This window comes from Populus trichocarpa, chromosome 8 (assembly GCF_000002775.5).
Source record: "Populus trichocarpa isolate Nisqually-1 chromosome 8, P.trichocarpa_v4.1, whole genome shotgun sequence".
NCBI lineage: Eukaryota > Viridiplantae > Streptophyta > Magnoliopsida > Malpighiales > Salicaceae > Populus > Populus trichocarpa.
In genome coordinates, this window is record NC_037292.2 from 13614439 (window position 1) to 13685677 (window position 71239).

The 71239-nt window shown below is 33.2% G+C and overlaps 7 protein-coding genes across 13 annotated transcripts in view; 6 read left to right on the forward strand and 1 right to left on the reverse strand.

Moving 5' to 3' along the window:
* Positions 1–1276, forward strand: part of LOC7469074 (mitochondrial-processing peptidase subunit alpha) — a 6614-nt gene extending 5338 nt beyond the window's left edge. Inside the window, exons 12-13 of the mRNA XM_002311755.4 lie at positions 690–802; positions 889–1276. Of these exons, the coding sequence (XP_002311791.4) occupies positions 690–802; positions 889–941 (166 nt within the window). The 3' untranslated portion in view covers positions 942–1276. The remainder of the gene's footprint in view (positions 1–689; positions 803–888) is intronic.
* A 2767-nt stretch (positions 1277–4043) lies between these two features.
* On the forward strand, positions 4044–9340 carry LOC7473243 (uncharacterized). The gene is made up of 7 exons (XM_006379962.3): positions 4044–4427; positions 4720–4859; positions 4971–5020; positions 5112–5692; positions 6790–6870; positions 7482–7544; positions 9052–9340. The coding sequence occupies exons 1-7, from the start codon at positions 4374–4376 to the stop codon at positions 9106–9108; spliced, it is 1026 nt and encodes a 341-aa protein (XP_006380024.3). The 5' UTR covers positions 4044–4373; the 3' UTR covers positions 9109–9340.
* Positions 9341–15440: 6100 nt separating this feature from the next.
* On the forward strand, positions 15441–16850 carry LOC7473244 (zinc finger protein 5). The gene has a single exon (XM_024606850.2). The coding sequence runs from the start codon at positions 15724–15726 to the stop codon at positions 16480–16482; it is 759 nt and encodes a 252-aa protein (XP_024462618.2). The 5' UTR covers positions 15441–15723; the 3' UTR covers positions 16483–16850.
* Positions 16851–18873: 2023 nt separating this feature from the next.
* On the forward strand, positions 18874–28359 carry LOC7473245 (chaperone protein dnaJ 16). 4 transcript variants are annotated; one of them, XM_052455220.1, is made up of 12 exons: positions 18874–19273; positions 19833–19956; positions 20170–20252; positions 20381–20492; positions 20574–20678; positions 23445–23495; positions 23904–23993; positions 24098–24206; positions 24307–24455; positions 24535–24588; positions 24684–24907; positions 28278–28359. In XM_052455220.1, the coding sequence occupies exons 1-11, from the start codon at positions 19143–19145 to the stop codon at positions 24900–24902; spliced, it is 1227 nt and encodes a 408-aa protein (XP_052311180.1). In that variant the 5' UTR covers positions 18874–19142; the 3' UTR covers positions 24903–24907; positions 28278–28359. The 4 variants fall into 4 exon arrangements, with proteins under 4 accessions (XP_052311180.1, XP_002311794.2, XP_024463122.2 ...); XM_002311758.4 differs by lacking the exon at positions 28278–28359 and having other exon boundaries at positions 18875–19273; positions 24684–25331; XM_024607354.2 differs by lacking the exon at positions 28278–28359 and having other exon boundaries at positions 19125–19273; positions 19381–19956; positions 24684–25331.
* Positions 28360–39621: 11262 nt separating this feature from the next.
* Positions 39622–47543, forward strand: LOC7473247 (uncharacterized). Of its 3 annotated transcripts, XM_002311759.4 has the most exons (18): positions 39622–39905; positions 39973–40216; positions 40360–40578; positions 40855–40913; positions 41043–41180; positions 42350–42424; positions 44138–44221; positions 44322–44383; positions 44547–44616; positions 45564–45639; positions 45738–45868; positions 46003–46062; positions 46153–46227; positions 46314–46418; positions 46587–46682; positions 46785–46865; positions 46946–47047; positions 47135–47543. In XM_002311759.4, the coding sequence occupies exons 1-18, from the start codon at positions 39858–39860 to the stop codon at positions 47201–47203; spliced, it is 1794 nt and encodes a 597-aa protein (XP_002311795.2). In that variant the 5' UTR covers positions 39622–39857; the 3' UTR covers positions 47204–47543. The 3 variants fall into 3 exon arrangements, with proteins under 3 accessions (XP_002311795.2, XP_024461813.1, XP_024461815.1); XM_024606045.2 differs by lacking the exon at positions 46314–46418; XM_024606047.2 differs by lacking the exon at positions 39622–39905 and having other exon boundaries at positions 40069–40216; positions 40353–40578.
* A 3138-nt stretch (positions 47544–50681) lies between these two features.
* On the reverse strand, positions 50682–55576 carry LOC7473248 (DEAD-box ATP-dependent RNA helicase 22). 2 transcript variants are annotated; one of them, XM_024607881.2, is made up of 8 exons: positions 55132–55576; positions 54761–55033; positions 54493–54606; positions 53926–54404; positions 52842–53169; positions 51858–52010; positions 51473–51524; positions 50682–50926 (listed from the first exon to the last, which is right to left on the reverse strand). In XM_024607881.2, exons 1-8 carry the CDS (start codon positions 55465–55467, stop codon positions 50874–50876), a joined length of 1788 nt encoding a protein of 595 aa, XP_024463649.1. In that variant the 5' UTR covers positions 55468–55576; the 3' UTR covers positions 50682–50873. The 2 variants fall into 2 exon arrangements, with proteins under 2 accessions (XP_024463649.1, XP_002312702.2); XM_002312666.4 differs by having other exon boundaries at positions 50682–50923; positions 55132–55575.
* Positions 55577–68891: 13315 nt separating this feature from the next.
* The window catches only part of LOC7473249 (uncharacterized), a 6027-nt gene continuing 3679 nt past the window's right edge, over positions 68892–71239 (forward strand). Inside the window, exon 1 of the mRNA XM_002311761.4 lies at positions 68892–69921. Within this exon, the coding sequence (XP_002311797.2) occupies positions 69262–69921 (660 nt within the window). The 5' untranslated portion in view covers positions 68892–69261. The remainder of the gene's footprint in view (positions 69922–71239) is intronic.

The window sequence follows — 71239 nt, forward strand, 5'->3', positions numbered from 1 at the left end:
ATTTGAGGTTGTTTCCCTTCTCACTGGTGGAGGGTCCATCAAGGAGAGCTGCTATTTTCTTTTATATTTCTAATTTCAATTAATCAGGGTTTTCAATGCTTTTTTAGGTGAGAAGTGCTTCTAACAATATTTTTTCTTCGGTTTGGATGGAATATATTTTAAATAATCAGTTCTATCATTCAAAACTTTCCTTGTTATTTCCATGTTGGATAGTGGGATTGGCAGTGGAAAGGTTGGGAAATTTTGGGCCTGGAGGTGAAATTTCTACCTTACACACCATCTCTTATCTCATTTCCAAACGAGGCAAATTTCATCATCTCACGTGTTCTTTGCTCCCCCTTTATTTCTGTTTATTTTTACTCCTCCCAGACAGTGTAAAGGTCTGCTATAGATGTGCCCTTCCATACTTCCATGTGAGTTTTGGATGTCAAGCTGACATTCTGAAGTTCAGTTCCTGAATGCCTTGCAGATTTTTATGTCAGTTAATATAGGTGTTAATTTTATCTCCATAATTTTGGTAACTCCAACTTGACTTCATGAATTTCCTTGGAGGTTGAACTCGCCTCTTCATGATGTCAGCCAAATTAGCAAAACAGTGCGCAATGATTTCTTGATTGCATATAATGTTCTAGTTAATCATCTCAAAGTTGTATGATCTTTTGTTTACCTGCAACATTTGCCATGTTTAGGAAACCTTTGGAGGATTTCTTGAAGGCTGTAGATGAGGTTACATCGCAGGATATTACCGAAATTTCCCAAAAGCTTGTTTCTTCTCCTCTCACAATGGCATCATATGGAGAAGGTATTCGCAATCACTATGAATTCTCTGCTTTGTATGTTGGTGAGTTCTTTGATTATTTACATTTTCTTTTGACTCCTTTTCTGCAGTTATCAATGTCCCAACCTATGATGCAGTCAGCAGCATGTTCAAGTCAAAATGATTCTTCCCCTCACAGCAAATCGGGGGGAGGATCTGCGACAAACCTACATTTTTTGTTACAGCCAATTTGAGTTGGAGTTCATCTTCAATGGTCCCTTTCCTTTCTTTATCAATAAATCGGTGAATCTTTGGTCAGCAGCATTTGATATTCCTGACGTTGCCCTACAGTGCTTTCTTTCCATACTGGCTTTGTAATCTATATCTTCCCAGTCATCGTGGAAAAAGAAGATCATATTCTTTTGAGTGACATTTTATTGATGAAGGGATGTCTCATGGTGTTGATTTATTCGATTTTTGTACTAACGATATTGATTTATACAAATAATTCCATCACAATCTTGAGCAGGAATTGAATTTTATCTTTAAATAAAGAGGCATGAACATGAAGTATCAAATATTAGAATATGTTCAGGTTCGAGCCCTGTGGTTGCTCATACGATGACCACTGGAAGTTTACATGGTCGTTAACTTCAGGGCCCGTGGGATTAGTCGAGGTGTGTGCAAGCTGATCCGGACACCCACGTTAAACTAAAAAAAATATTAGAATACGTTTTAAAAACATATTTCACTTGAAATGGTTTTAAATTGATGGTTTTTTAGTGTTTTTTTTATTGGTTTGAATGTTTTGATAATAAAAAAGTATTTTAATAAATTTTTAAATAAAAAATATTTTTAAAAACCTTCAAAATTGAACTATCGCTCCTTGTATACGTTCCCCAAACCAGCTATATGATAACATTGAACTCGGTAATCGTGCAAGCAAAACAATTATAATTGTTGACCTGAAAAATCTTTATTCAGAATAAAAATATATTTATGGCATCTGGTGTAAATCATGTTCTTTAAAAATTTAATTTTTTTGGTTAAAAATTAAAATTTTTATGTATTTTGGATTGTTTTGATGTACTGATCTTAAAAATAATTTTTAAAAAATAAAAAAATATCATTTTAATACATTTCAGCATGAAAAATATTTTAAAAAACAACCTTAACTATACTTTCAAATAAGGAAATCAATGAACAATTAAAAACAGAAAAACACCAAGCACATTTTGAAGAGGAAAAACTGAAAATCACTCGTGTTCGATTTAATTCAGACCATGTGAAAAGTTTTGGTCAAATCTTACCTTTGTTTGCAAAATTTAGTCAATCTAATTATTATACTAATTAATTTTTAAAAAAAATATTTAAGAAACAATAATTTTTTTCCAACTAAAATTAAAAAAAATGTTTAACTAATTAAAAAGATCTTTATCGAAAGACTAAAATTTTAAAAAAATTTCAGGTTGACTATTTCCAATTTTATATATTTCTTAAATATTTTTGAAACTTTATGGTTTAAAAAAACTATTTTTTTATTTCTTAAAATTTAAAATAAGTCATGAAGATTTTCAAAATTTTAATTGGTAGTCATTTATAATTTAATTCGATTTATTTTAATTGATTTGATTGACTATATTTTTATAAAAATAAGGTATGAGTTAACCATTTGTTTTACAAATATTTAATTGTTTAATTAATACAAATACATGGACGATTTGATGAATGTGTCATGATTTCCATCTAAATTATTATTATTATAATATATGCTGCGTATAAAGCTAGTTTTATGGGGTTCTACTCTCACAAATTTACGTGGGAGTTAATTATGAATTAATTCTTTTATTTTATGAGATAAATTAATTATTCCCTTAACTACGAATATTATGAAATAATTTTATAGTTTTTTTTATTTCATTAATATATTAGTTTCTCTGACAATTATTCATTATTAAATTAGATGTCTTTAATTTAATAATTTATTTTTCAAAGTTTTTTTTTTTTTTTTAAATTTTCTTCTCGCATCCTCTCCTCCAGTCTTCTTTTACCTTAACCTTTTTCTCCGCCTCTTTCTTTCCCCTCCTCCCCTCCACCGTCTCTTACCTTCCTTTTTCTTTTTGCTCTATCATTGCAAAGACCCACTACAAAAAAAAAAAAAAAAAAAAAAAAAAAAAATCGAAGTTGAAATAAAAGAAAGAGAAAACGTGGAGAAACGTTGTCCAGCGACCTATCGGGAGCAAAACAACAATCATATGAAACTCCCCATCTTTAAAAGTTGATACCAAAATTGGACCGAAACACTATTTGATTTAGGTGTTCTAAAACTTGATTTTTTTTTTGGATATTAGAGTTAAATTTTGAATTTTAATTTTTTTTAATGTTGTAATGTTGTTCAGAGGATATAAATAATTGGTTTCATGATTACTTGAGGAGGTTTTGAGCATAGTTATTAAATATTATTTTAAGCAAGTTTATCAGATCAATTTTCGAGTCAATATAAATCTATTAAAAAATAACTTTGTTTCAATTTTAAAAAGAACAACTTAAATAATATTGTTTTGGATAAATTTAAAAAATAATAATATTATTTGGGACAAAAATTAAAAAAATATATTGAAGTTAACTCAATCAGATCTCAATCGATCTTGTCCATATAAATCGTATTACGAGTTGATTCATTGAATCATTTAAGTTAGACCTTATTAACTTCCAAATCGATTCAAAAGAAAATACAACTAGGCTAGGTTCTAAATTATGGCGGGATTAATAACTATGGTTTTGAGGTGTAGGATTAGTGATGACACCATAGGCAAATAACATGCATGTTTTAGAGTGTGATTGAAGTTGCTTTTTAAAGTGTTTTTTCTTAGAAATCCATCAAACTAAAAAATTTTATTTATTTTTAAAATTTATTTTTAATATCAACACATCAAAATATTTAAAAAACATAAAAAAATTAATTTAAAACTAAAAAAAATTATTTTTTAAAAAAATATATCCCAACAGCAATCTCAAACAATGCATGAATCAGAACAAGGCATGTGAGATTTTTAGCAAAAGTTTTATTGAGTTTTATTAGTTTTGCATGTATTGCAATTAAATCCTTAAAATGTCACAATGTTACAATTAAATCCTTATATTTTCAACTCCATTCATTAACAATTAATTATCCATGCATCAAACAATAGTTTGGGCATTGATGTGCTAGTCATTTAACAGTAAGGGAACTATTTAATAATATCTAATAGTAGAAGGACTAATATTATAATTATTAATAGTAAGATATTACTGAAAAGTGAAAACACAAATAGGTTCCTCCTCCTCTTACATTTTTGTTCAATAAAGGAAGAAAATGAAATTGATAAAATACTAGTACTGGTTGCGAGGTAGGCGTCTCCGCTTCTTTCCTCTCCTATCCCTCTCAAGAACGTCTTCCAAAATTTCTGAGACAAGCCAATCTTTCTGCTGCCAATGTTGAGATTAGGGTTTTGATGTTAGTCATGTTAAACAATGGTTGTGTAATCATATTTATACCATCCGTCCATACATACCAGTTGAGTATTCATATAATTTGAATTTGATTAGCTAGGGTTTTGTATTTGGGGATTTTGACATGTCAGAAACTTCCAAAGCTCGCGTCACTATTACACTTGGGCGCGGTGGTCAGGTATTTTTCTTTTTCTTTTTCTTTTTCTTCAGTCTGAAAATTAGGGTTTTTTCCTTTCCTTTTCTTTTTATATTAAAAAATGAAGTCATGATTTGTTTTAATGGAAGGCTTTATTGTTGCTTGGAGAGGAATTTGATTTTTATTGTTTGTGTAGTATTGGAGAAAAATTGTAGAAATAGAAATTATTTTTTTTTAAAAAAGAAAAATACTGGTAATAATGCTTCCATGATAAGAAGATACCTTGCGGGTATTGTATAATTGATTTGACTCATAGGTGTGAGTAACCTTACAGGTGGTGAAGAGAGCTGCAACGGTATCGGATGATTATTCTAATTCTCAGCAAGGTGCTGGGAGTAAGCGGTCTGTTATGGAAAGATTAGGAAGTAATTCAGACATTTTGTCATTGCATGGAAACCAACTTAGCAACAAACGGTGTGTTTGGTGTTTGTCTTTTGTTTTTCTGCGGTTTGATGTTATTGGAACAGTATTATACTTCGCAATTCTTAGGTGGAGGATGTTGTGATTTTTTTTTCCTTGGTGCAGGCAAAGAGGGGACAACAGGTTGACAAGTATAGGTGCTAATGGTGTGGAAGGTACTAGTAGCCTTATTCTACTGCATTGAATATTTTTGTACATGTTTCCTGATAACTGACGGACCTTTGTGTGTGATTTTGAATAACAAAGATGCTCGCATTGGTAAAGATGACCTACGTTACAAACTCATGCAAAAAAATGTATTTAGTAGAACTCAAAGTGACGATGACCAGAAAACCATGGACCTTCGTGAAAAGCTTTCTAGGACAGTCCGGTCTTCAGGCCCTCTGCTCAGTAATCTTGATGCACGGCACCGCCTGCCTGACCCAAAGGACACTAGCATCTTAGGGAGAATTCCTCCCACAAGAAGTGCAGATGTTTTACACCACATGGATTCTTCCAGAAATTCCTTTTCTCCTTGGACTTTGGATCATATAAGACGAAGATCTCCAGATAGAGTTATGAGTTCTTCCGGGGGTTTATCGCCACCCAGAAACATGGATAATCTACAGCGAAGGCCTTTGAACAGGACATATGATGCTGTTAGAACAGTTCCATATATGAATAAAGATGTTCTTGATACACCGAGGTCAGTGAGTAGCTCCACTACTTTCATTACAAAATCTGCCATGCTGCCTCTATCGCCATCACCAACAGTGCCTGCAAAGTCTGTGGTACCGCTCATGGGCCATCTTCCTCCAAGTGGCATTGTGCAGAAGAGTTCATATGTGGTACTAGTTTGTTGTCTTCTGATTTTACTAGCACCTGCATTGCACACTCAAAGCACATGATGCAGCTGGCTATTTTGACTGATTTGTTGCATATTGTATAACCTATCTTGACTTGCTTTATACTAGTTGTGGTTGCGTGCAATATTAGCTTACAGAAAAGGGAAGATTTGTGTTCCTATGCTTACACTGAAATATTTAGCTAGTTTAGCTGTGCTAGCTTTAACCATTTCATCCCTGCCATGACTAATTCATGTGCTGGTGAATTTTCTGTATTGGATATGGTCTGGCAGTTTAATTCTTATGCTTGCGAATAATGAATGTGAGGGGGAGCTGTGCATATACCTATATGTTGAAAAATTTTCCAGCATATCTACCTGACAAAAGGAAGAAAAGACAATGTAAAATTGCAAACGCAAATATAAGAGGAAATGGAAAGATTAAGGGAAAATTCTGGTTGGGATCAGTGAGCTAGGCCAGCTATATAACATGACATTATTTGGATCCTTATGACCAGGCACAAGAGACTTTTGCTGAACCAGGAAATCTTGATAGCTAATTTGATTGGCCTATTCAGAGTCTAAAGACTGGTTGAATTGAAATTGTGGAGGACAGGTGGCCTAAGCCAATAGCACGGCTCCACTTTTGCTGAAAATTTAGTTCTCAGTCAGATTTCCAGATGTAATTCTGGCTTGCTATTGATTCTGAAAGTGGGACTAGTTAGAGAATAGTTGCTTTATTTTTCTCTGATTTTCTGTCCTGAAATAGTTGTCTAGTTAGAGAATAGTTGCTTTATTTTTCTACAATACCCTCATTTTGAATAATAATTACTCAATAATAACTCTTAAAAAGGTGTGTGAAAACATAGAGTTGCTCTACATGTATTGAGTTATGTTAAAATGCGTGTAAAGTTAAACAGGACACTCTTGTAGGATCAGAGGGGGTGATAGTTTCCTTTGTGTTCAAGTGAGCCGAGTGCAAGTCATTCGTAACTTATGGAGCTAACTGACTCTTTAAGGACAACCCAAATTTTCTTAATATATCCCCTTTCACTCTTAAAACATCTATTAACTTCTTATCTATTTCTGGTTTCTATGTAGGCAGAAGAACAACAAACTGTTGAAGGCTTACTGCATTCATTGGGATTAGGGAAATACGTTGTTCTTTTCAAGGCTGAGGAAGTATGTCAAATATTCCTTGTTTTAATAAAAATTGCTTAGAATATAGATTCTGTCTACTTATGTGTCTTATAAATGCACTTTATTTTATGTATAACATGAAGGTTAATAGATGTGTGCAATTTGACTGCTATGGGGCTTCATGCCATGGAGCAAGGACAAAAAAATAAGTGGAACTACATTGCAATTGTATTATTTTTTTTGTTAGGATTGTCATCTACATGTCATGTTATTTTGTTTCACACCTGCATGACATGTCTATACCTAAGAAATTTCTGGGTGACATGTAATTATACATGTTTGTATTCTTGTATGGTCAGATCTATGTTTTGAGAAGCCAGAGATTATTGTTGCTGTTGTGACAGTTATGAATTGGGTTTTTTAGGGTCTGTATGTGCTGGTGAGGGCTTCTTTAGTTTGTGTATTCAAGCAAAACAGAAAGTTTACTGATTGGCTGTTTGCGTGCTTTTCTCTTGTGAACTTTGTGATTGCTACTCGCAATTTCTGAAGTTTTTACGGTCTGTTTGAAGCAACTAGGAAAAGAACATATCACATACTGAAACTTTTATTTTTCCTAGTCACCTGATTTAAGATTTGTTTAATCTATTAAACAGATAGATATGACTGCATTGAAGCAGATGGGGGAAAGGGACCTTAAAGAGCTGGGGATACCTATGGTAATTTTCCTTTATCTGTCTGCTATCTTTGCTGTTAGTTTGCAACGCATATGATTTCCAATTCTGTTTCATGCTCATGTATTCTGCATCTCAAGAATTTTTCTTTCTTATGATATTTAAAATGGTGATGCAAATTTTTTTGAAGCATGCATGATTAATCTATTATTTGTTTGGATGAATTGCTTTATTGTACAAACTCAGTGGTATCTATATATCCCTCCACTGAAGAGGTTTCAAGTTCGAGCCTCTCCTTTGTAAATAAAAAAGAAAAGAAAACAAAAGCCCTTTTTTATGATATCTTATCTTAGCAGTCTTGTACACTCGTCGTCATCATTGTCGTTATCACTACTAGTGATGGTTTTTCAATTTAATGTAAGTTTGTCGTGTTGGTCATTCTGATGCGGCACAGCTTAGAGGCTGTTTAGGGCTATGAACAGTGTCATGAGCAGTATTTTAGGAAATGTTAGGCTGAATATTGATGGGTAATTGATGTAGGGTTGATTAGGTATATGTGAGAGGATATTGATGTGAGTTTTCCACTGGAATAGTAGAAAATATTAGTCACGCTAATAGGGTTTCTAGGAAGGATAGAAAAAACCTAAGCCTTCATACCTAGGATTCTTAGAAGTCGCATCTAAGGTAGATTGAATCACAATCAAAGGCAAGTTGTTGGAATTTTATTAATCAACTTCCATTAAATATTGAATGACCATATATTTTATAAAGAGATGCTAGTGCTCCTAGTCCAACAAGGACTCATTTTCCTATATAAAAATCTATTTAGAATAGGAAAAACCTAACAAAGCTACTTTCTTTTGAAGTAACAGAATACTAAATAGAAAATAACCTAGACTAGGATAATTTTCCAGCAAATTTTCCAATTACAAAAATACCCTTTGTCTACTGAAAGAGATAAATTTTGCTTGTTTTGCTCTCTGCATCACATTCAGAGATGAAGAGAGTTTTTGCACTTCAAAAACTAATAATGGGAGAGGGCTTGGTGGATTTCTCGTCTTTTGAATAAATATTGTTGGTCTAAAGTGAACAATATTTATGTCAAAAAAATTTGGAAAATATTTTGCAAAATGAGGTTTGTAGATTCATGGTACCTTGAAGTACCAAGTTGTGTTCCACATAATGAATGATCATTGTTCCATTCGTTTAGAAAAACATCAGATGTACTTCCTTTTGCTTATCAAAACAAAAGCCTAACCAGGGTTGACTCGGCCCAAGGCTCAAGTCACGGTTGATCTGCCTGCGGGTCAACACAAGTAATGTTTTTTAAGAAAAATCCTTAAAAGACATTGTTTTGTAAAAAAAAACCTGTTCGATGTAAAACTTTAGATAGGCCAGACTCTGGGTTGGCGGGTCACCGGGTTGACCAGTAGCAAGTCTTATAACTATGCTTGGGATGTCCATACTCATAAGTCATAATTATTCTTAAATTTGCACGTCAGTGATCATTAACACTAATGTTGGTTTCTTTTTAACGTTTTCTGAAATGCAGGGGCCAAGAAAGAAGATTCTTCTTGCACTCCTACCTCGTTCTAAAAGGCAACCTTGACAGTTGCACCTTAAAATTCTAGTTATGCTGGGATTATTTAGGTTGTAATCTAAAATGAGAAGCTCTTGTAGAACAATCTTTTTGTGGAGTGTTATCCTGCGCGTTTCTCCTCATTTTAGGCTAGGAATGACCCGTGAATTGATTGTCAAATATTTGCTTCCAAGATATAACTCCATTGGTTAGTTTTTATTTATTATTATTTATATATATAGAGGAGAATTTTGAGATGCAATTTTTATTTCCCATAAACATGGTTCTTAATTTTCATGTAGTTCTATTTTAATGTAATGGGGATGCACTCTTAGTTGGCTATTGTCTAGAACTAACTTGCTTGGATATGTATGAATGCTATATGGATTGTGTCAGATAATTAGGCATGCGCTTTATAAGCGGGACGGCTTTTCCGTGGTCAAGAGGAGACTTTGGTGTTTTTCGAGTTTGACTCGAACTTCTGTTTGCCAGCAATCACGCCCGTGGGCACCACTCGCCACTCGGTGAGAACTTTCCACGCCCGTTGTTTACTTGTTGCAAAATGCTCCAAATAATAATTAAATACCCCGTTCTTAGCCCATCTGTGTGATGCATCTTCAAAACTGAGATGATCATGGGAGAACCAAGGCAGCAACCCATAGGTTTAAGGGATAAGAGTATAAAGAGTGGATTGTAGTCGAAATCGATTCCTTTTATATTTCATGCCATGGATTTTTCCTGGATTATGACTTGACTAGGGATTCAAGCAGGACCCTCAAGGTTGCCATATATAGGACAGCAGGAGCCAGTTATAAAAATAGGCTTCCCATCGGGTTAGGTGAGTTAATTTCATCTGGTTAGGTGAGTTAATTTAAATTATATCGAATTAATTTAAAATAATATTAATTTAATTTTTTTAAAATAAAATAAAATGATGTTCTTTAAATAAAAATAAAAAAATTAAATTGAGTTTCTTCCCTGATATGATTGTGTTGTTGACTAATTGGGTTTATCGAGTTTTTATTGGGTTTATCAAGTTTGACTAGGTTGTTTTTTTCCTGGTTTGACATGAAACTTAAGCCAGGCTGCATTCTAAGTTGATGAGTCACCAGGTTTATTCACTTAGGCTATGGAACTAGACGAGAGGGCTTGACCTTTCAAACCTAAACATACCTGGATTGGATTATTTTAGATCAAGCATGCGGGTCCATTATTTTTTTACTTTTGTAATTTTGATTTTTCTAGATTTATTTTTCATTAATATCCTCCCTTGTTTGGTTTAATTTTTTATATAACTAATTGTTTAACTTTACGTTTTATTCTTTAATTAGTGTTACTAATTTTTTATATATAATTTACCTGTTCATTATTTATAAATTCATTATATTAAGGCAAGAGACGAGTGGCGAAGGTGCCCCCAAGTTTTAAGAGTTTCCAAAATGAATTAATTCTTTATCCCTTCTTGTTACTAAGAAGTTTTTAGATAGATTTAATATACCACATCTTCTCTAGACTAAGCAAGTAAACACAAGATATACAAATAAAATATAGAGATCTCTGCCAAATGATATATGCATTCCATGTGATTTCACGAATGTATTTTGTGTTTAATAGTTTAGTTTACGAGTGATGTGATACACTAAAAGCCTGTTTATTTTTGTGTTTTAAAAATATTTTTGAAATTTTATTATTATTTTCTTTGCTTGAAATTAATATGTTTTTGGTATTTTCAAATTGTTATGATATGATGATATCAAAAATAAAAATAAAAATTATTTTGATGTATTTCTAAATAAAAAAACATTTTAAAAAACAACCACTACCATAATATCAAATATTCTATAAACCTATCTACTAATTTCTCCTTATTTGCAAAACAACTAGAAAGATAATAAGTCATCGCCATTTCTCCTCCCTTTCCTTCGCTTTACCCAATCCATACTATATTTTTTAACGAGCATAACCTTAGGAAATGCCCCCCAAAAATCTATACGTTCTAACCCTCCCTTTGTCAAGTCCTGGTCATACTGACTCGAAGATTAGAACGTCCATGTTGGTTTAGTGCTCTTTTGATTCAAGATTTTCATCTATCTAGCTCTTTAAAGAATGTTTGTTCTTTTTGTGGTAACATGTTGCGTCCTTCCTGCAGGAAGATTTGGTGTCAGATTGAGAAATTACAGAGCAAAAAATCACAGATTTCATGCTCGACTCTTCATTAATGCCTTGGACAGTTTAGGCCGATTGATTAATCGAAAAAAGAGGGGGAAAAAAAAGACTGGAATTGGAGTCATATTGTTTCTGTGGTTTGACATTCCTGCTGGTGTAAAATGAGTTTGAGGCCATACAGCAGCGGGTTGTAAGTATTGCTTGGGGGCACCATGTGATTGAGTGTGTATAGATAGCATTTTAGTAGTTCTCGTGTTGCAGTTTGAAAAGAAAAGTGTCTCCAATGAGCGTGGCGTGATGACAAAGGGTTTGAGATTTGCATAGCAGGTCTCGAGTTCGAGTCAGGACGTGCACCTCTTGTAAGAGCCTGGAACAGCCGGGGTTTTACTCGCTCACCTGAGCCCACAAAATGCGCTTTTCGGGGTTGGGATTTCCTCGAATCCAAAAAAAAAAAAGTTTGAAAAGAAAATTAAAAAAAAAACTATAGATTATACTTCTTTTTTTCCTAACTATGATTTCAAGATAGTTTTTTTGAAATTTATGTAAATTAATGATACATGTCATATATCACACAACACCATACCTCAACACAACACATAAACAAATAAAATAGTCTAGATATCTTTGTGTTTCAAAAGTATTTTTTTTAAATAAATTTTTATTTTATTTTAAATAAATTTTTTATGTTTTCATATTGTTTTGGTGTGCTTTGGTGTGCTGGTATTAAAAATAAATTTTAAAAAATAAAAAATATATTTTCTTTAAGAAATTTAATATTTTTTTAAGAAACTAGATGGATTGCTTAATAAATGAATTCTTTTTCTAAATAACACGTAAATATCATTAAAAAAAACCATAAGTAAAAAGAAAACAATAATCAAAACATCATATAGTTATTTTTGGTGAATAGAACTACTAAATAATTTAATTAGGATACATTCAAGCCGAGAGCTAATATACTTAAGATAAAATAACTGAGTTTAGTTCATTTTAAAATATTTAGAATTATTAACTCGGTAGATATTAGTTATGTATAAAACAAAAAATTAAGATTGAAGCTGGTTAATTTTGAAATGTTTAAGGTTATTTTTGTATTTTAAATAAAATAAGTAATTTTTTTATTTTTTTTAAATCAAAACAACGTTGTTTTAGTAAAAAAATAAAAATCAACGGGTTGCAACCAGGTTTTTTACCAAGTCTTGCCGGGTCAACTGAGTCACACCAGGTTTTTCTTTTCTCTATTTTTTCTTCAACCCGGCCCCGGATCGGTCGGGTCCCGGATCGACTCGCCAGATTGAGTTTCCAAACTATGCTTTATTAACATGCATTTGTAAAAATCATCTTTCACTCTAAAAAATTAAACAACTAATTCTTACCAAATTTTTGTCATCCTTTACAGGCCCAAACATGCTCTTATCTGTTTTAGAGTACGGTAACCTTTATTTTTTAAAATTATATTTGTTTTTAAAAAAATATTAAATTAATTTTTTTTTAAATTTTTTTTAATAATTTTAATATGTTAGTATTAAAAATAAAAACATTTAACAGTCTCTTCAATCTTCAATGAATATATATATATATATATATATATATATATATATATATATATATATATATATATGAAATAACAATTCAGTGGGATTAATTCCATTAAAGCTTGTGATGTAAATGGTATAATTGTAATCATCCATTACATTATAATTTTTAAAATTACATAATCAAATATAAAGATATAATAGATTATTATAATATATGATCAACTACATTTAATCGTGAATGTTTTACAGAATCTTGTAAAGATTTGGAGAGAAAAAAAATATGCGAAAAGGAATTATAAGTGTAATGCGTTCCTTTTAGATTGATCAGATCTTGAATTATTCTCCATTTTTGTGTCTGGTCAATCTTGGCATTCTACGTGGTTTCATTACCACTTTGGATGAAATCTTTTGATTCCCAAAAGAAGTAAAATTAGATTGGATATCGGTGAGTTGTGGCTGGGAAAATCTTTTAAAGTGGTGTTTGAAAGTTTGATAATGGTTATATTTTAAAAAAAAATTATGCTCGGAAATATATTAAAAAAATATATATTTTTATATTTAAAAAAAAAATTTGACATTAGTATATCAAAACGATCCGAAAACATGAAAAAAAATTAATTTGAAGTAAAGAAAAATTAAAATAAAATTCAATTTTTTTTTAAAATACTTTTGAAACGTAAAACAAACGGAGTTTTAAACCTTGTTTGTGGGTTACCGTGCAACTCGCTTTTTATCAAAAAAATTTAAAAAAATTGCTTCAAATTAATGTTTTAGTATTTTTGGATCGTTTGAACTTGCTGATGTCAAAAATAAATTTTTAAAAATTAAAAAAATATATTATTATAATATATTTTTAAATAAAAAATACTTTAAAAAATAACTTATACTACATTTTCAAGAAAAAAACCACTAATCATGCATCAATCCAGGGATCGATATTGAAAGAAAAAAAAGAGCTAAAATCAAGCAACCAACCCACCCACCCACCCACCTACCTAGCCACCATTAGCCAATCTTCCTTCTCGTGGCCTCATTTTATCTACATGTAGGATGTTGAGACTTGAGATGCTTGATGACAGCATGCCGACTTGGAATTCTTCTCCCGAGGCAGGAAAGTAATCTGAACAGACTGGAAAAGGGGGTGGAGATTGTGAACATGGGAGATCGATTGGTGGAAGAAGTCCTCCAATGGAAGATCTGGGCAGAGACAATGGACACAACAACACAATCTAGCAGTTTCAAACATGTCCCAAAAGCTACAAAAGTGGGTTCGAACAACTGTCCAACACAAATGTGTTGACTAAGTAGAAAAAAACATTAATTAATGACTTGATTCACCTGAAAACATATGCTTAATTTGGGGGCATATAATATAAGGTTTGCTTGCTCTTAGGAAGATTTGCTAAGATCTCATGGAAGACCAATATTATTAGCATATATTGCTTACATCATTGACCACTTCTTACATTCCTTTGTTCTGCAACCGACTGCTCTCCCTCGTCACTATTCTAAAAGCATCTGCAAGACATGCTCAAGATTAACATATTAATTAAAGCGTTGTTTTTTCTAAAAAACAACTTGTGTGGGTGGAAAAATAGTTAGAAAGAAGCTTCGTTTGGTGCTATGAAATCCCATTTCTACAGACCTCAACATTTTTTAAACGCCATGTTGATGGGATTCGACACCCACAGCTATTAATAATACTTAGAGCTATATATATATATATATATATATATATATATATATATATATATGTTGATTAATATAAGCTAAGCTTCGGTAGAGGACACTGCATGAATCCACTGGCTCATTAGTTGTTAAGTATAATAGTTACAGATGTAAAATCCAACCCGACCATATGGGTTGACCACAAAAACCTAGGATCTGAAACGTGATTCGAGTTAAATTGCTAGTTGAGACTCGATCAAGATTTTGATTCAATAAAATTTGTTCGATCTAGCTAAGGTTTTTATGATTGAGTGGTTCGTTCAAACTCAACCGAGTTAACTATATGCTAAAAAAAATTCTTATTTCAATGTCCAAAGACTAAATATGTTTATTCAACCGAATTCTACTACTTAAAAGTGAAGAAATTTATGTGTATTTTTTTTTAATTATAGATCTGTTGTTATTTTAATATTTAAAATTTGACACTTTAAATTTGATTTTTGTTTGAAATATTTGAATTGTTTTGTTAAATCAACCTCTTAAGTATTTAAAATGTTATTTATTTAATTAAAAAATGTATTGAATTTAAAGTTGGAAGTTGTGTTGATTTTGTGATATGTTTAAAGTTAACATAATAAATTATTTTTACTATATTATTAATCTAGTGATTCAATAACTCCAACTTTTTTTTAAGTCAATACTCGAATTAAATTTTACAGATATAATAATAATAATAATAATAATAAATCAAGTTAGTGACGCTTCCTACCAGGTGATTACATTCTCGTATCTTTCTTTGACTTTTGTAAATATAATAAATAATAACTTATAATCAATGAAGGAATATAAGTTTTAAATGTCCAAGTGGGGTTACAATTATATGTTATTCTCTATTTAAAACTGTTTCCAGACCATGAAATTCCTCGTTGAAGCACACTGAATCCTCTTTGATAAAGAAAGTATGAAGTGTATCTGTTATAAAATGCAAAAATATACTTTATTCAAAATCAATATATATTGCATGAGCTAGAAGGCTTCTCTAATCTGACTTTTCTTTCTGCATCTGTTTTTTAATTGCATGTTTATGGCAGTCGTGGTTATTATAAAACTAATCCTGACTCATGAGATGCAACCCATCGTTGGAAACCGTAGGGTAGAGTTTGCTGCTATGCAAGGAAGAGAAGCCTGAGAACTCTATACCGGTCGGTGCATCGGTTCCCAGAATCCATTCCTCTTTGTTTCCTTTTCTTTTCTCTTTTACAATCCAAGGGAGATGGAAAAGGAAGCATCTAACACCCTTTCTTCCATACTGGATGGAGATCAAAATGGTTATTCTGCCGAGTCCTGTACAGTCGAGAGGAAGCTCAGATTATTTGGATTCGAGCTGAATCCATATAAGCATAACGAGAGTAGCATGAAAGGGTCTACCGAAGGAGATCACGAGAGTGTGAATTCGTCAAATACTGCGTCATCTGAAAGGGCAAAACCTGTCAAGGAGAAAAGCTCAAGTGCTGGGCCTGGTGATAAGAAGTTCGGGTGCCAGTATTGTTTCAAGGAGTTTGCAAATTCACAGGCATTGGGGGGCCACCAAAATGCCCATAAGAAAGAAAGAATGAAGAAGAGATTATTGCAGTTTCAAGCTAGGAAGGCGAGCCTCGGCGGTTACCTTCAACCTTACCAAGATAACCTCAGCAACAATTATCAATACGGCTCAACTTGTACTCCATGGTTCTTCGATCCCTCCTGCTCTACTACTCCCGAGTTCACGCTCCATGATCAGGAGTCTCAGATTAGTTTCAATCCATACCAAGAATATTCCCATCTGAATGATTCTCAGATTTCAAAGTGGGATGCCGTTCCAGCTGACCAGGTTCCTTTCCAGCAACACACTCGTAACAACTTCACTTTCAGTCATGCTGATCAGAGATCCAGAGATAAGCCTTCTCCTTCGCTTGCTTCCAAGAAGGCCTGTCGTAAATCTTTGGATCTTCAGTTAGGCCTCAGTACTGGCAATAGCCCTTTGCCTTCTTGAACTCTCGATCAATGAGAGAAAAAAACCATCATAGGCGTGTGACTTAGAAGATAGCTCATGCATCTACAACTCAGTTTCACCAGACGATGAAATAGCCTTCGATCACACGATGTATTTGTATTCTGGAAAATGGTGAAGAATAGCTCCTAGATTAACTGTATAGTGAAACATTTTCAGGTTGGAAGGGTTTTTGAGGATAGTAAAAGCTTCTCAGAATTTGGTCCGGCCAGGCGCCATTATTTCACTCATGTGTTTTGACTGATCAGAAATTCTCAGTTCAACAGTATCTGCACTTGCATGTATACGTATCCACGGTGATGTAAATGTGACATCTTTACACAATACAAGTCCCTCGTGAGTTTAAATTTTATTTGTTTTTTATATTTGTTTTTTATTCTAAAACACTAATATATAATTATAAGAAAAAAGGAATATAAAGAAGAATAATGCAAAGTAAATTAAGTCACACAAAAAAAATATTTTTTGATTTTTTTATACACTAATTAAATGGAAAGGAATGGAAAGAAGAGTAATGCAAAGTAAATTAAGACATTTTCCTTTATTTGAATATTATAATTATGGATAGAAAAAAAGTAGAGGGAGGGAAAAGAGGAGAAAAATACAGAGTTTTTTTTTTTTTTTTATCTTTTCTATATTTATTTTTTTCACAAAATACACAAAAAAATATCTTTTTGTATTTGTCTTTTTAATTTATTCTAAATCATTAATCAAACAAAAAGGAATAAAAAAGAGAGTAATATAAAGTAAATTAAGTCACTTTTCTTTATTTGAATATTATAATTACAGATAGAAAATAAAGTAAAGGAAGGGAAAAAAAAAGGAGAAAACACAAAAAAATTATATTTTTTATATTTGTCTTTTTTATAATGAAACACTAATTAAATGGAAATAAATAGATTTTTTTACAGTAATGCAAAGTGAATTATGTCACTTTCCTTTATTTGGATTCTATAGTTACATATAGAGAAGAAAGTAAGGGAAAGGAAAAGATGTGAAAATACACCAATTTTTTTTAATATTTTATCCTAAAACGCTAATTAAATGGAAATGAATAATAAATAAAAAAGAGCAATGCAAACTACATTAAGCCACTTTTCTTTATTTGAATATCATAATAATTTTCTATATTTATCATCTTTATTCGAAACACTAATTAAACATGTTGTTTGTTTTTTTTTTTTTATCAACATACATAAATAAAATAAAACTTCATCTTTTATTTCTCTTAAATAAAACAAATAAAATGATTTCCCTTCCTTTCCTTCTTCGCTTTTCCTCATTTTAATTTATCTTTTATTCTCTAATATATTTTTTTAGTTGTTATAGAACTGTGCAAACTCCAGTAGTTTCCTCTTAAAATCCAAAACAGCTCTCATCTTAATTCCTCTAATGGTAATTTAATAAATAAATTAGCCTTTGAGCTTTCACTATGATCATCAAGCATCAACTCTCATCTTAATTCCTTTAATGGAATTAATTCTTGAATCTAATTATAATATTTAATTTAAATTCAATTCAATTTGTTTATATGTTTAGAAGAAATATTTTTTATGTTATTCTCGTTATCTTCATTTTATTTCTTCAAAGTTTTTTTAAAAAATTGGTAAATAAATATTTTAAAAAAATTAGTTTTAACATTAAATTATTTCTATTTAAAATTGTAAATCAGAAGGGTTGATTTATAATTTATTTTTATATAATTTTTAGAAATTAAATTAAATTTGAAACTCGATTCTTAATACTCAAAATAATTTTAAATATAAGATTTTATTAAAATCTTTTAATTGAATTTGATTTAGAGAGTTTCAAATATGTTATTAGAATATTAAGTTGTTTAGTTTATTTTGTTATTAGTCATTAAACATATTAAATTGTTTGATAATGGACTATTGTTCTATATTGTTAGTGATATTAATTAAATTAAAATTATCATAAAATATATAACTTCAATCACATATTTAAAAAAAATAAAAAATGAATTTTTCTTTGAAAAACACATAAATATAATAAAAAACATAAATAAAAAAGAAATAATACCCAGAACATTTTTAATTAAGATTCACAGAGCTAATATGCTTGAAACAAAATAATTGGGGTTAGTTAATTTTAAAATATTTAAAGTTATTAACTATAAATTAAATATTAGTTAATTAATATGAATAAAATAAAAATTATTTAAATTCAGTTAATTTTAAAATATTTAAGGTTATTTTTTATTTTTAAAATAAAACAAGCAGCATTTCTTCTAAAAAAAAAGTCATTTCCCATACTTTTTTAATTGAAAATTAATATATATTTAAACTACTTTTATAAAAATCATTTTCCACTCTCAAACAACTGATTTTTAAGATTCTAACTAAATAATTTTTTGATGCTTTATTTTAAAACAGTAGAAGCTAGAAAAACAGGGGACTGACTTATGCTCGTTTGTCTCTATCGCTATCTCTCGCCAAGCTACAACTCAGGAGAGGTCCCAATCCATGGATTCTTTCTCTCTCTAGGGTTTCCTTACACGCTTAACTTTCTCTACCCAACACAAGTCGAGAGAGCATGTAGAAAAGCATCTAGCTGTTACTTTGGTTGCTGTAGTGATTTTTTAGGGTTTGTTGGTTATTGTTGCATATAAATAGAATAGCGTAATGCCGTCTCATCTATCGAAGCAGGATGCAACAGCAGGGCCGGTGCGGCGGGACCCGTATGAAGTCCTTGCCATCTCCAGGAACTCCACTGACCAGGAAATTAAGTCCGCCTACCGTAAAATGGCTCTCAAGTATGTTTATTATTATTATTATTTTAGATGCGATGGAAATGCATTTATTTTTATTTATTTATGGCGATTTTGAGAGCTTTTGTTACTGAATCTGATTTCATCCTCAGAGTGTGTCAGCCGTAAGAGGAGTGGAGTGAAACAGAGCATGATTCTGTTTTGAGTGAGAATGGGAAGAGTTACAAAAGATTTCGAGTTTGTTTCCTAATTTAATCTCTGTGAGATGGTTTAATATTTGCATTACTACCATCAGTAAAGGATCTGGGATTTGGGTTGAGGTTGAGGTTTTACAAGATGAAAATTTATTGTTTAAGCAAAATATAGAGGTAAGTGAAGGACTTTTTGCGACACTATTGGGTTTATGGTGATTCCAAAGAGACCAGCGAGCAAGCGGGTAGTGGAATTTATCACTTGTTTGGAAAGCAAGGTTTGATTTGGCAGACTCGGAATAGTTAGGTAGCATCATGGGTTGGCTTTGGTTAAAATACCCTCTACTTTTTTTCTCTTTGTTTCTTCCATTGCTGATAAAGGTGTGGAAATTCTCTTTCACATGCTATTTCAGGTACCATCCTGACAAAAATTCAAATGACCCTGAAGCAGCTGATATGTTTAAAGAGGTTACATTTTCATATAATATATTGTCTGATCCAGACAAGCGGCGCCAATATGATTCAGCTGGTTTTGAGGTGAGAAGTCTTGGTGGCAGATAAAACACAAATCAAATTCAAATGTTAACATAGATTATCTTCTTTCTTCTGGCTTAATGCGGTCATTCTGCAGTTTCTGGGCTATCTGGATACCAGCCACTTCAATTTCTGTTAGAATTATAATCATTTAGTTTTATACATTTTTTATATGATGATGTAATATGAAGCATGATCTTGTTGTTCTATGATCAGGCTGTTGAATTGGAAAGTCAAGAACTTGAACTAGATCTTTCAAGCTTGGGAGCTGTAAATACTATGTTTGCGGCACTCTTTAGGCAAGTTTATAATGAATTCATGTAACGTTAATATATATATTTTTTAATTTCTGGAATAATTCTCATGAATCGTGATGATGGTGATGGTTTTGTATTGATTTCTAATTTTAGTGTTTCTTGCATGATAGTAAACTTGGAGTACCGATTAAGACCACTGTATCAGCAACTGTCTTGGAGGAGGCGCTTAATGGTGTTGTTGATATTCATCCACTTCCACTTGGGTTGCCTATTTGTCGGAAGGTGAGGTATTCTTTTCTGGTTTATGTGTCAATTTTAGCGATTGTACTAGGTCTCATTGTAAAATTCTACATTTTTTAACAGGTTGAAAAGCAATGTGCCCACTTCTATTCTGTCACGATAACAGAAGAGGAGGCAAGGGATGGATTTGTCTGCCGAGTCCAATCATCTGACAAAAGCAAGTTCAAGGTTTGAATTATCATAAACATTTGGCACAAATCCTTTGTTATTTAAGTTGGATATGTACGGTGTATTTTTCTCACAATTTTTCCATGCCAAACTGTATTCTTCCGGAGCCTACTTTTAACATCTTTGTGTGAGGGAATGAGGTTAAGGTTCGTGCTAGAAGGGAACATAGTGCTAGCATCTTTGTGTGAGAGAATGAAGTTAAAGTTTGTGCGAGAAAGGAACATATTGCTAGCATTAAACTTGGCAATCATTAAACATGTTTTATGTCGCCCTTTTAAGTTTGCATGAGAACTTTTGAATGGAATCGAGGAGTAATTATCATCTTCCATTAGCAAGATACAGGGAAGAACTTCTGATGAAAGGCGTGCCTCTTGTTACCGTCAGTCTTTTTTTAGAGAGCAAAAATGAGATTGTTGGCAAAATCACTCCCCTACTTATTTCCTTTAGAAAAATAGTGTTTTTTTAGTTAAAACAATGCTTTCTTCAAACACTGACTCATTGTGGAACACTTTGTAGTGGCCCAAAAGCTGCCATGCAGCCACTGCACATCAATACCAAACAAGAGTTAAGAAAGAGACTTTTCAAAGAAATGGTGTGAAAGTTACAGATTATGGTGTTGCAAAGCTGCCTGAAAAGGTCAAAAGAGCATGCTGAATGTTTGTTTTAGATTGGAGTTCCGGAAATGCCATTTGTGATTGAATGTTCCTTAGCAGGGATGCTCATGTTTTTGACCTGAAGCAAGTAAAGGAAGTTGGTTCAAGGATTGTGTGCTCTTGATTCAGGTTTTTGGTGCATTTAAGTTTGTATAGTAATTGGTCAGTTGTGAATTGCATCGTATAATGGCACATATTATAATTTTCTAGGGAAAAGTGTAAAAAAATCACATGGTTGGCCCATTTCAAGTTATTGAGTTTCAATTTTTTGAACTTCATTCACTTGTGGTTTCCTTTTTTGCATTTGCCTTTTTCCGTTGGTTAAGTGCGCTAAAACCAGTCCTCCAACTTTTTTATTTTTCTCTAATTGCTATAATTTTATCAATTGATCAAATTTATGCTATCAACTCAAACTCGAATATGTATCAATGCTCGCGTGGTTTTCTCAGTTATGTACGTATTCTATGCCATGGACGGTTTTCTTTGTATTATAAAAAGCAGTGTATTTCTTGTTTTTATGAATATATTTCACTTTTTTTGTTGTGCAGTTAGGTAACTGGATTATAAAATGTATAGATATTGATTGATTTCATGTACGAAAAGTGTCAGTGGTGAACTGAACATTCATTTGTTTGTAAAAAGGATTGGTATGTAGTTTAAAATAGTTAAAAGTTGGAGGATTTAAATTTAGCGACTTAAATGACAAAAAAAGACATGCTAACAGAGCACCACAAGTCACTGAAGTGCCAAAAACGTGGTCACCAAAGTGCAGATGTGCGAATCCACAGAGTACTCTTTTCATTTTCCCAAATTTTCTTTGAAGCAGACAGGCACATTGCATATGTAACACTGTGGGGAGAGGTATATTTTTGGTAGATTGGTACACTGTAGTTTTTGATGAATAATAGACAACATTTCTACTCAAAGTCCAGCTTTTTATTTCTTCCTCACTGTTAGTGGAACTTTTCATGGTTTGGAAGCACAGTTAAAAAATCTGTTAAGGCTTTAACTTTAGTTGATTGTGAATTTATTGATATGTGGGAGGTGCATGATTTATTTTTCCTATAGGAAAATGGGTGTGATTTAATATTTCCTATAGGAAAATAACGATTAATTGCCATATTATTGGATTCTTGACTGCTCAGTCTTTTTGGGCATTATGATTCTCTTCAAGAGTGGAGCTTTCTGATCGCCTTTGTGGGTGCTGAATAAATACTGAAATGGAGATGACAACCCCACTGGTGGAGAGTCTTGTTAATTTTCATTTTTTATAAGAAATGGAAGAAGATATTTGGTTCCTAATTTGATGCTGAGAGTTTCCTGTAAACATTTTTCTTTTACCTGTATGGCTTTGCATTTTCCTTGATCATTTGATTTTCTTTACCTCTGTTTGAAACGTTCTGTTGTTTTTGCATTTGTTTTTCTTTACTCCTTTCTTTAGTGACAGAGAATCACAGGGACTTTCACTTTTGAGACACCACTGAATTTAGAATTTGTTGGTTTCATTTTGGGGCGTGGAAATCTGCTCCTTGATACTCTACTTGATAAATGGAGGGAAGGGGGTGGGGGTGGGTTGTCTCAATCTAAAAAATACAAAATAAGTAGATGAAACTAAATGGAAAACACAACTCACTAGAATAACTAGATGCATAAAAAAAAATCTTCAATCATCTCCATCAGTTTTATTTTAAGGAGAAAATAAGACGTCCTGGCCTTTAAGGGATACAGATTATACACCAAATGGTTCAATGTTGCCTTTAATTGCTTGGGCTTTCTATGGTTCTGCGTTGCAGGAGCAGATTTATGGGTTTATACAGTTTATGTAACTTGAAACTGTTTCTCATGGGAATTATGTTAAAAAAAACCTTGAGGGGGAAAACACCGACTTATATGTTTGAATGAAATTATAACCAGTCCATAAATTTCTCATACCTTCCTAATTGCTGTTTCCCAACAATCTTCAGATGTCCACATATTTTTTATTCCATTTGTAACAGTTTATCTCAAGTAGTGAGTTCTCAAGGGATATCAAGTATTCAATTTTCTCTTACTATAACTTCGTTATGCATGAAAAATGATCATTAGGCTGACTGATTGGTTATCATTTGTACAGTTGTTGTATTTTGATCAGGAAGAAAGTGGTGGATTAAGCCTTGCTCTACAGGTATGAGGCACTTTCCCCTGTTTTTTTTCTTCTTTTCATGTTGATCTTGTAAAAATCATATCCAACAGTTTCTATATTCTTGCTTTGATTCTAGTCCTGGATGGATCTTAAAGAACATCATGATTTTATTTATTATATCACGACCAGCAGACTGGATATTTTCCCACGAGATTTTAGACCTCTCTCAAGTGAAGTATAGATGACTAGATCCCTAATTAAGATGGACACTACTTGGTCAAAACAGGAGCTACTACTAAGGAAGTTATCTGTGGAATTCATCTGCCTTCACATGTTCCTTGCATGTTTGACAAATTTCTAGCTCAATAGAATCTAATTTACTATTATTCAGTAAACACATTTAATTTCATTACTTTTAACCCATTTTTACTTGTTCACATTTTGGCGTAGGAGGACAGTGCTAAAACAGGAAAGGTTACATCTGCTGGAATGTACTTTCTTTGTTTTCCTGTATACCGGCTGGATCACACTGTCAACTCTGTAAGCTGTGATTTAAGAGATCATTGTCAAGTGTCAGCCTTGATATTTGTCTTTTATTTGGCTCATTCTTCTTCATTTTGGTTTTGGAATTGTTGTGGTTTCAGATTGCAGCTGCAAAAGATGCTGATGCTGCCTTCTTCAAAATACTGGATGGGTTTCAGCCATATGAAATAACTGAACTGAAGGCTGGCACCCATGTTTTTGCTGTCTATGGTCAGTTCTACAATTTTCTTGTTTATGGCACCATGCTTCTTTGATTAAACATGTTTGAATGGGCTGACAGCATCCTTCTGGTTCTGGCCTTTTCTTCCAGGTGACAATTTTTTTAAAAGCGCAAGTTACTCAATAGAAGCTCTCTGTGCTGCACCTTTTATGGAAGAGAAGGCAAATCTTAGAGCTGTAGAAGCAGAGATTCTTGCAAAGAGGGCAGAAATATCTAAGTTTGAGACTGAATATAGAGAGGTCTGCACTTAACTTCAGCAGTCTATACTTGTATACGCTTGCTCTCTTTTTTACTGATTTTTGTGTGGTCTTTTGACAGGTATTGGCACAATTTACCGAGATGAGCAGTAGATATGCACAAGAGATGCAAGCAGTGAGTTTGTCAAAATTTGTTGCTGATATCTCTGAGGATGAGGTGTGAATAAATTGATGGTTTCTGACATTACACTATTGATAATGGTTTTGCAGATTGATGAGTTCCTTAGACAAAGGAATGAAATTCATGCCTCCTACACCACTGCTCCGCCAATGAAGCGGAGTTCAAATAAACGGAGGAATAAGGGTTCCATCAGGGAGACCAAAGAAGATGCACAAGTAAGAGATAAGAAACCTTCTACAAGGGATAGACCTAAGAAGAAGAAATGGTTCAACATCCACTTAAAAGTTGACAAAAGAAAGCCTTGCTAATTATGGTAAGATCAGCATTTGCTTTTTCTTGTTGCATATTGTGTCCTTGCCTTTCACATTAGTCTAATTGTACTACTACTGCGAATGCTGAATGCTGAATCCTAAATCCTAGCTGTACATGAGAAGCTGAATCTGATGTGCTTGTGTTTGTGAATTAACCGTCTGCACTCGTTAATTTGCTCATGTTCTGGCACTAGTGCAAGCAAAGTAAGAGTTTAAGCAATTTCTCGACCATGTGTCAAAGTGAAATGCAGATGGTTGTTTTGCTTTGCTGCAATGTTCTGGCAGGTTGTCAAAGAAAGAAAACATCTCATTGATATTGTCAAATTCCATGTTTCAGTCATTTGGTCATTCTACTGTTCTTTCCCGCAGATTGTAAGAACGCATTCCTGTAAATTGCATCATTTATTCATAAGATCCTTTCATCAACTTGTGGCAGCGCTTCTGTTTTTAAAATGGAAGAACACTACCACTTTATGGACTTTGTACTGCACAAGTGGGAACAATAATTTCCCCCCCTTTTCTGTTTTTCCTTCGTCAAAATCTGTTGTTGCTAATAGTGCAATCATAGGCAGTGGCAACTACTTTTTTTGAATACTAGGTTGATTGTGAGTGTAGCATATTGCTGGGATAGATAGGGAAAATATTGAAGAAACAGAAATATAAAAATATTGTTTTTAACAGTTTTGGAATGAATTTGTCTTTCCAAAATAAAAATATAGAGAGATATGCCTTCTTCTTTGTTTTAATTGCGTTACCGTTTTCTACATCTTAAAACGGTAACTAAACCCTAGAATTAATGTTAAAGCAAGAGAAACGAGATCTGAAGGTTCAGACCCATTTCATAGAACTCCTGATTGTGATTCTAGTTCAAGAAGTTCTCTCCCCGATGTATCCACAATGTCAAAACACTTATTTTTTTCTCCAGATTGCCCTATAATTACCTATAATTAAGTAAATAAATAATAAAAATCCAGGTTGCCCTTTCCTCCTCTAGCGACAGTGATGATCAAGGACTTGCATGCCGTGGTGGTTTTCAATGATGAATAGCAAATAAAAAAAAAAGCTTAATACAAATATTAGAAATTGGAAGAAATCGCCTGAAAAAAGCAAAACAAGGGCAGATGCTCCTGTGTTTTATATTCCTAATTTCAGCACAATCATTTAAATTTTATTTTAATCAAACTCTATGTAAAATCGTTCAAATTTTAAATAGAAAAAAGCTTAATTAAACAAACAAATAAATCTATTTCTTTGTGAATAATTTAAAATGATTTCTACATGCATAAAATGTATTAAATGATTTATAAATAAATATGGAGCATATGTCATATAGAAGATTTTATATTAAATATTGGTCGTATTTTGGAAAATATATCAGTTTCCATAACCATACGTATTTTTGAGCTAAGCTTCGTACGTTAAACTAAGGCCAATTTTCACGTCTAGTCAAACATAGAATATCAACGTTTTACTTCTAATCATTTGATTCAAAATTTAAATTCTAATAAATAAATAAAAAACACAGCACATTCTCACAGCCCTTAGGGCAATCCTGCAAAAATGAATGGAGCTTGAATAAGACGTAAATGGTGGTGGGCATGATAAAATATTTTTGAGCCATGTGATACACGGAAAAATTGCTTAAGATCGTAAACGTTTTTCCCAATTGTATAGATCCATCGATGTTTCTTTTTTTTATTAAATTTAAAATGTATGTATATGATTTTTGATATATAACATAAATGTTATAAAAAAATTATTCTATTTTTTTTTACATGATGTTAACGTGGTATGTAAATATATTTTTTATATCTTTAATTCATTTTTATTTATATAGAGAAATCAATGTTATAAATAAACAAGAGGAGAGCACCTTATGATAAATATTTTCCACAGCACATATATATTATATTCCTTGTAAATTAATTTAATAAAAATAAACCAAAAGCATGGACACCTAGCACTGTTTCATCAATGCCTAGCAAAGGCAAACGAAAATTAAACTTGGGGCCAATTGGGTGGTCTGTGCTGGTATTTTGCTTCTTTTCATTGCCATGTCCTTAATCATTCTTTCTTTTTTTTTTTTTTTTTGTCTACACCCCGGTATCTACAAGTTCATTAGACCCTAACTAATCCAGTTGAGCCGGGACGGCCCACTAAAAAATAAAGCTCTTCCAATAATAATATACGTCATTTATAAGACTCGAACTCAAAACCTTGTTTAAGAGAAACAAGCATCGAACCACTTGAACCAATTATCATTGGTCCATGTCCTTAATCCATATTATGAAATATGTGCTAGAATAGAAAATATTATATTATTAATGTATTGACTTATCATGTGTAGTATGCTACATCATAATATTGTATTATTAATGTCATAAATCTTATTTCAACTACCTTCAATTTTATCATTTGATATCTATTTGTTTTTAAAGAGTAGTTGCTTTTAGTTGTTATAAAAGCAATATTTGATTGATTAATATCTATATTTTATTTTAGAGAGAAAGTGTTTGTGATTTTAAAAGAAAATTGTTTTATTTTTTAAATAAAATAAGGGTAACTCGTGATTTTGACCAAAACCACTAGTTCTTGTTGTGGGGACAATTATTTTTCTATTTAAAATAACAACTTTTTCATAAATTATTTTAATAAATTACACGCATATATTATATATGCTAGTGTTTATGTGACTCAATTTTATTTTATTTTCTATATTAGTAAATATATTAAATATTTTAATTAAGATCGTGTGTCAGTGTGTGTGTGTATTTACACTATAAATCTTTAATTTTTAATTTTTATTGTTTGAACTCAAGACTAACCTTAACAAATACACACACACAATATATAAATTAAAAGGTTATAAATTATTTAATATGAATGAAATAGATTTATTAAAATATTTTAATATATTGCCGTCCTTGTTTATGATCATTTTATATCTCATCAAAACCACAACAATAAAATTTACTCAAACACTATTTAAATATTTTGAATATTTGTAAACTTAGCATATTAATCAATTATCAAACACTATTTTTCACCATTACACGACATAACACACCACAGCAGTTAAAGCACATCAAATACAACAATTCCAAACAAACCCTACATTATTAACCCTAATATAATTTTCTGTCTCTCTCTCTCTCTCAATAGGAATTGGCCGGGTGGCAGCACAAGAGTAATTAAAGTAGATGGCAAGATGCATGCCTGCGCCCACGGTGCACATGCTACAATGCTCCTCGGAGCTGCAAGGATCCTGAAACAATTGCAAGGCACCTTGCGGGTAAAATGTGATTTTGTGGTAACTTGTTGATTTATATTAATATTACTAACAACCACGAAATTTAAGAAATATAAATGCAGGGAACTGTCGTGCTTATCCTTCAGCCTGCTGAAGAACAATGCCAAGGTGCAAAATGTTATTATTATCATTCGATTCTATAATGATTCTATAATGCAGAATAAACATGTTTATAATAAAATCGTAAAGCTTAATGACAAGGAAACAATACCTCTACCTATTGATGATCCTCATGTTTTTTTTATGCTCTCTCTAGTATATATTTGGCACTTCCAAACCCTATTTACTCTATTTAGATATAGTTTAAATATCGAAGGGAATTGAGTTAGTGAATATGAGGATCAAATAATGGTATTTATAGCTAAAGCTTTCATCAAGCTTTAATGACTACATGTCCCACGTATTTAGTATATCATGGGTAGTTACAATTTTAGAGTGGATCACTTTAAGAGCTTATAAATATAAAAGGACAGTTGGAAAGTCGTTCTTATGAACGATATGAGAAACAGTCAACATTCTAGCACTTGGTCCACATTTCTAATCTAATATTTCATCTTAAACCCATCGATAATCTGTTTTAGTAATAAATACATGAATCATAGTGATAGATCCTCTAATTGATGAGTATTATCTTCCATATATTACTATGTATTTATTTCTTTAAACATTATAATTTATGTGGCAACAAGTTCTTAATTAATAAACCATATGTTTATTCTTGGTCTAATACGGATGAATTTTTCTCAAATTCAAATTAAGGTGCACATCAATATGAGAAAAATATCAGAATATTTAGGAAAATCACATTGTTCAAACAATGAAAAAAAATTACATAATGGAATCAAGTCCCATATCCACTACATGATCCTTGAATTTCAACGGTGGCATGCCCTTAGGTAAAGGATCCGCGATCATTAGTTCAGTGCTGATGTGCTCAATGACCACTTTCTTTTCTTTAATACGTTTTCTTATAGCTAAATACGTAATGTCGATGTGTTTACTTCGAATTCCATTTTTATTGTTCTTAGCCATAAAAACAGCAGCTGAATTATCGCAAAACATTCTCAATGGCCTATAGATAGAATCCATAATTCTAAGCCCAAAAATGAAACTCTTAAGCCATACACCATGTGAAGTAGCCTCAAAACAAAAGACGAACTCGTCTTCCATAGTGGAAGTGGTAGTCAAAGTATACTTAGCACTCTTCCATGATATAGCTCCACCGGTCATCAAAAATATATATCTTGATGTTGATTTACGTGAATTAATACAGCCAGCAAAGTCAGAATCTGAGTAGCCAATTACTTCCAGATTGTCTGTCCGTCTATACATAAGCATATAGTCTTTGGTTCCTTGAAGGTACCTCATCACTTTCTTTGCAGCTCTCCAATGGTCTAAACATGGATTACTCTGATATCATCATAATATTCATACAACAAATGCAATGTAAGGTATTGTACAGACTTGAGCATACATAAGGCTTCCGACAACAGAAGTATATGGAATGTTCTTCATTTGTTCCCTTTCAAGGTCGTTCTTTGGGCATTGATTCAAATTGAACCTGTCTCCCTTCATAATAGGAGCTACACTTGGAAAATAATTCTTCATATGAAATCTCTCTAAAACTTTATTAATATAGGTTTCCTGAGATAGACCCAAGATACCTCAAAATCTGTCTCTATGGATTTTAATGCCAATAATATAAAATGCCTCACACATATCCTTCATATCAAAAAGTTTTAGAGAGGAATTGTTTCACCTCATGCAGCAAACCCTTATCATTGGTTGCTAGCAAAATGTCATCCACATATAAAACAAGAAAATAGATTTTACTCTCATTGACCTTCTGGTATATACATTGATCCATAACGTTTTTTACAAAACCGAATGAAGAAATTACATTATGGAATTTTAAATACCTCTAGCCATTGATGTTCCTCATTTTTTTTTTCCTGCTCTCTCTGATATATATTTGGCACTTCCAAACTTTACTCATTCTATTTAGATGGTGTAAAAACTAAAGGGAATTGAATTAGTGAGTATGGGGACCAAATAACAGTATTTATAGCCAAAACTTCCATCAAGCTTTAATGGCTACATGTCCCACGTATTAGTATATCATGGGCAATTACAACCTTAAAGTGGGTCATTTTAAGAGCTCATAAATATAAAGGTTACAACCTTAAAATGAACCACTTTAAGAGCTCAAAAATATGAAGGAGAGCTGGAGAGCCATTCTTATAAACAGTTTTATAAGAAACAGCCAACACAAAAGACATGATTGTAGAAGGGGTTCTTGATAATATTGATTCCATTTTTAGGGTACACATTTTGCATTTGTATCCTACTGGAGTGGTTGCTTCACGGCCTGAAGAATTCTTTGCTAGATGTGGGAGTTTCAAAGCAAAGATAATTGGTAAAAGTGGTCATGCTGCAATTCCTGAAGAGTCAATGATTCAGTTTTGGCAACTTCGACAGCAGTAATTAGTTTGCATAATATAGTTTCAAGAAAGATTGATCCTTTCGATCCCCAGCTACTATGAGTTTGTAAACATACTTGGGAGCTATGTATATTTCTTTAGTTCAGTTTTATGATTGAGTAATAGTTTGTTATATAACTTGATTGCAAGGTGTAACATATTCTAATTCCTTCCAAAACATGGATATTATAAGTGGTTTTTGTAGTTATAATCCATGCAGGTACTACATTTAATATCATATCAGACTCGGCTACAATATTAAGAACGTTTAGGGCTTTCAGCAAAAAAAGCTTCAATGTACTCGGGGAAAGAATAAAAAAGGTAAATGATCACTATACTCATACATAAATACTTGAATCTTAACAAGGAAAAGGAAGAAGTGTGTCATGGAATCCTATTATTGAAGAGATTTTTATTTTTTTTTCTTGTTTTGTATTTTTCATCTCTCTTTTTAAATGTGTTGACGTCTTGTGGCAAGCTATCGAAGAGTGTTAGAAAAATAATTTGATATATCTTCTATATAAAGAAGAGATATTATATATATAAGAGATTTTCTTTTATATTCCTAGATTGTAGTTAGTATTAAGAGATGATGGTTTAATTATAGAAGAAACAAACGTGTAGGGAAAGTCAACTTGTTGTATATATATATACATTAATCAATATTAATGAGACCCAATCTGTTGAATTATCTTTTTTACATGGTATCAGAGCTAGGTTAAAATCCTAACTCAATTATCATTGTACTCTAATCTTTTATGTAGCTTCCCTTCATTCTTTCTGCTGTCATGGCCAACGACCAAACACCTCTTGAAAAAAATAATTTCATCTCTGGTACATCCAAGCCAAATATTTCAATCCTCTCTATAGATGCCTCGAAATCAGATCTCTCTAACCCCTATTTCACTCATCATTTACATCATCCAAGTTTGGTGTTGATATCCAAACCTTTGAATGGAGACAACTATTCAGTTTGGAAAAGGGTTATGACCATGACTTTAAATTCCAAAAACAAGTTAGGTTTTGTCAATGGCACAATCAAAGCCCCCTCAGAAGAAACTAATCCTAATGGTTATGCAACTTGGTCGTGTTACAATGATATGGTCCACTCATGGATCATCAACACCCTCAATCTAGAAATCTCAAACAGTGTGATTTATTATGTTACAGCTCATAAAATTTGGGAAGATCTTCGTGAACGATTCTCTCAAAGTAATGCACCACGCATCTTTGAAATTCAGCGAGAAACTACTACCTAGCAGAAAAAATGCTAATATTGTTGCAAAAGAATCACTACCTCTGAATTCCATAAATTATTTATGTGATGTGATGTGTTGTGTGTGCCTATATTACCAATCAGTCATTTGACTAGAGGCTTGAACTGTTCAGTGACATTTTTTCTATATTGGTGTATTTTACAGGATCTGGCTACAAGAAAGATGATTGGTTTGGGTAAGTAGCGTGATGGATTATACTACTTGGTGGCGTTGACAACAAAAAAATCTACAACTAGTTCACCTTCAAACAATCAACCGACCTGCAACCTCAGCATAAAATCCATTGATCTTTAGCATAACCGATTAAGACATTTATCTCCCTCTCGTTTAAGTTTTATTGCTAAGAATTTTCTGAATATTTTGATTCAATCCAATAATGCTTGCCTTGTTTGTCCTTTGGCTAAGCAAAGTCATTTGCCTTTTAGTTCTAGTTCAATTTCTTATGTAGAAGCTTTTGATATTATTCATTGTGGCATTTGGGAACGATATAAACATCCTTCATTTTCTAGTGCCCATTCTTTTCTTATCATTATTGATGATTATACACGCTTCACTTGGATTTTTTTAATGAGACACAAAAACGAGGCACAATCGATTTTAAAATAATTTTTTAGCTATGTCTTCACTCAATTCACATCTCGCATTAAAGTTTTTTGTATGATAATGATGGTGAATTCCTTTAACTCTGATCTTTTTTCAATGATAATGGTGTTATTTTTCAACATTCATACGTTTACACGGCCCAACAAAATGGGGTTATGGAACACAAACATCATCACATTTTACAAGTGGCTCGCACTTAAATTTTATGCTTATGTCCATACTCAATTTCAGGGGGAGTGCACCCTTACTGCAGTACATATCATCAATCAATTACCTACACTCGTCTTTTCCTTCAAAAATCCATCATCTTTGTGTGTTTGGATGTTTGGCTTATGCTACCAATGTTCATACTTCACACAAATTCAATTATCATACCATAATTTGTATTTTCATAAGATATCTTGTTGGTTAAAAAGCCTATAAATTGTATAATCTGTTAACATAAAAAGTCTTCACAAGCAAAGATGTTTTCTTTCATGAAAATATTTTTCCAAATGCATCTGTCAAACCTATATCTTCTTCTAACCCTTTTTTAGTTCATTCCCAAGGCCTAGTCGCTCTTCCAATACATGATCTAGCATCATCTCCTCTCAATCTCTTAGCCTTGCCCTCTTCTTCTTCACAATCCATTGTCCCCTCATTTACCATATCAACACCATTAGATCCACCCATTACCCTTCGATCTCCAAGCACCATATTCTCAAGCGATATATTTCTACCCACTCAATCCTCCACTAGACTCTCTTTCTTTACTCTCACTCGTTTCGTCTACACCACCACCATCACCCAAACCCGAGCCACTTCATCGCTCCAGTAACTCCCATAATCCACCGATGAAATTACAGGATTATATGTGCTCTCACATCACACACGCTTGCTCTAACCAATCCACTTCCTTGCTTTCAGATCCAAGTAAAGGTACATGTTATCCCTTGGACAATTATGTTTTGTATCATCATTACAAGACTGCGCATCACTCTTTTGTTGTTTATATTAGTCAAGTTACAAAGTCTAGAACTTATTCTGATGTCGTTATCCATCTTGAATGGCAAAAGGTGATGCAGCCCAAATTACAGGCTTTCTATGACAACGGTACTTGGACTTTCACACATAGTTATTAAACCCAGACCAGCCCGGCAGGTCGACTCGGGACTCGGGGGTTGGACCGGTCCGGGTTTGTCAAAAGACTGGCCGGCGCAACGACTCGGCCAAACCCGGTCGACCCGGTGGGTCAACCCGTGACCCGGGCGAGACCCGAATTTTTTTTTTCAAATGTGGGATTTGAAACTCATTAGTATATATACTCTATGTTCCCAAGAAAAAAGTTATGTTTTTTCAATGTGGGATAAAAAACCTTTTTGGTTTAAATACTTCAACTTAAAAGGATAACATAGTATCTTTTTAATGTGGGATTTAAAACTTATTAGTATATATACTCTATGTTCCCAAGAAAAAAATTATTTTTTTTCAATGTGAGATTTGAAACCTATTAGTATATATACTCTATGTTCATAAGAAAAAAGCTATGTTTTTTTAATGTGGGATTTGAAACTCATTAGTAAATATTATATACTCTATGTTCCCAAGAAAAAAATAATCTTTTTTTAATGTGTGGGATTTGAAACCCATTAGTATATATACTCTATGTTCACAATAAAAAAACTATGTTTTTTTAATGTGGGATTTGAAACTCATTAGTATATATAATCTATGTTCCCAAGAAAAAAGTTATGTTTTTTTAATGTGGGATAAAAAACTTTTTTGGTTTAAATACTTCAACTTAAAAACTTAACATAATATCTTTTTAATGTGGGATAAAAAACTTTAAAATATTCTTTTAAACTTTATTATTTACAATATGTATTTTTTCTTAATTTTTTCATATAAAATATTAAAACTTTAATTTTTTTTAATTTTTCCGGGTTGACCCATGAAACCCAGGACCCGGCCCCTTGGCCGGGTCATCCCGGGTTTAATAACTATGCTTTCACATCCCTTTTGACTGGGAAGATGCTTATAGGTTGTCGGTGGGTCTATATAGGTTGTCGGTGGGTCTATAAGATTAAACATTGCTCTGATGATTTAATTGAGTGATACAAAGCACGATTTGTTGCTATAGGATTCACATAATTAGAGGGTGTCAATTATTAGGATGCATTCTCTCCCACAGCCAAAATTATCACAGTTTATTGTCTCCTTGCTTTGGCCGCAACTTGAGGGTGGTCACTTCACCGATTGGATGTTAATAATGCTTTTCTTCACAGTGACATTCATGAAGAAATATACATGTCTCCACCGCCAGGGCTTCGAAGATAAAGGGAGGAAAACTTGGTGTGTTGACTTTATAAGTCATTGTATAGTTTGAAGCAAACATCTCGATAGTGGTTCTCGAAATTCTCAGAAGCTATTCAAGTTGCAGGGTATGTTCAATCTCAAGCTGACTACTCGTTATTCACCAAAAACACAAATCAAGTCCTTCACTTCCCTCTTGATATATGCTGATGATATTTTAATTATTGGAAATGATTCTGTGAGTATTGTTGCAATTAAGAAATTCCTGCATAGTCAATTCCGTCTTAAGGATCTTAGTGATTTGAAATATTTTCTTGGTATTGAGGTATCTTCTTCTAATAATAAGATTTTTATTTCCCAACACAAGTATGCTTTAGAAATCATTGAAGATGCGAGATTGTTAGGTGTGACACCCATTGATACTCCTATAGAGCGAGGTTTGAAGTTGTCTGACAAAAGTGATTTACTAGAGGATCTGGGTCATTATAGGAAGTTGATTGGTAGATTGATATATCTTATTGTCTCAAGGCCGAATGTTACATATTCTATACATGTATTAAGCAGGTTTATGAATCAGCCTCATAAGCTTCATATGAAGGCAGCACTTCGTGTTATACATTATCTACACACTTGGCCAATGATTGTTCATCTCCTCAAGCAATGATTTCAAGTTGAGAGCCTATTGTGATTTAGATTGAGCAGTTTGTCTAATCACTATAAGGTCTACCACAGGTCATTATGTCTTCCTTGGCTCCTCATTGATCTCATGGAGATCGAAATGTTAGAAAGTAGTGTCATTTTCTTCAGCTGAAGCAGAATATTATGCTATGACAGGTGTTTGTTGTGAGTTAACTTGGCTAAGATATCTTCTCAGAGATTTGGGAGTATCCTTTCAAGAACCTGCTTTGTTATACTGTGATAACAAAATCGCATTGCATATTGCAACAAACCCAGTCTTTCATGAGTGGACCATACACATTGAAATGGATTGTCCTTACATCCGAGATAAGATTCAAGATGGATCCGTTGTTACAAGGTTTGTGAGTTCTGCAAATTAATTGGCAGATGTCTTGACTAGAGCTTTGGGAAAAGAAGTCTTCATTCCTATGATTTGCAAGTTAGGAGTACAGGATATCCATTACCACTCTCCAACTTGAGGGGGAGTGTTAGGAAAATAATCTAATATATCTTCCATATAAAAAGAGATGTTCTGTATATAATAATTTTCCTTTTATTCCTAGATTGTAGTTAGTATTGATAGATTATGGCTTAATCACATGAGAAACAACCATCTAGGGAAAGGCAACCTGCTGTATATTTATACATCAATCAATATCAATGAGATTCATTCTGCCGAATTATCTTCTTCACAAAGGGCAAGCAGTTGTACATAGGTGCACTTGTGAGGTAGATTTAACAGGAACAAAACATCCCTCAATTCCTACAACAGTAAATGATGCAAGGATTTCCGAACATGTTCGGCGAGTTTCAATCGGTATACTAGGAGAAGGAAACCATAAGCTATCTCCAAGCTTCATGGGAAGTGAAGATTTTGCTTTCTATCTTGATAAAATCAATTCCTGGATCCTTTTTTATTTCTAGGCACGAGAAATGAGAAGATTGGGAGCATATATCAACCACATAGCCCTTCATTTACCATTGATGAGGATGTGTTTCCTATCGGGGCATCAATATATGCGGCATTTGCACGTTCATACCTTTCAAACTCAATAAAGATTTTGATTTCTTGAATAAATTTATTTTGTCTATTTATTTTTAATAAATATTTTCCAAATAGGGTTTAATTCATCTTTTTCTCTCATTACAATTTTAATAAAATAAAAATCTCCATTATCTCATCACTTTTTTTTTTTCATGAGAAATAAGGCAATATCTATTTCTCGAAATGGTATCATTTTTCTTAGCTTTGAATAATTGAATCTTTGACAGAGGTACGTACTTATTGGTTTAATTTTCTCGTTATTTGTCTTTGATCTTTATTTAATAAATGTTAATGTTGATTCTCGTTTTTTAGTTCTATATATGTGTGTGTGTCTTAATAATTTTTGTTTTTTTATATTCAATGAATAGTAATCAAACGTTATACTATTCTATTTGCCTATTAAAATTTAAAAAAAAAATTGAAAGCAAAGATTGTGACACCATAAAATTAACATCACGAGTTACGACAAACACCAAACCTGTAGCCAAGGTCTAATGACCAAAGGCATGTACATGCATATATAGAAGGAGGAGGGTGTATATATATATATATATATAAATGAAGGCTCACACCCGCTCTCTAACAACAACAAGGGAAGCAATGAAAGCAAGGGCGATTCCAATCACCATTGATGGAGACGCGAGGGTGCCTGAGCTTGGCGCGGCGGCCGGGGGCATTTTCATGCCAGGTGTATGAACATGGCCCTCATCAGCAGCAGCAGCAGAAGCCATGACCAGAACAGCAACACAAGCAGCCAACATTGACACAGCCATCCTTGATGAATTCATTCTGCAATATCTGCCTTTAGTCGTCAGAAAGAATGTTGGAGTATTTATTTCAAGTGGGTTTGCCAAGGTTTATATATATATATATATATATAGAGAGAGAGAGAGAGAGAGCCTTGCCTAGACGTCGACCCCTGATCTGTGCTCGTTATGGTCAAGGATGGTAGCAAATGCCAGCCTATCCTTCTCAATCGATGCCGTTGAAACCTATGGTTGCAAATTTGTGTTCATAGTTTATACACGAGAGAAGCAGGATGTACTCCATTTTCTATGGATGGATATCGATCGTACTTGTCTTTGCTGCCGGCCATACGCTGATTACAAAGCTTAGTTAGAGTTGAGATTAACAAAAATTAAGGGTTGATTCTCTCGGAAAATCAAAGAAAATACTACTAACCAAAGGGTCGTTGACATTTTACTAGTAAACAAACTATATCAAAGGGTACATTACGTTTTCTTTTTTGATAAAATATTTTTCAAGATTTATGGTTTGGTTCCTCTCTCGTCTTTGATTTTATTGCCCATTTCATTGTTATGATACCAAATATTTTCTTTTGGATTTTAAACCCCTTCTAAAAAAATAATAATAAAATAATAATAAAAAGAAGTGGGTTTTAAGTTTAAAATCTACTTTGAGGCTTTGAGCCACAGAGCCTACATTTCAAAGATGGTCCACAGTGGTAACTGGTAAGCATCTTGGAGCCTGGACTCGTGTTTATTTTATTGGGCTGGATGGTCGGCAGAAGCTATAAATTTATCAAGCGGTTAATTTCAAGCGACCTTGTCACAAATATGGCCTTGTTAATGTGAACGTCAAATTATTTATTGATAGTTGTGGGTTTGAATTAATAAATTAGGGTTGATGTATGGATTGAGAGAACTTTGGAAATAGTGTCTTCTAGAGATTAGTTATTACAAGTAAAATGATCTTTTTCATAAATTGTATTTGTGATTATTATATTAATCAAAGACCCGTCAGTTTTTTTATATTGTTTATGCATAATTTAATGATTTAAATATTTTTAAAAGCAAAAATAAAAATAAAAACTACGGTTCAAGGGTTTTTAGGGTTTTTACGATTTGATTACACATAATGATATTTTTGTATTTTTCCTGATGGTTTTTCAGTTATAATCAATTTAAACCAAGAGTATAAAAATAATTTCAAAATAAAAAGCCATGCGCTAATAAATTAAAAGCAATTGTGCTTTTTGCGTGGCACATGTGATACCTCTCGATGGTCAAAGGTTGCCTTTAGTGATGGTATTGAAAGCGTCACACCGTCTTCTTTCTAATGGTCAGGCGCGTGTGCACGGAGGAGCTTCGATTGAGCTCTTGTTGATTTTTTTTCTTTTCTTTTCTGTTTTCTCTATTCTTGCCTTAGACTTTGTGTTAGCCCTTTTAAAAAAAAAATTAAATATGTCATATCAATTTGTATTTGTATTAATTTTGCTTATCGTTTTTTTAATTGTTATTTGTTTTGTTTTTAATGCCCTTTGAAGTTTTTTTTTAATTTCATCCCTTAACATTTTATTTTATTTAATTTTTTAATATAATTTAGTCATTTTTCTTTTAATTGCTATTGTTTTTGTTTTTTTATCCCTTTCTTTGTTTATATTATCTTTTAATTCGACCTTTTTATTATTTTATTTTATTTATTTTTTATACTAGATTTGTCTTTATTTTTATGATTGCTATTTGTTTTGTTTTTTTATTTTTGGATGATTGAGAGTTTTGCTTCATGATTTTTTCGAGTCTGCCTACTATGGGGTAACTCATTCTCACGACTCAGATTATGGATTTTGAAGATTAGTCTGATTTGACTCTGGTATTTTTTAGGTATTTTTTAATTGATTTTTTTTTATTTTCATCATTTGACATTATGTTACTACTAGGTCTTCAGCTTCGTGAGTTTTGTCATTTTTCTTTCTATGAGATTATCTCGATCTCATATAACGGGTTAATCTAGTTAACCTGGATTGACTCGGTTTTTATATATATTTTTTATCAATTTTTTTCTTGTTACTTTCATTGTTTTATTCAATTATTTTTATACAGGATATCTCAACCCCACATCCAAGATTAAAATAAAAAAAAAACTCAATAAAACAATGTCGTAAAACATCGAAGTCAATCAAAATTAACCCTTTTAATTCTTAATCCAAGTCTTGGACTGGGTGATCAACTGGGCCGAAGTCTTGGATTGGATCATCAACTGGCCGGGTTTAATTTCTTTGGTTTAGTTGACAGACTCGAGAAGATAGTGTTAGTTTCAGAGTACCTCTCTCACTCTCTCTCGAATCTCTATAGTTTTGACCTGAGTCGTGTAGCCTTTTAGAACATCCACCCCGGAGACCCGCCGCTTTATCATCATTTAAGGTTAAGCCGTGGCCACCGTATGTATAAGCAGTAAAGACCCCCCTCCCCTTTCCTATGCGCATAATCACCACCACCACCATCATCTAATAAAAATCCCTCACCTATGGGCTTCACTTCGGCTCTCTCTCTATACTCCCTCTCACATCCGAAGGTAAAAAAACATGTTTCTTGTTATTTTTCTCTCGGAGCATAGAAGTAACAATAATAATTGTCAACAGGTTTCAGCTGGGGCGGCCCATTCTCATTCTCATCCGCTAAAGCACAGACTCCAATCCGAGGCGAACCCTTTAACGGTTCGAAGAAGATGTTTGAGATTTAGGAGTGTGGTTGTGAAGGCGGCTGCTGCTTCTGGACGTGGCCGCAGAGTGTACAGTCAGTCTCAGCCTCCTTTGATTAACGCTCCCGTCAAGCAGGTTGCCTCCTTCATTATCCCCGCCGGAGTCTTTGTAGCTGTCACTTTCGGTATGCAAATTTTCTTTTCTTTTTTTTTTAAAAAAGAAAGATTCATTGCCTCCAACCCATGATTCAGTTGGTTTATAGATAGAATAGCAGCAGTGTAGAATTTGAAGTAAAATGTTTCGCTAATTTGTGTCTTCAGCTGACAGTTTTGTGGAAATTGGTGGAGAAACTTCTTATGCCGAAGCCAGCAAGGTCTAGTTTATCAGCAGCAGAAAATAAGTCTCCTGAAAAAGGAATGAAATGGTCCTTTGCCCCTGGCACTAATTTACTATCAGGTTTCACTGCCAAAGTCGACAGGGAGTCCAAGCAGAAGCTTAATGAATTTGCCAAGCAACTCAGGGCTTTCAGAAGCGTTGACATGTCCGGTATGTTGCGCCTTTTATTCTTGAGGCTTTCCCAGTGCAATTTCTATTTTTAGCATTTAATAATCTATCCTGGTACCTCATGGGGGGGAGCGGCTTAAGCGCTGCTTATTGATGCAAAAAAGATAAGATACAAATAAAAATACTAAAAATTTCCAAGGAAATGAAATTCGAGAGAAACTAAGTACCTTGTACTAGGCTCCAGGTGGCCACTCCCCGCTCTAGTTCTTTCCTAGCAAGTAGACATTGTAAATGCAAACCTTTCCATGTCTTTTGCAGGATGTAATTTCGGAGATGAAGGACTGTTTTTCCTTGCTGAGAGCTTAGCATACAACCAGGTTAGAGTTCTTCAACTAGCTATGTCTGGTCTCTTCATCATTAGAATAGCATTTTTCTATGTCCTAGTCATACATTTTGCAAGTGTGATATTATTATCTTTATGAATTTTCTAATGTACTGCTTTTCAGATTCTAGAGGAAGTGAGTTTTGCTGCAAATGGAATAACTGCAGAAGGAACAAAAGCCTTTGACCGTGTACTTCAATCAAACATTTCTCTAAAAACTCTCAACATTTCTGGAAATCCTATTGGTGATGAAGGAGCCAAGGTCAGCTCAAGTCTAACCTTTGTTTGAATAACTTTGCAAATAGGAAGAAGGTCATTTGGATACTTCATATATTAGACATTAGAAAAGAATATCTCCTAAAATTTTTGGGCATGAAGAAGATTCCAGATTAATATGTGTTTTTGAACTTAGATGAGTTGCTGTGTTGTTGTATGGTATGTTCTCCTAAGCTGGACAATTAGATGGAAAGGGTATTTTAATGTTTATTGCAGGCTGCCGCAATATATTGTCATGTTTCTCAGAGTTTGGACATGATATATTTTACTTCACATATTGTTCCAACCAAGCTAGCATACCTTTTCTGTGCAGCTACTTAGCAATTACATGTAAAGATTAACTTTCTTCCATATATAGAAGCCCTAGTTTGTTGAAAATAATGAACTGAAAGTACAACTACTAATAATAGCTTATGGGCACACTCCACCTAAATGCAGTTAAGATTACTGTGAACCTAACGTTGCCTTGCTGTGATACCTTAATACCTCTCACTAGAACCAAATCATGGACCATTTGGTTAGTGCATTAGGTTTTAGGACTTTCTCTTATAATTTAAATCCACACACACCAGAATTTTCTTTACATGGAAACCAAAAAAGAGAAGATATATATTGACAGAGAGGTCTCTGGGAAGAGAGGCCCTGGGGTTAGTCTGTATTTGAAGCCGAGTCTATAGTTTTCATTGTGAATTTCCTTTTGCCTTTACTTGTTGATGCAGGCCAGAAGCTGAATTACATGAATCTCTCATTTGATTTTCCTTACTTTTCCAATAAATTAGTAGATCAACTGATTGTCAAAACACATCTGCTAAAGAGACACATTGAAGATGAATGTATAAGGATGACCAACAATCCTGATGGATTTTAATTCTGACTATTCAAGGAAACTCTAAGTACTCGCATCCAACATTGCCTTTCAGATATTGTACCCTATGCAAAGAGTTCCTGTTACCTTTCAATATTTGGTCATACTCCAAAGTAGAATTCAGTTTGACATCAATATAGGCTTCTTGTGGTTTTGAGTAGTTCAAGTGCATTGCTTATTGTACCCTATGCAAAGAGTTCCTTTTCCCTTCCATGGATTTTATATTATTGATGTTAATTCTTACAACCTCGGGTTCATGTGATTGATGATGTTTTCATTTTATTTAATAGATCCTGTGTGAGATATTGGTGGATAATGTTGGTATTGAAAAGCTCCAGCTGAACAGTGCTGATTTAGGTGATGAGGTAAGCATACTATTAGCTTCAAATTAGTATCTGACAACTATGTTCACAAGCATTGAAAATTCACTAGTTATGTGACCCGTGCTCCGTTGTAGGTCATATATTTTTATTTCCTATAAAAAAAATTGTATATGCAGATTTTCTCAACGCATCTCTGTAGTTTAAAAAATTTAAGTTCAAATAATTTTTTTTATGTATACATGTAATCAAATAAATCGAGAACTATATGTGTGAATAAATAAATAAAAAGTCATTAACGATACTTAAAAATAAAACCTGAAAAATTGAGAGAGGTGTAGATCAAGATATTTAATCTCGAAAGACGAAACATTTACTCGTTTGTGTTTGGTAAATTTATTTATTAAAATAATTTTTTATTCAAGAAAACAATAATAGAAATAGAGGCACAAATTAAATTGATTGAATAAAATAAAATAAAATAAAAACATCATGCAAGGCTGTATATATTAGGAATATTATCTAAATGGAAAGTTTTTTATTTTAAAAAATAAAGCTTATTCATACAAAAGATAAAAAAAATATAGATGAATCAGAAAAACTCTTCAAATTTAAATGCATAACAAAAAAAATAATCATAATTTAAAAGAGGCTCTCCAAACAAAATGAAAGAGATAAGGGGTACTAATTTGAATATAAATTAAAAAAATTAGAGAAAAAGCCATAAAAAATCATTAATTTAAAAAAAGAATTGGAAAAAAAAAAAGCAAAGGCCATGCACTGCCGGGCCTGCCTGCTTGGCCCATTTTGTTGGGTCCAACGCTCGGGCCTACCCTGGCAGGCCTGCACTAATGGGCCCTTATTTTTTTTAATTTGCAAGTCATCCACCCTAATTTTTTTTTAAAATCAAACGACATGTTGCTTGCTGAGGTAAACGACGCGTTGTCTGATTTGCCCAAATTCTAGCTACCATGGTGGCTAGGAAATCAAGGCTTTAGTTTTTTTGACTCAAACACCTGTTTTTCAACCCATTTTTGACTCAAAACACCTATAAAACAATGTAGGAACCGTGATAAATCTATCTATGGCCTTAAAAAATCCAAAACACCGCCCCAAAAACCAAAATCAGCCTGAAATAAAAAATTAACCTGAGCTCATGTGTTTTTTCACGAACTTTAAATGTAAAAAAACACCTAATATAAACTCTTCTCATCAAATGGAACCATTTGATACAAATATCGTCCGTTTTGGTGATCTAAATCGGTGTCAACGACACTTTTCTCTTTCTACCGCCGGAATCTGGTGACCTCTCTCCCCCCTCTCTCAACTAGGGACTAAAAAATAAAAAAAATGAATTTTTTCACCAAAATTGAATTGGAAAAATATTGAGGTGTTGAAATTGTATAATTTACATGATTCTTAAAATTCAAGGACCAAAGTGCATCTTTTGCGAAACTTATGACACGCCACCCATGTTTGACACCTTTTTCATTTCGGTTTCTCTTCTTTCAATTCCACTCTTTCATAAGAAATTAAAATCAATTGGTTTTCAATTAGAACTAACTCACCAAAAAAAAAATTGTGGACCAAATTGAAAAAAAAAAATCTTGCACGGGCCCATCCACAATAATGTGTGAAATGATGAACAGTGGAGCCTTGTACAGGGAAAAACCCACGCCTTTTAGAGTTATACTTAATATGTACAACTGAAGGCATATACTGTGCCATGTGCCTAACTGTCACTTGTTTTATTTGCAGGGTGCAAAGGCTATTGCTGACTTATTGAAGAAAAGTTCAACCTTGCGTGTGGTTGAACTTAATAACAACATGATTGACTATTCTGTATGCTGTTACCTCAACATGTTCTAAAATCTGGTTTTGATATCTGAAGCTGCTATGTTTACTGTTTTTGGTTATTTTTTTCCTTTTGGAATGCAAGTAGGGATTTACAAGTCTTGCTGGAGCACTTCTTGAGAATAATGCTGTACGAAGTATATATCTCAAGTGAGTGGAAGACCTTAAATTTTGTTATTCAATATTATGCGATATCCTGTTTATCCAATCAAATTGTGTGTTTAGCTGGACAAGTTCTTGACAGCTTTAGATATGTATTTCATATTAACTTCTTTCTTTATGTTATTTTGATTGACATTCTATTATTGTTAAGTGGAAATTATGGTGGCGCTTTGGGGGCTAATGCTTTGGCTAAAGGGCTTGAGGGGAACAAGTCTTTACGAGTATGTAAATTTTCTGTATTTGTTTTTTGCATTTCTCTATATTCTACATGGGTGGAGTTGTGCTCCTATATGTTTCATTTTGTGTATGTGGAATATTCTACCTAATAATTACATCTGTAAAACTAAACTAGAATCATCAAAATTACAAGTCATGTTTCATAAGTTGCAAATGTACAGTACATAGCTCAACAGCCAATTTAATGAGTTACCTATGTTCACTGATTGTTGATGAAGTTCAGTTTGAAAACCTTGACATCAAGAAAGTTTGGATGTGGATAGTTTCCAATCCATAATTTTAGTTTTTCAGGTTTAATTAATCACAACTTGTTACATTAGAAACAATTGGAGTTGGTTTAGATCAGAGGATCAATTTATTAGCCTCCATTCTGCAATCTTTGGAAAACAGGTTCCCAGTGAATTGAGACTTTGATGATGTAGATGATATTGAGAATTATCTGAGAAACTGTGGAAAAGTCAAGGCATGTAATATGGGATTTACTGTCTTTGCTTGTGTTTTTGAAGGGATGGAAAAATATCATCATTCAGTCTTCATAAAGATTTGCTTTGTAACAGGCCTGAATCAAATAGTTGAATTAGATATTCCTACTGGATGTGGATTATTCAAATAGAGATTCTTCCCAATAGAAATGGATGAGTTCAGTATTTATTCTTTTTAAATTTTTTTTGCAGACAGCCCTTTTCTCAGTGAAAACGTTACACTTACCACAATGAAAAACAAAAAAAAAAAGTTACAAGGATGTAGTAATTCTGCAGGTTGAGTGAAACCAGCTTTTGCATTGTATTCTTATCTTTATTTGGTAATATGGGAAGTTCCCTATTGAATACTTATTTTTGTTTGGTTTTGTTAGTTTCTGATGAAATACCAGTGCTATATAGATCTTGCCTTAACATGGAAACGAGATTCATAGCTAGATTATTTTGTTCAGGAACTTCACTTGCAAGGAAATTCTATTGGAGATGAAGGAGTTCGTGCCTTGATGTCAGGTTTATCTTCAACCAAAGGTATACGCATCTAGACATATAACTTATATAATTCGAGTTATCAATTACAATTATCCAAAAAGAAAAAAAAAAGAAAATCTAAAATATTTTTTCTTCAGCAAAACTTACGCATCTAGACATTGGCAACAACTCAATTAGTGCAAAAGGTGCCTTTCATGTTGCCGAGTATGTCAAAAAGAGCAAGAGCTTATTTTGGTTGAACATGTACATGAATGACATAGGTGATGAGGTAATGAAACAGTGAGAATATCCACATCTATTATACAGCTTCTTTTCTTCCTTTTTTAATGTAATCGATTTAATGCTGAAATTGCTCTTTAACATTGACTTGCACTATGCTGTTATTTCCTGTAATTTTTTCAGGGTGCTGAAAAGATTGCTGATGCTTTGAAGCAAAACCGTAGTATAGCAATTATAGACCTGGTAAGATGAGAATGCCTTACTGTAATAATCTCTTATTTGCGTCCATTTATCACTTTTTCAAGAGCTCTTGAATTATTGCTGAGACTACAGGGAGGAAATAACATACACGCCAAGGGAATAAGTGAAATAGCTCAAGTTTTAAAAGATAACACTGTCATCACAACGGTAAGTCCTTTACCATGATTTGATCTTTTTGTTCTTTCAGTTTGGATATGATAACTCTCTCCCCACCCCCACCCCCCTTCTCTCAGTTGGAAATCGGTTATAATCCCTTCGGACCAGATGGAATGAAGGTGTTATCAGAAATTCTTAAGTTTCATGGAAATGTGAAAGCACTAAAGCTGGGTTGGTGCCAGGTAGATCCATATACGTTCATAATACTTTGATGTTTTCCTAATTTATAAGCAGCACATTAAGAAACTAAGAATGTGCTTATAAAAGTATAGGTACTGCCAATAGCATGACTCAATCTATATAGTTTATTGAAATTAGTATTAATAACAGGACATGTAAATGTATTGCAGATAGGAGCAAAGGGCTCAGAGTACATTGCAGATACTTTGAAATACAACAATACAATTTCGATTCTGGACTTGCGAGGAAATGGGCTCAGAGATGAAGTATGTCCCTGTAGATTATTTTTTTAAGGGCTTTTGGGCCATTTTGGTCACTCAATTCCATTTACTCATTTTCCATTTTCCATCAAATTAAAATATGTGCAGGGTGCGGTTTGTCTGGCTCGCAGCTTGAAAGTTGTCAATGAAGTTCTAACCGAGCTTGACTTAGGATTTAATGAAATAAGAGTAATGAATTGTTCTTTTGTTGAATCTTTATTTACAAATCAGCAGCATTTTGCCCCGTTTCATATAGATTTTGCATGCAGGATGATGGGGCTTTTGCCATTGCTCAAGCCCTCAAGTCAAATGAAGATGTAAAAATCACCTCTCTAAATCTCGGAAATAACTTCCTTACAAAATTTGGGCAGGTAACCCCCTCACCTTCCTTCAATATACGTCTGTCATTTTGTTTTTCTGGAGTGTTTTTAATGGAGGAAAACTATTATACCATGCAGAGTGCTCTCACTGATGCAAGGGATCATGTATATGAGATGAATGAAAAGGAAGTGAACATCGTTTTCTAGAAAATCGATCGCCGAACAGGGAAGCAGCTTGTCATCGTATATTAGAACAGGAGCCATTCTTTTTGCTTGTTCTTCTTGCTAGTTTAGGGGATACTTCGTATGTGAAGTTCGAATTTTTGAGCTATAGCCAACATCCATGGATCCAACATTTGGAAATTTTGAGGTTGAGAGATCATATCATAGAGTCATTGTAACTTTTTCCGACTTACAATTAGTTTACAAGCTTTCTTGTAGCAGTCATCTGCTCACAGTAAATAACTAGCAAGCACGCTCAGTGTTGCCGGACTGTATAATTTGTTGAGAGTTTTTAATAAATTATAATTCAAGCCCATTTTAAATCGATATTATAGTTATATGCATTAAATCTATTAATTGTTTTTACTCTAATTATAAGTTTAATGGTGAAATCTAAATATTATTTAAAAGGGTTTTCATAATTAAAAGAAAAAACTTTAAATATGAAAAGAAATTGATGAAAGAAGTTATATAAAATCTTAAATTAAGGGAAGCAGTGGAAAAACATTGAGGAAGGATCAATTAATTCTTAGATTAAACTAAGTTCGAAACATTTGATATAATATTTTATATAAGATAAGGATGGGTGGATCTAAAAGAAATAAATGAGTTAAAAACAATTAAATTGTTAAATAAGCATTTAATACAATTATAAAGATGGGTTTTTAGCTAAAATAAAAAAAAATCAGATTTAGTTTATCTCAAATTTTATTTGAAGGGAACAAAGATTTTCAAGAATCTTATGAAGTTCAAAGAAACTAATCAAATAATAATAATAATAATAATAATAATAATAGGAAAAAAAATAGAGAAAACCAAAAAAAAAGCAAAATTTGTAAAAATAAGAAAAAGAAAAAAGAAAAATGGTGAGGCAGATCTGAAATTCAGCATGGTAGGCCTAGGCCCTGTTTGTTTTTACGTTAAAATTTTTTATTTTTTATTTTTTTTAAAATAATATTTATTAGTGTTTTCAGATCATTTTGATATGCTAATATCAAAAATAATTTTTTTTTAAAAAAATATTATTTTGATGCATTTCCAAGTAAAAAATACTTTAAAAAGCAACCGTAATCACAACAGGTTCGCGAAATGTATATTAAGAAAAGAAAAAAGAGACCAAATATTATGATGAGTGGAAAAAAAAGTTAAAAGAGATAAAATGAAAAATAGATATTCTTTTACTCTTTTTTTATATCCTAATCCTAAATTAGAATTTTCCAAAATCTCAACCAAACATACCCAATTGAGGAATTTTACAACTTAATATAATACACTTGGGATTTACTTTTCACAACTTTTCACGCTAGCCAAATTTTCTATTTTATTTTAAAAGTAAAAAAATAAATAAAATTTGATTAATTTCTCTTATCGCAAACTAATTAGTAAATACTATTGTGATGATTTGAGTCTTGTAAATTAAAAGATGGTCTAAATGAAGATAAAAGCCATGGATTTATTGATGAAACACAATTGACAAAGTAAATATGTTTTTTTTTTTCATAGCTATGATTTTCAATTTAATTTTTTTATAAAACTCATGAGGAATGCATAAAAAAATATTAACAAATACAACATAAAAAATATTAACAGTGTTCACCGAAAATTTAACCGGTTAATTTGGTTGACTCGAGTTATTTATTTATTTTTTTAATTGATTTTTTTTTAATTTCATCCTTTAATATTAGGTTGATCGAGAATTAAGCCTCGTAATTTGTTTTTATATGCAAACTATAAGATTATCCCCATCCCATGTCTTGGGTTACGAGTATGACAAGTTAACCATGGTTGATTTGAGTTATTTTTTGTGTTTTTTTAATCGATATTTTTTTTTCAATTTCATCTTTCAACATCGAGTTAATTGAGAATTGAGCTTCATATATATATATTTTTAATTTGTTTTCTATTGTGTTATCATGATCTCATGATTTAGATGGCGGGTTTGACAAGTTAACCCGAGTTAACTTAGGTCATTTTTTTAATTAATTTTTTTTCAATTTTATCCTTCAATATTGAGTTTATTGAGAATTAAGTTTCATAATTTATTTTAATTTATTTTCTATAGGGTTATCATGATGATCCCATGACTTAATATATAAATTGACAGGTTAACCTAAATTGATCCTAAATATTTTTGTGTTAGTGTTTATTAAAAAATCTATCTTAAATATTGATTTTTAGTCAAACTATGTTTATCGGTCATTCAGGTTGCTTTTGAATTGCCAAGGCCAACCGAGTTATATCGAATGAATTTCCACATAATTTAGATCTTTTTTCCACTATAAAAAAACATTAGCATGCCTAGACATTTTTTAACATAAAAAAATTGATCCAACCTCCAGCATAGAACATACCAATTATCTATTAATATCTATGGCTTAAAGAAGCAAACCATAAAGACTCAATTGTTCAAATTAAAGCTACAAAAATATTTTTAATAAAACTAGATACCACAAATACAAAAATATTTAATAATGTATTAAGAATAAATAGTGATATCTTATTAATTACTTCATGAATTTCACTTTGAAAAAAAATACAGATATAATGAGAGAATAAAATTCATGATTTATAAAAAATGATAAAAATACTTTGATCTAAGATTTCTCTCTTACTTGTTTATCTTTTTCTTCAAAATAAATCTTAATAAATAACCAATATAATTAGTTTTTAACACAACAAAATTTCTCACGCAAATACACCCGCTGTTATTAAACCCGCAGAAGTATGGAGAAACTTCTTCCTTGGTAGCATTCCAAGCCAAGAACCCTAGATCCATCAACTCCTTGATGCCGTGGCAGAGCATGCCGTTACATGCCCTTAGATTTTCATTTGTCTAGCAAAAATATCATGGTTAGGAGATGATTAATTTGTCAATTTGTTCACCAAGTAGATTAGGCCATTAATCTTTTCGTAAAATCTTCCCAATTGTTCAACTCCACCAAGCAAAAACTTTTGTAAACCCCCGGAAAAAATTTCTGAATAAAGAGAAATAAAAAAAAAATTAATCATAATTAAGATGAATTAAAAAAGTAATGATAAAAAGGATGGAACAAACTAAAATAAAATCTTTCAAGAATAGAGGGACTTGAAAGTACATAAAAACGAATTCTTGGGCGAAGAAAAACATGAAAGAATGAGAGGGGACCAGATGAAATTATAGCTGGGGGTGTTACAGCCTCACTCCCCATGGACAGAGCACATCCTAAGAACTTGGCTGAGGGAGGCATCGCAGAATAACACACCAGCGGGCAGCGGCAGCCCTAAATTTCAAAGGGAAAAGTTTAATTCTAGAGACAATGCAGAGGGTTTTTTTTTTTTTTTTTGATAGCTGGAATTCCTTGTTAAAGAGTTCTAGCTGCTGGGCCTTTGAACCCTTTCCTGTAGCAAAGAGGAAAGAAGTTTATCTGCACGGTAAACTTGCTACAGCAAAGCAACAAAGTGCAGACTTACACCGAGTCGGCAATTTAGGCTAAAGATGATATTGGTATACAATCAATGAACTGATCATGGAAAGGGTTGCTTAAGACAAAGTGAGAGACATAATCAATGTAATTCAACCAAGAATACATTTACATGGGTATTATGATAATTAAAGGTAACTACTTGAAGAAAAACAAACTGATTAGGGTATCTGCTTCTTTCTTATCCAAGTTCCTTAAGCACTCGTCAATGCAACAGTCGATTTGTCTATCAATTTGCTAAAACCTGCTAAATGACAATCAGTTAGAAATTTTATGACAATCAAACTGCACCATACCAGCTGGCACAGGGCTTAATCCATAACAAAGAAATATTCTCAGGTTAAATATAAAATTGGACGGAGGTTTGCTACATCACAAGCTCCTTTGGAGATTTGACCTCTGAAAGCACCTCAGCAAATGAAAAGGTGTTTTTTCATAAGAGGATAATAGATTCAACGTTTCCATCCAGGGAAGGATTTCAAGGAAGTCATTTATGATTTAGAGTTGAAACTATTGAGTTTGTTGCTCTTTAATTATCAAGAATATAACAGGTTGATTTTCCACTTCATCAAGGAAGCTTTATGGGCTTGGTTCGTTTAACCAAGGGCCAGGCAAATTCTTTGCCTTGGCAATTCTCAAATCATCTCCTTTCCCTGTAAATATAAGAGGATTGGGAATCTTGCATGGTTTTGAATGTTTTCTTCCCCGGTACCAAAATGCAGACCGATTTAGAAATCTCAGTTTGTTCCCTTCCCTTGCGCTAAAATAAAACGGCATTAAACAAATAACCTACCTCTCTTCTTAAGTTTGTTCCTGAAGCTCCTTTTCCGGCTAAAAGCAGTCTCCTGCAGCCATTCAAAAACATGAAATTAGGAAGATGTAAATAAGCAACTGAGAAAAAAATACAGAAATTAATTCAGGCACTAGGACTTAAGCGCTGATTTTTGTTGATTAATCAGTATTCCTCATGGATCAGAATGGCGACTTGCACTTAAATCAGCAAATGACCACTAAGTTATTGCGGAGCAGTAGCACAGGGTGTTGCATCCTCATCCCTCAAAAAAGAGGGAGGAGGAGTGAGCAAAGAAAAGATTGTTGCTTTTAACTAAGCATGGGGAATATTAGAATGGTTAAGCTGGTAAACTACTTGAACCAGAAGTGCATGATTCGACAATTACCACAGGCTGACCCAGTTTCTCTGCTTGACGAATAGCATCAACAAGATCCCGGTTGGATTCAGTATACAGGCTAGTGACAAGTCCATGATGACCAGCCCGGGCTGTGCGACCAACTCTATGCAAGAAATCTACAGCAGAGGTGGCAAAGTCCGCCTGGAATGTACCAATTACAACCACAGTTAGCTTCAAATGTATGGCTTATGCACTGTGATTTCAAGCAAATGAAGCTGTAATCTGATTAACTCAATTCAACTAATGCCAAGTCTGATAAATGTAACGGGGTGTTCTATAGGAGAACTAACCACTGGTTAGGCATTAACTTTATCATCTCAAAACTAGAGCAGACACATCCTAAGAAAAAAGAAATTAAAGGAAAACTCTGGAAAATGATATTTCTCTGTGATAATTATCTCCTAAAAATTGCATCATGTTTTCTAATTTTCAATCTTGTGGAATATCTCAGTCTCCCTTCCCGTAATCCAAACACCAATAGAACTCCAACGGTTGTGAATTCTTCCATTATGGCTACCTGTAAGTTGCACTTTGATACTATCAATGAGATGAGAATATCTCTTGTTTCCATGGGCAGTAGTATGTTTTTGTTAATTTTATGTCTGCGATTGTTTTTTCACTATAGTTTACAATTTTATTTCACTTTTTTTTTAATACCAAACATTGCCAGGATTTCCTGCTATCATGACCATTTTTTATAAAAAGACAAGAGAAATTGATTAAAAAAGGAACAAGTCATAAGCACAATAAGAAGAATGAGACATCCTCCGCAAAGAAAGAAAATAAAATGATGTGACTTTCCACTGAATATTGACTGAAAAAACTTTTGCAAAGCCACAAAAGTAGAAGTCTTTGATGAGGCTGAGAAAACTATTCAATCCTACGAGTCTTGAAGAGAACAATGAATGTGATCAATATAACAATGTAAGAAATAGATACAAGAAGTAACAAGTAATTGATTGGAAGAAGAACCTGAATAACATGTGAGACATCCGGAATGTCAACTCCACGTGCAGCAGCATCAGTGCACACAAAAACTCCACCTTTTTCTCGGAAATCAACCAATGTCTTAGCACGTTCCTCCAAAGAGCTGTCTTTATGGTAACGAAAACACTCAATTCCTGCTTTACCCAATATCTTAGCCACTGCTTCAACAGCCTCAACAGTGTTTGCAAAAACCATAGTTCTACTCACACCAGCCCCATAATCTAACATGTCAGATCTAAATCCTTGTTTCACAGCCTCAATGAGTGCATGCAACTGGGTATCAACTGTAACTTCAACCCACTTTCGCTCCAATCTGAAAGGCAAAAGAAAAAACAAATTGGTAACAAAATCAACATACTGAAGAGAGCAAATGTGATGAACTACAAATTAATGACGCCACCATGTGTAGCAGGAACATGTTTGAAAAATTGTGCATATACTTAAAATTTAGATTTTCGATTACAGGTTGCGAGCAGGACAGAGCCTCTGAAGCCCCATGTCATTGCAAGAGGAGGTGGCTTGACTAGCATCCTACTTGGACAAGCAGCAGGATAAGAACAAGTTTTCCCAAACCCAATTATAGGTAATGCGAGCAAGGCCTATGAAGGAAGCAACAAGCCAACAAGAGTTCAGGGAGATAACTCCGATAGACCAACGAAACCCAACCAACCATGGGTGCATATTTCCAACAAGGACAGGGAATATTGGACCAATGAACATGGAACCCGCATAAAAAACCCATTACTCTGCATGGCAGTGAAAAATTAAGACCCAACTATTTTCAAGGGACCAACCAATATCAGGAAAATGCATATGCAACTCAACATGTCCATAACTGATGCAGGGAATTCCTGAGTTGCAAATTGGTATAATACTTTAGCTATAGATTTATATCATCATTTCTCTCCATGTTAGTTATGCAGGTGTGAGCAGCAATATGAATTCCGAAATAAACTGTTTTACAGGCAGTGGATGACAGCAAGTCAGCAATATAACACATGAGTTGCTGGTAGACAAGAAAAATAAACATATGTGAACGACAACTAGCAAGCACAATTGAACATGGCACCTAGGGTTGTGACAATGAAGATAGGTTCCACTAATCCAATTTGCATCTGGAAACATTCGCTTCAGCATGGCTCCAGCAGTTTTTTTTCCATTGACTGGTAGGGTGGCTGCGACAAAAATGTACTGCTTACTGCGTTCGTAATTTTTTCTCACCCTCCTCCAGTCTTTTCTGTCAATGGACCCAGCCTCAATTTCCTCTTTTATGTCCTCAACTTCAAACTCAGCAACAAAATCCTCATCCTCTTCCAAGACTGATTCTTGTTGGTCTTCTTCATCCTCTTCCAAGACTGATTCTTGTTGGTCTTCTACATCCTCTGAGCTGAAACGCTCTAGAGAATCAGAACCTATTCCCTGAGGAACCTCGACTGCAGATTTATTTGCACGGGACAGCTGCTTCTCATCAAAACGAAGCATGTTTATGAGACGGATAACTTGATTCTGAAATCCCCCACAGAGAAGCATGTCTGCTTCATCAAACACCTAACAATTATCACAGACAACAGATAAACTAAAAATACAAGGTTCCTCAACCAACTTTGACAAATAGCATGGGTTACGAGGAAAATACCACATATTTTACACCACGAATAAAACTGGACCGGGATTGTTTTTTCGGATCAATATTATTCAGAAGGGCAGCTGGTGTTGATACAATAATATCCGGCTGATTGACTGGCCAGCCCTGCAGTCAAAGCAACATCATATTCACAATACTCTTAATAATTAAAAGAACCCCGAGAATGAATCTGAAAAAAGTCAGAGACATGGAGAACAAAAAAAAAAAAAAAGCCATGGCACATCTGTAATCAAACAAGAAGAGTAAGGTGATCACTTACCTGTCGGCCACAGACAGCTGCAACTTTAAGAAGTGGGTGGCCATCATCATCACAAAGACCACTAGCCATCCTGACAACTTGGTCACATAGCAACACATTGGGGCAAAGAACAAGAGAAAGCCCAGATGGGGTTGGAGTCAATCCTTGTTGAGAAGCAGAAGCAGATAGCCTGTTGTTAATTAGAGGAACTAAGTAGGAATGTGTTTTACCACTACCAGTCTCCGCTGCAATAACCACATCCTTTCCCGAAAGTATTGATGGTATAGCCGCAGCCTAAGAACCATTTAACGATTATTATTATCTATCATAGAGACATGGTTAACATAAAAGAAAAGAAAAGAAGGAAACGCATAGATGTTTCAAAGAGACACCTGAACAAGAGAGGGTCTTGAAAAGCCAGTATTGGAGAGAGCTCGAGAGAGCGGATGAGACAAACCAAGAGAAGCCCAGGAAACAGCGTGGTCGGAAAAGAAGGTCTCGGCTGTCTTAGTCTCGGCTGCCTTAGTCTCGGCGACAACAGCAGTGGCGAATCCTCGAATTGCTCTTGGGTTGAGGAAAAACAAGCGGATTCGAAGCGGAGAGGATAGAAATGAAAAGGAGGGCTTTAATTGGGAAAGGGGTTTAGGTTGTCGTGGAGGAAGTGATGATGGAGCAAGTATTTTATACGAGGAATGGAGCATTGAAGCAGGAGAGCGATGATGAAGCATTTTCTTTTATCTTACGATGATGACTTCGTTTTTTGGCTGGAGAAGAAAGGAGGACATGATAGAGGGGATTATGGGGTAGGGTTTTAGCATAAACCCTTTGCTATTGTAATTTATTCTTTATGAATATTTATGATATATTTTATTGGATATAACTAGATTATTTGTCCGCTATGCTAGGTCAAATTAAGTTTTTAAAAAACATTAATAAAAATATTCATGCATCACTTATGTATTTTAAAAAGAAAAAAAAACTAAAATTATGTAGGGATTAATTTAAAATGATGTAGTTGATTAACAAGTTTAAAGATAATCTGATCAATAAAAAAATAGTTTGATTATAAAAAATTTCAAGACGATATTTTGTTAAAAAATTATGCAGGATTAACTTATATAATTCAATCAATTTGACAAGTCCAAAAATAACTTAGACAACTAGAAAAAGACATAGTTTGACAAAAAAAAAATCAAGATGATTTTTTTTAAAAAAAAATATTGAGACGACAATATATTAGATCGACTCAAGTTAACACGTAAAATTTGTGATTAGGGTCATGAAACTATGATTATCTTATAGAAAGTAAATCAAAAAAATATTGAAACTCAGTTTTTAATCAACCTAATATTGAAGAATGATTAAAAAAAATTAAAAAAAAAAAAAAAACAACTTTAGTCAACTCGGGTTAACTTGCCGAGCTTGAGTTATGAGACCTGAATAACCAAATAGAAAGCAAATTAAAATGAATTATGAAGTGTAATTTTTAATCAATTCAATGTTGAAGGAAAAAATAAAAAAAATAAATTACAAAAAAGATAAAAAAAAAAAAAACATGAGTCAACTAGATTAACTCATCAAACTCGCATCCGGGTCATGAGATTGAGATAACCTCATAGAAAGCAAAGCAAAATAAACTATAAAGCTTAATATTCAATAATTCAATATTAACTAATGAAATTGAAAAAAAATAATTAAAAAAATTAAATAAAAAACTAAATTAAAAAAATAATAATAAAATAAAATACTGTTTGTGATAAGAGAACAATGATTTTCCCTCCCCTCCACAATTAGTTTTTGTTAATATAATATAATGTAATATGATAGTTTATTGTACTTTTTTATTTGCTTGCAAAACTTTTTATAATGCAATAAATGTTTAGTAAAATAATTTCATTTTAATCTCTATGATTTTTCAAATAATTTGCTTCCAGACTCGATTCAAGCTCAGGTTCAAGTGGATAAGATCAATATCAAAATTTTACTATTTAATTTTTTTAAATAAAATAATGTTATTTCAAATAAAATAAAATATTGAAACTAAATAATTTAATAAAAAATAAAAAATAAATCATTGAAATTCAACCTAGCTCGGTTTTGCTTGTGGAAAGCAAACCCAGCCGAGTGTTTGATAACTATACGAGGACATCATTGAAGGCAAGAAAGATTGAGAGCTCCATGGCTCAAATTGCTTGAAATGAAGTAGTGGACCTGGAGAACCAACAAGAAGAAGAACCAAAAGTAGCAGACAACTCACAAACTACATTCTGTCAAAAGCCATAATCACTATTTCTAGCATGCAAATAGACCAATTCTATTTCTCTTCTTCTCGTTTGGTTTACAATTAATGGATCGCTTCAATTATTATATAGAAAGAGAAGAGGAGGAGGAGGACGAAAGCAATGGGAATAACTAGGGCTGAGTATTTTCAGTTCGGTTCGATTTGGTTCTGGATCAAAATAAATAACCAAATCAAAATTATTATTTTTAAAATTTTTGAACCGAACCGAAAACCGGTTCAAACCGACCAGTTTCGGTTCGGTTTTTTTCCCTTCCAAACCGGTCGGTTCGATTCGCTAGCTTGGAAATCTAGAAAATGATGCAGTTTCTATACAAACAGCTCCTAGGTTCCAAAAAGGGGTTTGATTTTAGCAACCCAATTCTTATCAAGAAGACCTATTTTGGTGCTTGTGAGCATCTTTTCATGGAAAGTAGACATAATGCCATAAATTGAGTTCCTTAACACATCAGCCATGGCACAAGCTTTTGCATGTAGAGGACTGCCTCATTTTTTGTTGTTGTCGCAACATCTCTTCTTGTTATGCTTGGAGTATTCCATTTAATAGCAACTAGCTCCATCAACTTTTGGGGTTACAAGCTTGTCTTCTTCCCCATGAAAGCTTCAATAGCAACTAAAAAAGCTCCTTATAAGTGAGTCATAGCTCGTTCGAGTTGAAAATTTAGTGTGTTCAAGTTCGACGAAGAATAAGAAAAAGTCAAGGAGGAGTCTGTGAGGTTCATCGAGTAGGTGTTTATGTGTGTGCCTGTGTGGAGGGGGCTTGCTGGTTAAGATCCAGAGAAGAAGAGATGCAGAGAGCAAAGGAAAGGGCGGCGGCTTGTTTTGTTTTTAGGAAATGTTACTTTAGGTTTAGGGTTAGAAAAAACATTCTATTTATCAGTGTTATTAAACTCGGCCCGGCCCGGCAGGTCGACCCGGTGGCTGGACCGGTCCGGGTTTACTAAAAGACCGGCTAGGGCAACAGCCCGGTCAAACCCGGGCGACCCGGTGGGTCGACCAATGACCCGGGCGAACCCAGACGAGACCCGTTTTTTTTTTCTTCAAATGTGGGATTTGAAACCCATTAGTATATAACTATATATACTTTATGTTTCCAAGAAAAAAAATCATGTTTTTTCAATGTGGGATAAAAAACCTTTTGGTTTAAATCATAGTTTTAAAACCCGACCCGATCATCGACCCGGTCAAGTGATCGGGTCATGGGTCAAATAGGTTGACCCGGGTCAACCAAAAAAAAAACTTATAAACAAAAAACACATAACTAGTTACAATGCAACACTTACATAAACCAAATTTAAATTATAAACCAACAACATAAATTTAATTCAATATCCAAAACACAAACCAAATATAAATTCTAAAATATTTAAAACAAAACATCCAACCACATAAATTCTAAAATATTTAAACAAAACATCCAACAACATAAATTCTAAAATATTTAAACAAAACATCCAACAACATAAATTCTAAATCAATAACACATTCACTTTTGTTGAATGAACACATTAAGTTCTTCTGTGTCCATAGGAGCAAAATTTGGATCAAATGTTGATGGAATTGAGCCAATCTTGTCAACACCTAATAAATCATCAGCATGCTCCTTTGAAACTTCATCGTCACAATCATCTTCAATATCATTAACATTTATGACATCTACATTTCAAACACAATTAATAAATAAATATTATGTGTTAAACAAAACTTTATTTTAAATAATATTTATCACTAAATAATCAATCATTAATTACCATCATCTAAAGTATCTTGTATGGTCATAGTTGATAGAGCTTGGTGAAAACTCTCTACTTCTTCAGCTTGTCAAGATTGACAGGGTCATCTTCTACTACCCAATTTTCAATGTCACAAATTATCTCAACATTAATTGGATCATAATTTCATCCTTTCCAATAATTCCTATATATTAAAAGTGAAGATAAACACAATATAAGTATTAATAATGTTACTAAACAAGATAAAATAATATTTAAGGAATTAGAGAAAAGAAAAATACTTTTGTTTCAATCTTAGATTGCAGTGGATGTAAACAAGGTCATTAAGCCTTTGGTGCTCCAATCTATTTCTCTTCTTGGAATGAATATGTTCAAACATACTCCAATTTCTCTCACATCCCGAAGAACTACAAGTTTGACTTAACACTCGTATAGCCAATTGTTGTAGATTTGGAGCGCTGGTTCCATATGTCATCCATCATTCATCTATACAAAAATACATAAAAGGAGACTATGTCAAATAATATTTTTAAATATGAAAATTATATACCTGAAGGCATAAGGGTGCGATTATTTATTGCGGACACTCGACCAATGTCATGTTCAGCATTCCTAAATAACTTCATCTCACTTGTAATCTTACTTTGCAATGGTAGATTTCCATGTGCATACTTCTCAAGAACATCTAGAAGTCCAGAAATGGTGCTCATATATTTATCCATTATATTTGCATCATATTGAAATTGAAGATTCAACCAAAATGCCGCTGCATAAAGATTTCTATAAAATTGTCCATCCCACCAATTATTGATAATGTCTATGAAAGGTTTCACTCTAGCCTTTCTCTTTCGAAATCTCCTCATCATTTCTTCTTTTGCATGATGAATAGCATCATACAAATATCTCATCGAAGGTCTATCATCACCATCAACCATTCGTAGAGCTCGAATTAAAGGCTCACTCATTCACACAATTATTGCACATTCTTCCCAAAACAGAGAGTCTAGCACACTCTCAACAAACTTTTTTCCTTTGCTATCTTTTAGCATAAGCAGATGAGACCCATTCCCTAGATGTCACCATAGCTCTCAACTCATCTTTATGAGCTAAAATGCTTTGCAATGCAATGAAATTGGTAGCAAAACGAGTAGGAGCTGGATGAAGTATTTCTTTTCCTCCGGTGAACTTCCTCATCAAATATAATGGATAACAATGATTATAAATGTACTTTGTGATACCAGAAGCATGCTCAACAACACAACAAACTGACTGCAATTTACCAATATCCTGGAGTATGAGGTTGATGCAATAAGCAGCACAAAGAGACCAAAATATTGAAGGAAATTCTTCCATCAATAACTTGCCAGCAACAATATAATTTGCAGCATTATCAGTCACCATATGCACAATGTTTTCTACCCCAACATACAAAACAACCTCTCTAAATAACTGATACAACAATCTAGCAGTCTTTGAGACATCTGATACATCCACAGTTTTCAAAAAAATTGTTTCTTTAGGACAATATACTAAGAAGTTAATTAAAGTCCTCCTCTTCTGATCTGTCCATCCATCAACCATTAATGTGCAACCAGTCTTCTTTCAAATCTCTCGATAAGTCTCAACATAAATCTTGACTTCATCAACCGCTTTTGCCAAGTAATAACCACGAATAGCATGCAAGTTTGGTCCTTTATAACCAGGACCCATGACTGTTACAGCATCTATGGCATGCTGATAATACACAGAGTTAACAACATTAAATGGCACACATGCATCAATCATCCACTTCGCTAAAGCAAGATCACACCGTTCAACTGCTTTTTTCCTTTGCCAACAATTCTGAAGAGACTTTTGAGTACCAGGAGTTGTTCTCTGCATGAAATATGTCCCTAATGTTGCAGATTTCTTCTGCTTTCCATAACTTGTAGTCGATTGTTTTACAGTGCTGGTGCTTTGAATCTTTTTTTTTTTTTTGCAATCTTTGGTGGTAACATATGTTTTTTAGTATTGACATCCTCATCATCATCATCTTCTAAGTGCCTAATTATCATTACTTCATGCTCCCTTTGTTGTGCATTAAAGGGATTGAATTCTGCTTGCATTTCTCTAACTCTTTTTTTTTTGTTTCAGCATTTCCTTTAAGATTCAAAACCATTTGATGTCGAACATCAGGAGGACATTTGCGACATTGTTCAACTTCTCATTTAGCTCCAACTAAATGTTGCTTAAATCGATTAATACCACCACCCGCAAATACTTTAGCACAATATAAACAAACTAATTTAGTTTTTTTACATCCAACACTAAGTTCAGGAACTTCTCTACAATGACCCCATGCTAAATCTGTTCTTCCTCTACTACCACTTGACATATAAATTGAAGGTTGAGATGATTAGGCCATTGAAGGATCACTACTTGGAGTACTACCATCATGTGAAGACATTTTAAGACCTGACATAATTTATAAGAGGAAATATAATTTCAAGCCAACTCACTTTGTAATCCATTCATTAGATTAACAATGACAGCCTCATTGTTAATCACACATAACAGAAAAAGACTACTCAGTTGATGCTCTAGGAAATTAACAATGATAGCCCCATGGTTTTCATTCAATGCAATTGACACAATACAGATTCAACATAATACACTGAATACAGACACAATACAGATTCAATGCTCTAGGAAATTAACAAATCTGATTAGGCAAAAGAATTAACAAATTAGCAGCATTTTTTGGTGTGTAATTCAACACAATTGTAACAAACTAACAATCCAATTCCACACAATACAGACACCTCCACACAACGCACTTTTCACTGCCGAATCATGGTAACACCGTAACAGCTACATTGGATATTTGGGTGTTCACTATCAACCTCATTCAAGCTAAAAACCGTGGACAAAAACTAATCTATAAAGATCAAGATTCAAGCTTTAACCACACAATTAATTGCTTTTGATCAAACGAGCAAAACCCAGATTGTGTTTTCAATTTAACAATCCTTATGTTCATGAAATAAAGCACATGCCTTTGACTAGATAGGGGTTAGTTCATAGTCCTTGCACTCACACACACTCTTTTATGCTTCAAAAGTCCCAAGTCTAACAGTGATATGAGACAAAAAGAATGAAAGAAATAGTAGTTGAAAACTTGAAATACTAACCGGAAGAGGCAGTCGGTGTAATAGGCCGGGAAGCGGAGGTCGAAGGAAGAGAAGAGGCAGCGACAGGAAGCGACGGGAAGGTGACTGACTGAACACAGGCTAGATAAAGAGATGTGTGCGTACACCGTAGAATGAGAGTACGAAAAACACTGCGTTTCAGAAGGAGATTCAAAGACGTCCTTTGCTTCTCTGCTCCTCAGCGATCAATAGGTCGGGACGTCCTCTGCTCCTCAGCTGGGTTTCAAAGAGTTGAGTTAATTAGGTTTGCAAATTGTAACTGATATTGCTTCGTTCTTCTTCACTCTTTAGTCTTCAGTGTTTTGGCCTTTTAAAAGGCCAAAACGACATCGTTTAATGACTGACAATAAAAAAAATTGATCGGGTCTCACCTGGGACCGGGTCCCAGGTCGACCGGGTTTCGCCAGGCCAATTCCCAAGCAGGTTTTTGCCTCCACCCGGACCGGTCCTAGGCCCGGGTCGGCCGGGTCCCGGATCGACCCGCCGAGCCAGTCCGGGTTTTAAAACTCTGGTTTAAATACTTCAACTTAAAAGGATAACATAGTATCTTTTCAATGTGGGATTTGAAACCCTTTAGTATATATACTCTATGTTTCCAAGAAAAAAATCATGTTTTTCCAATGTGGGATAAAAAACCTTTTGGTTTAAATATTTCAACTTAATAGGATAATATAGTATCTTTTCAATGTGGGATTTGAAGCCCTTTCATATATATACTCTATATTTCCATGAAAAAAATTATGTTTTTTCAATGTGGGATTTGAAACCCATTAGTATATATACTTTATGTTCCCTTGAAAAAAATCATGTTTTTTCAATGTGGGATAAAAAACTTTTTGGTTTAAATATTTCAACTTAAAAGGATAACAAGTATCTCTTCAATGTGGAATTTGAAGCCCTTTCGTATATATACTCTATGTTCCCATGAAAAAAGTTATGTTTTTTCAATGTGGGATTTGAAACCTATTAGTATATATACTCTATGTTCCCAAGAAAAAAAGTTATGTATTTTCAATGTGGGATAAAAAACCTTTTGGTTTAAATACTTCAACTTAAAAGGATAACATAGTATCTTCTCAATGTAGGATTTAAAACCCTTTCATATATATACTCTATGTTCCCATGAAAGAAGTTATGTTTTTTTAATGTGGGATTTAAAACCTATTAGTATATATACTCTATATTCCCAAGAAAAAAGTTATGTGTTTTCGATGTGGGATAAAAAACTTTTTTGGTTTAAATATTTCAACTTAAAAGCTTAACATAATATCTTTTTAATATGAGATAAAAAAACTTTTTAAAATATTCTTTTAAACTTCATTGTTTACAATATGTATAACTTATATTTACATGGATTTTTTCATATGAAATATTAAAACTTTAATTTTTTTTTAATCTTTCCAGGTTGACCCGAGTTGACCCTGGTTGACCCATGAAACCTGGGACCCGGCCCTTTGGTCGGGTCAACCCCCGGGCCGGGTTTAATAACTATGCTATTTATACTCTCTTTTTTCTAAGTGTTGATCTGGTTGAACCGATTCGGTTTGGTTCGGTTCAATCGATTTCATACTTTGGAAACCGAAACCGAACCGAACTAGAACTTTTTTGTGATTTTTTAATCGGTTAATTCGGCTTTTTTCAGTTTGGTTTTCTCGGTTATTTTTTTTGTTTTCTCAATGTGGGATTTAAAACACAAGAGGTTTTTTTACCGGTTAGGGTTTCAATATCACAAGGCTCTCGTTATCTTCTTCTTCTTCTATTAATTTGTTCGTGAGAAAGAGAGGGGTCTTGGTTTTTTAAGTTCGAAAAGGGTTATTTTGATTAGTGAAAATAAAAGAAAAATGAGAAATTTTGATTAGTAAAGGAGTAGATTTTGAAACAAAAAAGCTACTAAATAGAGAGTGGTCAATAGTTGGTCAAAGAACTAATTTAATTATTTAAATACTACATGGATTAATTAGTTAGTTTCAGTAAACTACAAGGACTAAGTTTTATAATTAACTCTCATTAATAAAATGGATACGGATAGTCGGGTGCCTTTTGAGAAGTCTTATAAAAAATATATTATTTTATATGTTTTGATTGTTTTGATATCCTAATGTTAAAAATAATATTTTAATAATTTTCGAGTAAAAAATATTAAAAGCAATAGCTAACATAATTTTAAACACCCTTTAAAATAATAATAAAAAACACCGAGTTTTGTTATGGGAGTTTTCGACAAGCTCCCTTCCACTGTTACAGCGTCCTAGTTCTCCTAAAAATAATAATTGAATCTAATTTGGGCCAATTTAATTTGATCATAGACCAAATTAAAGGTTTAATTATGTTTAAGAATTAATTTGGGTCGAATTAAAAGATTTAAGTAGGTGTAAGGACTTGACTATACTCTTATTGGGTCAAATTAACTTTATTAGGGACTTAATTTGTAAAACATTAGGTTTGGAAACCTAATTCGGGCTAAATCAAGAAGATTAGAATTTTAGATGACCAAAATTAATTTTTGCAAAGTTAATTGGTTGAAATTAGAGACAAAATTGTTAGAAAATCAAAGTTTAAGATTAAGGATTAAATTGAAGAAATTCACAACCGAGAACCTTTCTAAAAAAAACGCTAAACTTCAAGAAGTCAATTTGGTTGAAAACATGAATGAAGTTGAAGCAAATTATAAGTTAAGTGGTTAATTAAGGATCAATTTGCATAAATCTAAAACCAATAACCTTTTTGAAAAAAATACTAAACTTTAAGGACTCAATTTGGTTGAAAATAGGGGTGAAGTTTAAGGAAATTGAAAACTAAATTGTCAATTGAGGATCAATTTACATAAATCTAAAACCAATGATCAAAATGAAAAGACGTTAAACTCATAGAGTCATTTTAAGATTTGACAGGGGTGAAATTGAATTGATTCTTAGAATCAAAATTCAATTGAGGACTTAATTGAATAAATTAGAAGATTAAGGGTTGAAATTGAAATATGAGATTTTTAAACCTAAATTAACCTTAAATGCCAAAACAACATCATTTCATTTAATTGAAATGATACGTTTCGATGTTATTTTGACCAAAACAGTGTGTTTTGGATCAAAACAACATCATTTTGGTCAACGAAGGTAAAAAAAATTAAAACATCATTTAACATTATTCATCATCTTCAATCTTCTTACTTGAAAAGTTGTCTGAATGACTGTTTTTTAAAGATATTTAATGCCTTATTTCTCCACCAAACAAAACAAACAAGCCATTACTCATGGTTAGACATTGTACTCCACCCCATCTTGATTCTTGTTGGGTGGTCGTCTTTGTAGGTGTCGCAGCACCGTTCCAAAGACAACAACTTGATCAGCTTGTGCAACCTAGCTTTAGTAGCTTGTGATGTTCACTTTTGGCCAACGATAGGATCTTTTCCATTTGAATTAAGGGTCATGAATCTAGATAAACATCTCATACCTTTCTTTCAACCCTTATAAATAATGGTGAAATCCATTGAGAGGAGGAGGAGAGACCGAAGCACAAACCTACCTCGTGCACCAGCTTTTCTTTTTTAAAAAAAAGAGAGAAAATAACACAACCACCACTCTTTCTTCTTTTTTTCATGGACACCAGACAAAACCAATCCTGGTCCAACCCCAACATCACACTTTTCAACCTCTTCTCACTGTGTTTCCATCATTTCCACTTGTATCAACAAAAAAACCAACCCAAATACCATTTTCATCTCCTTCCATGACAGCACTGCCATCAATCTAGGCAGCACCACCGTAAACGGCATAACTTTCAGTCAATAGCTTACCATCAGCAGCAACAACCTATTTCCTTTTTGGCCAAGTCATTCAAGACAGTAACGTGAACTCCAAAACCAACCATGTCCAGCAGCAACTACCTCTTCTTCCCCACCGTAGCTTCTTTAGCTACAACAACATCCACCGTGAGCTCCACCAACAAACCACCATGCCAAGTTTAAGGCTCCCCTAGCCAACCAATGTCCCCATCCAGCCAGGTAAGCGTCTCCCTACTCTTTATATTTTTAGAACGAGTGCTAAACCATGCCAATAACATGAAGAAATAATTTATATTATTGGCATTTGCTAGCCAACACTGGTCAGGCCAGTGGTGGCTAAGTAATGGGGTTGGACCTTTGTTTCAGCCCAGCCAGCATAGCTGGGTTGGGTCTAGCCCAAAAAAGAGTATGTTGGCCCAACAATCGGATTGGGACGGGCATGAGCCTGGCTCGTATGGGCCAATTAGGCCCAAACCCAATAGACCTAGCTCATGTGGTTAGGCCAAGCCCAAACTCATCCATAAGGGCTTGTTTGGCTCGCCATGTTTTTTCTTAAGCAATAAGCCCATGTTTGGCTCTTAAGGACATGTTTGTCAAACATGTCCTTAAAGAATTTTTAATGCCTCTGATTTTAGGTTAAGGGTGTGTTTGTCTAAGCCTTTTTTCTTTTAGCTTTAATCTGTCTATATTTGCATGTTTAGCCAAACAACCCCTTAAAATTCAAAAAACAAATTCTGAAAAAATTTAGAGACCATCTTAAAAATATTTGTGAGTCTCTCGCATGATTTTCCAGCACTTTCACCTAATATTGGATTATAGACTTACATTGTAAGATATATACCCGATATTAAAAATATCCGGTTTTCTCAGAAATTTCAAAAAAAAATCTAAAAAAATTCAAAAGAAATTCCTCATTTCAAAAATAAAAAAAATATGTTTTGGTTTCATGTGTACAATCAAATTCTAAAGGTTTTTCAAGTATATTTTCTAAAAAGGATAAAATTGCATTTTTATCATGTTTTAAATATACAAAAAGTCCTACAACAATTAGTTTATTATTCAAAATGTCAGGATTTAGCTGAAGACTTTAATATTTGGGAGTATAAAATTACACTGTAAAGTATTAAAGATACAAAATAGAAAATAAATGCGATGTTAAAATTAGGGACTTAGAACGATTAGGATTTTACCTGATAAGGTAAAGACTTCCTTACGAAGAGAAATCTACCTTGAACCTTAGATGTGACCAACAAATAGAAACATGCCTTAGATTAACAATCAATCAACAATACAGCTCACTGTAGGTAGGATGCACTAGGAGTGATGCGTCTTCCCCTTGCCCAATGTGTATCACTAGATCTATGATAAAATTAGAGTTTATTACTCGTGATAAAGTTGTAGAGGAAGCTGAATGGATTTGGTATTTCATAGAGAATATTCCATGATGTTCAAAATCAATGTCAACTATTTATGTCCATTGCGACAATCAGTCAGCAATTAGAATAACACAAAGTAGTATGTATAATGATAAGTCTAAACATATACATCGTAGACATAATACCATTAAATATTTGCTCTCAAATAGAATTATTATCATTGACCCTGTAAAGTCAAAGAAAAATATTATGGATCTGCTAACCATAGGTTTATCGAGGGAGCTTCTGTCTATTTCATCGAAGTGAGTGGGCTTAAGCCTTTAAAGGATAAAAGAGTGTAATGATGTCAACCATACCTGGTTGATTGAAGATCCCAAGATCTTAGTTCAAATGAAAAACTAAGTCATATAATATTATTGGTAGCACTAGAAAATTATTATTTCTTGTTTATTCCTATGATGAAATAAGTGTTAGCTGCAACGTGATAAAGGGTGAGATGGGCTTTTAATGATTTTTATATCTTAGTACACTAAGTGGAGTATAAAAGAATATTCTTAATAAAGATCACCTATATGAGTGAGAAATGTGGCAATTTCTTTAAGAATTTTGATAAAATTTGAATTTTTTAAAGCGCTCATGAATCCAAAAGCTGTTCTTAGTTAAAAAAAAACACAACAGTGAGAACCAAAAGAAATCTTTAGATAGAGATCTATATGAATACTATTATCTTAGTTTACATAGAAGGATAAATAGTTAAAGACATTACGTTCACTATTTAGCCGAGTAAGTTCTATAATATTTCAGAAGGTTCAAAGCCAAAAACTAATTATTCTAATGTAGTAATTTATCAAATTAGTATATCTCCATAAATATTTGGGCCATATTTAAACTAGTGAGACAATTTCTATTCATGCAGGGGTTGTTGAAAATTTGTTCTAAATAAATAAATTATGAGTGAATGAAAAATTAATATTGAAGAATTCTTGGTTTTTCTACTAAAAAACTCTTTATTTTTTTTAAATTTAATTATTAATTTATGATGGTTAATCAATCGTTAAGATTAAATTTTTAATATTTTAGCTTTTTAAATTCTCTGAGTTGAATGATGAGTTTTCTTGAAAATTGAAATAGAAATAAAAAAATAATCTCCTGCTGGCCGAAAATTCAAATTAGTTTCTTCTAGTGATTCAAAGCTTCTAGAGGAAGAAGACGTCAGGGGTAGAGCCCAGCCCCCCGCGTGGTAACCAGCCTACTAGGTTGCATCTCCTTCCACTTGAGCATTGACGCTACGCTCTTGATGCGCGTGGACAATAATTACCCCGTGGCCTATCCATCCCTAGTGTCCTTCTCTTGCGTTTCTGCTTTTTGCGCGTGAACAATAAGCCGTGTATGTGCGCGCGTTGGAGGACGAAAATGCACCTTGCGGCCGATATTGTTTTGGGATATTACTTCCGTTAATTTGACTAATCAACGTAACTTATTATTTCTTCAAATAAATAAATAAAATCAAATATGATATTTCAGATCTAACCTGGATACGAGATAGGGTTGTAAAGTATAACTCTCAATTTTTTAAAAAAAAATTCAAAACAAAAATTAATGAATTTCTGATTGGTCAACATAAATTTTGATCGGATTAAACTAAATTAATTTATTTCTTTATTTCTTTCACTAACCTATACCGATACAAGCTCTAAACGAGCGTTGAATTTATATCAACCCAATAAATACCCTATAATTTATAAATCTTGGGACTTTCATCATTATTATCAAGGTCCATGGACCTAATCGTACCCTCATTTCTGCCCTAGCAACCTTGCAAGTTAAGAAACAAAAAGCACGGTGTAATTAGCTAGCTAACTGCAGCTAGTACAGTAACTGCAAGAAAGACAAGACACAAGTGATCAAATTGACTAGTGTATTATGAAATTACCCTTTTAAATTTCTCCCCACCATGTCTGTCTAGAGAAAAATCGCAAACACGGGCACCCCTTCTTCTGGTTTTCCCTGCCATATTTCCTGTTCGCTAATCCTTGAATCTTGAGCTATATACTTTTATCAAGTCTTTCAATAACAAACAGCAATACGAAGTTGTCTCTGGGCCTCTGGCTGTTTAACAGGTGAGGACAGCACTTTGGATTGCTGATGGAGTTTTTTACCAAGACAAAGGCAATTAAGCTCCGGAGCCACCTTTACAAGTACTTGATCGCGGACTTCGACCAAGAAACTGTTCGTCAAACACGACACGGCATATCACGGAAAGCTGTCATATGGTTTGTGGAGCTGGTCGATGGAAAAAGCCATGTTATTCGTCTCAGAAACTGCTATGGCAAATACCTCGCAGCCTCTGACTTGCCCTTTTTTTTAGGCGTGACTGGGAAGAAGATACTGCAAACAGTGCCTGAAGATATTACAGACATCTGTAAGATGGAGTGGGAGCCTGTAAGAGACGGGTCTCAGGTTAAATTTAAGAGCTGGTGTGGCAATTTCTTGCGAGCTAACGGGGGGGCGCCGCCGTGGAGAAACGCAGTTACTCACGATGAGCCTCCCACTGGCTCAACACAAAAATGGATCTTTTGGGATATTGAGGCAGTACAAGTGCCTGAAAACGACTCCTTGGTGGATTACTTGTCATCTATGTCGAGCTTTTCTACAGTACCCGATGATGTTCTTGTAGCTATCTCCGGTGATTATAATAGCCCGGAACGAGCCTCTCAGCTATCGATTGTACCGGCTGCGCGGATTCCGAGATTGACCTTAGCAAAGTCAATGTTTCCAAGATTGTTTTCGTCCCCAAATAATAAGGTATGCTTTTCTTTTCCTTAAACTTGGTAAATTGTTCCTGGTTAATTTGCTAGGCAGCTTGTTGATTATCTTAATTATTTGGAATTTGGTTAGAATTATTGGAGAATTCTGATTTTTTTTCCGAATTTTATTTATTAATCACCACACTAATTCTTTTCCATTGTTTAGATTACGCATAAGAACTTAGTCTATTAAAATAATCTTAAAGTGGATTTTTATGTTTTTTTTTTATATAAAAAAAACATATTCCATCCATCTTTATTATCTTCATGTTACGAGTCAACAACGAGCCCTCTCTTCGAAATGAAGAGTTTCATACACTTGTAAACATCTATCATCAAAAGAGGGTAATTTTAAACCTATTTATCAAATTAAAAACAGGTGTGCCTCGTGGTTTCCATTGCATGCCACACTTCATTTTTTTTTTTAATTTAGTAAACAATATAATTATTTTAATAGGATAATAAAAAATGTGCAATATATAAAATACGCAGGCGCCATCACTGGCTAGGGTTACTCTTTCTGGTCTTAGAAAAGCCATTTTGTTGAGAATAAAATAAACCTTGGAGACTAGAGCCTAGAGGGCACTGTCCATTCATCGCAATAAAAAAATCATGCATTCCTGATATGATTTAAAACCATAATATATAAATAAAAATAAAAAACATAGAGAGGAGAAAGAGTATGCGTGAGCAACTATATATATATATATATATATATATATATATATATATATATATTAAATTTTCATTTAGAATGAGCTAAAAATGTATGCATGGTTTTAAATTTTCACTTGGATATACTGAGAGGGGCATTATATTAAAAATAAAAAGAATTATTTAATGTATTTAAAAAATATTTTGGAAATGCAAGGAAAAGCCCCCAAATATATGTTTGGTCAAGTCTGGGCACCCTAATTTCCATGGTGGCGATTTACTAGGGACACGTCCACGGTACGTCTTGACAAAATTGGAAAATGATACCAAAAGGCAATTACAATCTGCACGCACCCTCATCTAGAAATGGAAATCTAGTGCTTAAACGGAAGAAAATTAGGTGCAGATTGGTATCCTGCCTGCAGATAAAAATAAATTAGTGTTCCAGCCGGACCGGGTCCGGTTCAAAGCTAAAAATGCATTGAACCAGGTCCAACCTAGCAAAATAAAAATATATATTTTTTATTTTTAATTGTGTTTTATTCAAAAAACTTGTGTTAAACATTATTCAATGACACTATATAAATTAGATAGAGATCGCTTGATGACGTGACATTTGCAGAATTTGATCGTAATCCCAATTTTATTCCTGATTATATTTT

Excerpts from the sequence above, each read along its gene's own strand:
- LOC7473248 (XM_024607881.2), bottom strand. The coding sequence starts at position 55,467 with ATGCTTCATCATCGCTCTCCTGCTTCAATGCTCCATTCCTCGTATAAA. Across the intron at positions 52,011-52,841 it reads ATGTCTCACATGTTATTCAG|GCGGACTTTGCCACCTCTGC; the intron begins GTTCTTCTTCCA and ends GGTACATTCCAG. Across the intron at positions 51,525-51,857 it reads AGAAACTGGGTCAGCCTGTG|GAGACTGCTTTTAGCCGGAA; the intron begins GTAATTGTCGAA and ends GAATGGCTGCAG.
- LOC7473245 (XM_052455220.1), top strand. The coding sequence starts at position 19,143 with ATGCCGTCTCATCTATCGAAGCAGGATGCAACAGCAGGGCCGGTGCGG. Across the intron at positions 20,253-20,380 it reads ATGTTTGCGGCACTCTTTAG|TAAACTTGGAGTACCGATTA; the intron begins GCAAGTTTATAA and ends CTTGCATGATAG. Across the intron at positions 24,456-24,534 it reads TTGAGACTGAATATAGAGAG|GTATTGGCACAATTTACCGA; the intron begins GTCTGCACTTAA and ends GTCTTTTGACAG.
- LOC7473247 (XM_002311759.4), top strand. The coding sequence starts at position 39,858 with ATGGGCTTCACTTCGGCTCTCTCTCTATACTCCCTCTCACATCCGAAG. Across the intron at positions 40,217-40,359 it reads CTTTGTAGCTGTCACTTTCG|TTTTGTGGAAATTGGTGGAG; the intron begins GTATGCAAATTT and ends TTCAGCTGACAG. Across the intron at positions 46,683-46,784 it reads GAAATGGGCTCAGAGATGAA|GGTGCGGTTTGTCTGGCTCG; the intron begins GTATGTCCCTGT and ends AAATATGTGCAG.
- LOC7473244 (XM_024606850.2), top strand. The coding sequence starts at position 15,724 with ATGGAAAAGGAAGCATCTAACACCCTTTCTTCCATACTGGATGGAGAT.
- LOC7473243 (XM_006379962.3), top strand. The coding sequence starts at position 4,374 with ATGTCAGAAACTTCCAAAGCTCGCGTCACTATTACACTTGGGCGCGGT. Across the intron at positions 5,021-5,111 it reads AGGTGCTAATGGTGTGGAAG|ATGCTCGCATTGGTAAAGAT; the intron begins GTACTAGTAGCC and ends TGAATAACAAAG. Across the intron at positions 5,693-6,789 it reads TGCAGAAGAGTTCATATGTG|GCAGAAGAACAACAAACTGT; the intron begins GTACTAGTTTGT and ends GTTTCTATGTAG.